At 39.3% G+C, this 72,089-nt stretch overlaps 2 pseudogenes; both read right to left on the reverse strand.

Annotated features, from left to right (window-relative positions):
* Window positions 1–22,872: 22,872 nt before the first annotated feature.
* LOC149227850 (putative UDP-N-acetylglucosamine--peptide N-acetylglucosaminyltransferase SPINDLY pseudogene) lies at window positions 22,873–26,331 on the reverse strand (annotated as a pseudogene).
* A 15,295-nt stretch (window positions 26,332–41,626) lies between these two features.
* LOC149227851 (uncharacterized) lies at window positions 41,627–42,166 on the reverse strand (annotated as a pseudogene).
* Between the last annotated feature and the right edge of the window lie 29,923 nt (window positions 42,167–72,089).

The following is a 72,089-nucleotide window of genomic DNA, read 5'->3' on the forward strand; positions in this document are numbered from 1 at the left end:
AGTTGTCCAACTTTGACAACTTGATACAGCTGGATCTTTTTTTGGCTAGTATTCTTGATATGTGTGTCCATGATTTGATCAGTTGTGGCCTGTTCCATGAAGTTTGGGTTTAACTCTGTTGGTGTCAGTTGTTCTACAATGTCAGACGTTTTCAATAATGGTGGAAAGTATGGATGAAGGCGATCCACATTGAACACTAGGTGCAGGCCAAGGAACAGTGGAATGCTAAGCTCGAAATAATTGTCCCCTACAACCTTAGTGATGGTGTACGACCCATATTAGAGTGACCGAAGCTTATGGTGGGGCCCAACGAGGTGCTCCTTCTGCAAATGTAGCCAAACTTGTTCGCCCACCTGGAACTTTTGTGGCACTCAATGTTGATCATGTCATTGCTTGTAATTTACATTTTCTTTGTCCAATATGTCATGGATCTGCTAGTCGATGTGTTATATATGCTCAATGAAGTTGTTAGCCTTGTTAGCTTTAGACTAGACAAGGAACGAAGCTCGTCTGAGAAGCTACAAATGGCATGGACACATCAATGGGACATAGAGGCTGGAATCCCAACCCCACCTGAAAGGGGCTATGGCTAGTTGAGCTATGGAGAGATCTGTTGTAGCTGTGATGGAAATAAGGGAGGATTTCATCCCATGTGCATGGATGCTTCAAGTTGTACATGCATAGAATGTGTATGATCATCTTGTTGGCAACCTCTATTTGGCCATCAATTTGGGGGTGGAAAGTCGTCGACTTAGTCAGCTTGGTATCTAACATCGACTAGAGACTTGACCAAATTTTACTTAGAAACTTTTTGTCCCGATCTGAGATAATGGACCATGGGGTCCCAAAGTGTACCCATACTCATTCAAAGAAGAGCTTCACAGTGGCTTTTGCTGTGATAGTCTTCTTGCAGGCTGCTATAATGGTCATCTTAGAGAATCTGTCCACGAACACGAAAACATAGTCTTTTCCATGCTTATTAGAAGGGAGGCCCGACATGTAATCCATGGAGATGGATTCCCAAGGTCAACTAGGAGTAGCCAGAGGAGTATATAGGCCTTATTTTTTGATGGTCGGTTTGGCAATGGCGTAGGCAGTGCAAGATCTGATGAACTTCCCAACATCTTGTCTAAGGTTCGGCCAATAAAAATACTTCTGCAACACTGCCACTATTTTTTCTACTCCAAAGTGTCCAGTGACTCAACTGTAGTGCGCCTCCCAAATCATCTTGGCATGATCGCTTGAAGGAACACAAAGGTGTCCTAGGTGACATAATAGAGTATGCTAGAGGTGAAAATTTGGAACTTGATTGCCTTCGAGGAGCGTCTAGTATGTGTTGTCAAATTCTCGATCGCTTTTGTACAAATGCGATCACCTCGAAGTCTCGTGCCCACAGAATCGAGCATAGTGGTTAGTGACATGAATGATGGTCAACTGAGGCAATATGCAACATTATTGGTGTTGCCCTTCTTGTAATTAATGTTCAAATGGAACTGATTCAGGTATGTGGACCATTTCTGATGGTGATCATTCTGCAACTTCCCTTGTGTTTGTATGAATTACTGGGGTCAGTGGTCTGTTTGGATGACTGTTTCCTTTCCCAAAATGTAATTCTTCCATTGTTGTTAGGCTTGCACCATGGAATACATCTCTTTGTCATAGGTGGGATACTTTCAGACTGTGTCTGAAAGTGTCTCACTGTGATATGCCACTAGATGCCCCTGCTAAGTAAGAATTGCACTAATAGCATAGTTAGAGGCATCTATCTCAATCGAAAATGGTTGTTGCAGGTCTAGTAGTGTGAGCACTGGTGTAGAGTAGAGGCGATGCTTCAACTTGGAAAACAACTTCTTTTGGGATTCAAACCAAAATAAATTTTCTTTCGCTTTGCCCTTGCCGCCTTGACTCAAAGGCCAAGTGATATGAGAGAACCCCAACACGAACCTACGGTAGAAATTGACAAGAACTAGAAAGCTGCGGAGCTCCATTAGAGTGCTTGGGGTTGGACAATCCCAAATGACTTGTATCTTGGCTGGGTCCACATGCACACCCTGCTCATCAATGATGTACCCCAAGTATTGAACCTAGTTCATACCAAAATTGCATTTGTCCAAATTGACACACAGTTTGTGTTGTCGTAGAGTTTGGAGGACCTGTTGAATATGGCAGAGGTGCTCTTCCCAACTCTGGATGGAGATCAGGATGTCATCCAAATACACCACCATGAATGAGTTGGTTAAGGGTTGCAAGATGTCATCCATTAGCCTCATGAAGGTTGCAGGGGCATTCGTCAACTTGAAAGGCATGTCCAACCATTCGAAAAATCCCTCCTTGGATTTGAAGGCAATCTTCCACACACTAGAGGGTTCGATTGGTACCTGGTGATACCCAGACTTCAAGTCAATTTTTCTGAAATATTTGGCCCCCCTTGAGTTGGTCCAGAAGGTCATCAATCCATTAGATTGGATACCTATTTAGGACAGTGAACTTGTTCAATGCCTGATAGTTAATACAGAGTCTCCAGGTCCCATCCTTCTTTTGTACCAACACGATCGAGCTCCCATAGGGTGATGAACTTGGCCTGATGTGCCATTTCTACAACAACTCTTGAATTTGTCTATTGATTTGATCGTTCTCCAGAGAAGAGCATTGATAGATTGGTCCATTGGGCAACGACACACTTGGGGTTAGATCAATGGAGTGCTTGACCTAATAGTGTAGAGGTACCCCTATGGGTGAGGTGAAGATGTCCATGTACTCTTCCACTACCTTGTTTATCTGTTGTTGTTGTACGGAGGAGCCCTGTTTAGAGGCTATGGCCACAATCTTCTTCTTTCCCTGAGGGCGAATCATAAGGAAAACAAATTTCCCATTTTGGGAAATGATCTTACTGTTGGGCCTAGACTCATAAACAACATGTTGCTTCCACAACTATGATTGTCCTAATAATACATCTCAAAATTCAAGAGGAGAAACATCACACAATACCTAATATGCTAAGGGCTTGATGTTGTCGGGAAGGCAACATTGTTGGCTGGTGTGGAGATCTCACCCTTGGTGAGGCCACCCGATGGTGTATGATTGCAGGTGTACTGTGGTTGCTAGGTCGAATTGCTTGACGACCTCTACTAAAATAAGGTTGTTTTGGCTCTCGTTGTCGACAATGAATTGCAACAGAGAACCCTTCACCCACATATGGGAGTGGAAGAGGCTCCCACCCTCCTTTGGATCTTCGGGCTCATTCCTTTGGATCTTCGTGGTGGAAATGGTGGAACTGACTTCTGCATCAATAATCTTCTTCCCTTTTTCGTTCCCCTTATCAGGTTCTGACTCAGACTCAGAACATGCATCTGATTCGAAAGCCTTCAGCTCAGCCACTGGTGATTGCTTGGCCCGACACTCACTTGTGTTGTGACTAGGGCTCTTATGGAAATCACACCATTTTCTCGTGTCCTTCTTTGTCGTCGTGGTGTTTTTCTTTGCTTGCAGCTTCGATAGGTTTACCTGGGTTGCCCCACCTTGGCTTTGTCCTTTGTTCTGCGGCTTGGGGGCGCCTTTCCCTTGCTTCAGATTCACAGATCCAAAGTCTCGCTTCTTCTATTTAAATTTCTTCTCGATCTTGACAACATATTGATAGGCAGTGCTGAGTGAGGAGATGTCTAGGAATTCCATCTCATCCTAGATGTAGTTGTGTAGATAGTCGCGAAACTTGAGTACCAAATGTTGCTCATAATCCTTGATACCCAACTTCGTGCGAAGGGTATGAAAAATATTTGTGAACTCTGGAACATCTTGGTCCCTTCCTTGCCGCAGTGTGGTCCACTTTATGTATTTATCTTCATAGCTCCTGACAGGGTAATATTGCTCCTTGATGTTGCATCAGAAATAATTCCAAGTGGGTGCAACTGAGAATAGTGAGGGTTCACTCTTGTCCTTCTTATCGCAGTAGGTTTGCCACCAGTCCTTGACGTGGGGGTCGACTTTGACGAGTGCAAAAGAAATATTTTCCCAGTTGGAAAAGTCATGAACTGAGAAATATCCTTTTAGCAGACTTAACCATTTATCAATGACATCCGCATCTATATGACCTTAAAATTTGGGGATGTTAAAGCTAACTTGTACCTTAAAGGGAGTGGTGCTCCTAGAGTGGTTGCTGAAAGGTAGTTGTCGAAGAATATGGGCAAAGTTGTCCATCATCACATTCCTCTGTCGCTTGAGGGGTTCTTCAAGCAATATTTTGAAAGGATCTCATGCTCCCTCGTCTTTCTTTTCTTCTGCCATGGGAGACCGTCAGGGTTTTGCGGGGCTAGTCTTGCAAGGGTTCAACTAGTTCGAGCCCTAACTCCTTATACCCCGACCTCATTGGGGACATGCAAAGAAAAACAGAGAAAGAGCAGACCTCTTTGATACCAATGATCCAAACTTAAATAGGAATGCAACAAAATACAAATATAACCACAAATACAGATATGCAACAAAAATAATACTTCATTTCATTAATATCAAAGAACTGAAATATGCTTACAAACATAATGGAAATAAACTAATTCGGGCGATGGTAGCTTATCTTTGAGAAAAGATGTGGCGGCTACATGCCTTTGAACTATGTTATAATGAGTCTCTAAGTCCTATTTATTATTAAGAAACAATGGAAAACCCTAAACACCAAAAACCTAACCCTAGGAGATGAAGCACCAAAACTATGGGCCCTGTTTGGGTAAATTGGTACATCAACTTCTCGGGGTTGTAACTTTGGCATACGATCTCTGTTTGACGCACACAATACCTCATTAGAAATATATATTAGAGGACTACAACTTTCTGCTACAAAAATCTATTAAAAACTCTTGTTTGCTCGTTTACCAAAAAACCATCGTTTAGGGCCTCAAAACGGCTCCAGAAGTTCAGGAATCGAAAAACTGCCAAAAATAGTAAACTGTGATACAATTAAGGAAACTGAAAAACTGAAAGAAATAGTGGTGGGGGTCCAAGTGGAATAGGCGGGTGGCCACCAATATCCACCTAGATCACATAGTTTCTATCCAACTCAATTATGTTTTCCTTTGGAAAATGTACATATGCATCATAACCAAATACCCTAAAATGTGTGAGAGAGGGATTCTTCCCAAACCATACCTTCTGTGGAATATTATCATCCAACATTGATGGGGGTGATCTATTTACTAGGTAACATGCAAAATCACTGCCTTTGCCTAAAATTCATGTCCTAACTTGACCCCACTAAGCATGCTCCTTGTTCTTTCCATCAATATCATGTTCATCCTTTATGCAACTCCGTTTTGCTCAGGTGTGTATGGAGTAGTATTTTTCCATGCTATATTGCACTTCTTACAAAACTCTTCAAATTCCCTCTTGCAAAATTCTCCACCATTATTTGTCCTCAACATATTTATTTTCTTCTCTATCTGATTTCTCATTAGAGAATTGAACTCTTTAAATCTATTAAAGATTTCAGATTTCTTCCTAAGAGAATATATCCATGTATTCCTTGCGAAGCCATACATGGTGCATATATTTACCTTGTGATGGAATCGAAACAGGTCCAAACACATCACTATGCCCTACTTGTAGTATTCATTCTGCTATTCTAGCCCAGAGGAGAATCTCACTTGCTTTTGCTTCCATATAAGCAACGTTCACAAAAATTAAAATCTAGATAAAAATTTGACGTACCTTCTACCAAACCATTACCATGTAATACTCGAAGGCCCTTATCTTCAATATGTCCCAATCTTTGGTGCCACACCATAGTCTTTTCTCCAGAAACTATAGGATTTTTTCCTTCTTCTAATCCACTCTCAAGAACAATGGACCTATTGCAACCATCACTAGTAGTAATTCCCAGTAACTTATATAGAGTTCCAATTCGAACTCCCCTTAGCAATACCATTACCCCTCATACCATCCTACAATCATCATTTTTAAACATTGTTTTTACACCTGCATCACTCATCTTGCTTACATAAATCAAATTTCTTGTCAATCCTAGGATGTGTTGAACATTAGGGAGTGTTCCTTCCACCCATGAGCTTCAACTTGACTTTTCCTTGTCCTATGATTCTAGTTGTTGAATCATCTCATAAGAAAACATTTCTACCATCATATCATTAATACTAGAAAAACCACTCCATGTGGGGAATCATATGAAAGGATGAACCTAAGTCAACCAACCATGCCTCATGTTCTACATGTGCACTTGGAGAAGCCAAGTACACATCCCCTCCTTCATTCAAGGAGGTTTTGTTTTCGTAGAAGGAGCACCATTAGATCCCTTCCCTTTCTCAGTAGTTTTGGATCTACAATATTTCTTGTAATGCCCTTCTTTTCCACATTTCCAACATAGCTTTACAATTCTTCTTGGAGATTTAGATCTCCCTCTAGATTTAGATCTCTCGTTTGAGGACTTACTTTTATTCTACTATGGGAGTCTCCTCTTACAAACAATGCATCTCTGTTTTGGATTTCCATGCTTTTCTATTTCATATCTTCTCATAACAAGGATGAGACTGATGGAAACTTAACTAAAATGAGAGGGGGGTGAATCAGTTTAGCACATTCATGGACATTAAATTTGTTTTATTTTAATTGGTTAACTGAACTATTGAATGATTTCTAATGTCTCCATCTATGCGACAACATATGAGGATTCCAAACCAGGTTCTGAGGATTCCAAAGCCAGTTCTGATGTCTGCAACAAGATCGAATGAGATGGGACAGTAGATGGGAATGTCATACGAGTTTTTTAATGTCGTAACAACCATCCTGTGACCTGACCTGGTGCTGCTCCAATGCTAGCTGCATGCACAATTGCTCAAAATTCATTGTAGGTTGAAGCTAACAGAAAATCTATGGAGTGCGTTGCTAATGTCTCTAGCAATGTGACAGTAGATGAGGATTCCAACTCGGATCCCATAAAAAAATCTGCAGTAAGTGAAATGCAGAACAGTAAGAATGACAAGCTTGGGACAATGACATTGATAACCACATCGACACATCTACCCACCTCGATAAGCAAACACGTTGTGAATCTGTCCAGCAACCGAATTGACCAAAACACTCTTGATCTCCTTGAAAAAGGATTAAATTTTTCCATTTCCCCTCGCACCATTCCCAAAGAAGACATTCTTTGCAACATTGAGTATGGGATCAAGGAATTACCTAACAAAATTAAAGAAACTATTAGACAGGACTGTTCGATCATCCTCAAAAAATTCCACCCTCCCAAAAGAAATATTTCCAAACAAGAGCATCTAGCACTCAAAACCTTAGACCAAAATCCTAATATTGTGGTCCTAAAAGTTGACAAATGTGTTGCAACTGTCATCATGAAACAAACGAATATAATGAAAAGATGATATGCCAACTCACCAATAGTGGTTGTTACATTAAATTAAAGAAGAATCCCATAAAAAAGATCTCCAGGAATGTACAAATCTGATAAAAACAAGTAGAGAGCATAACATTAAAAATATAATAGAAAACAACCCCTACACCCCTAGGATCTATGGAGCCCCAAAGATACACAAAGAAGGTATCCCCATAAGACCCATTGTCAATACCATAGGAGGGCCCACTTACCATCTGGAAAAATACCTCGCTAAGAAACTTAAACCTCTGGTTGGTAACACAAGTTCCTTTGTCAAAGACTCCACTCACTTCATCAATGAGATCAAACATTTAAACCTTGATCTGAATGACATATTAGTCAGTTTTGATGTTAAATCTCTCTATACCAACATTCCCATAGATGAAGCCATGAAAGTGGTCCATAAAACCACAAACTTTGACACAACCAAATTAATTGAAGTTTGTCTCAAATCAACCTTCTTCAGTTTTAAAGATGAAATTTATGAACAAACTTGCGGTGTAGCCATGGGATCTCCTCTATCTCCTATCATTGCCAATCTCTTTATGGAGGATTTTGAAACTAGAGCCATTGAATCTTCCCCATTAAAACCCAAACTTTGGGAAATATTTGTCAATGACACTTTCATTGTTTGGCCTCATGGAAAAGAAAAATTAAACATTTTCTTGCAACACCTAAACATCCAATCTAATTATATCAAGTTGACCATGGAAATGGAGGAAAATGGAAGTCTTCCCTTTCTTGACATCCTAATCAATAGAAACTAAGATGGTTCCATATCTCACTAAGTCTATCGTAAGAAAATCCACATGGAACATTACCTGCATGCCAACTCTCACCACCATCCATTCAAAAAAATTGGTGTTCTCAACACTCTAGCAACCAGGGCTGTACGTATTTCGGATTAGGATCACTTTGAAAAAGAGAAGAATCATCTTATGGATGTATTCGAAAAGAATGGATACAATAAACACCAAGTGATCAAAGCCTTTAAGAATGCTAAGAATCCCAAAAACAAACAACCTCTAGATGATCATGTGGGCAAGGTTCACCTCCCCTACATATTGGGCACAACAAACAAAATTGTGTGTATTTTAAAAAAGAACAATATTAGAACCACTTTCAAACCCATGAACACCATCAACAAATGCCAAAAATTGGTCAAAGACCCCTTTGATCCCAAATGCCATAAGGGAGTTTACATGGTTCCTTGTTCACGCGATAAAACCTACATTGGGGAAACCGATCGATCTATCCTAACTAGGATTCAAGAACATGCTGCCGACATAAAACACAACTGCTCTAAAACCTCAGCTTTGGTTGAACATTCCAATAAAATCAATCATCATGTTTGTATTGAAAACTCCAGTGTGGTGGCCAAAATCGATCATTATCACCATAGAAAATTTAGAGAAGCCATAGAAATAGGTAAACACCCTAACAACCTCAATCGAGATGAAGGATGGAAAATAAGTGACAATTGGATTCCTACTTTAACCTCCTAAATCGCCCTCTCCTAACATCTCCCTTCCCTCTTTTCACTTGACCTTTCACCTCCATTTCTAACCTTACTTCTCTCTCTCTACACCTCACATTCTAATTAATCACTAACCCTAATTTTAATTTTAATTTTTAATTTAGATTTTAACTAAAAATGTAAGATTTATTTATTTATTTGTTTATATTTTTTTAATAATTTTTTTTAAACTAAAAAAATAAATTAAAAAAAGATTCTAAATTAAAATTATTTTTATTTTAATCTTAATAAAAAATTTGGATTAACATTAATATTAATATTATTAAGAATTAATATTAATTCTTAATAATTTATTCTAAATTAAAATTAATTCTAATAATTTATTCTAAATTAAAATTAATTTTAAATTAAATTAATTCTAAATAAAATCAATTAAAATTATTTTTATCTTTTTTTTTTTTTTTTTTTGTTAAGCTTGGCAGGATTCTAATTTTCGATTTTACATGTCCATTATTCACCTCACAACGGGGGAGGGTAGTACAAGATTCAAACCCAAGATCTTCGGTTCGGTGAGACTTCATTCCACGACCATCGCCACTTGAGCTACCCCAAGCAGAAAAAATTATTTTTATCTTAATCTTAATCAATTCTTTTAAAAAAATTGGATTAATATTATTATTAATATTACTAATAATTTTTAAAATTTAACAATATTCTTAATAAAATTCTAAATTAAAATTAAATAAATAAAATTAATTATAATTATAATTAAAATTAATTAAAATGATTTTTATTTCAATCTTAATTTGAAATTCAATTATTTGCAATTAAATTAAAATTATTAATTGTAATAATTATTAAGTATTATTAATAATTATCATTAATTATTAATTATCCTTCCCTAAGACATGGTCGACTACCATCATTCCCGTTCCATCACTATTTCATACCTCTATTTATTCATTCCATCGAGATCTGCCTTATACACTTATTGATCTATCTTGATGATGAGCCACAATGGATGGCTCGAAACGTCGATTCAAACAATTATGGATGCGATGATTCCGGAAGAAAACTCCACACAAAATACAAATCGCAGAAGCCTCAAAACAATAACATGCACCTTATGAACATATTTAAAACACAAACATGTAATCATGTAAACCACAACATAAAATCAACACATAAAAACATCACATATGGACACCAAATATAAGTGGAAACCCATAAAGGGAGAAAACCACGACTTTGTTATTGTTGTGATGCAAAGGCAAGCTCCAACTCCCTCATTACATTAGATTTTCTATAGGCACCAACCTACAGGAGGTTACTACCTCAATTTCTTCTGCAAGCTACAACATACAAGGAAGTTGAAACTCCCATAAGTTTTCTACAGACTACAACCCACAGGAGGTTGCTACCTCAACATACTCCAACATGTTATTTATCAAGATGCATCTTGAAAGGAGACTAAAATCCCCTGATAGATAAAGAAAACAATGTGTTGCTTACCTGGTCCATAAATCTTCATAGCTTCATCTCTCTCTCTAGTTCTTCTCCTCAAATATGATTCACATCTTCTCTATATGTGCAAGGTGATAAGCAACTCAAATAAGCTCTTACATTCTAAAAAACTCTCTAAATTTTTAGCCTTACAACCATACACATTTTTATAAAAAAGCTTTGATGGTTGTTGATATTCTAAACATGAATATGAAGTAAAAATACTTGTCTCTTTGAATTCCACTCATTCATTCCACACCTTTTAAGATTTTTAACATTAAAATAAAATAAATGCTTCACCGAATATTATTTTTGGCCACATGTAATGACTAAATCAACAATCATAATAGCCACAGAATTTGCAACATACATTATAAATACATCAACAACTATATCATCACAACATCAAAAGCATAACAACATTCTTCATGCCTTTGCCTTGCATCATGTATTTTCCTTGCTTCACAATAATGTTTGATAACAAACCAACTTAATATATGCAACTACATTTCCATAACTAACTCATCAACACAATTGTGCATACACCAACTATTCCATGATAATTTGTTGCTCCTTTATTCTATTGTCAATAGTTCTATCATATCTAACATACCTTGCACCCAAACATAGAATGCATTAAAATGCATACCTCTACCACACTTTTGTCAAGCATCATGAGCACCCAGCATCACAAACACCAAGCCTACCTTGTACATCAACTGCAACATAACTTGTTGCTCATGTTGCTGCTTTTCCATCTCTTTCATCTCAAGCATACCAAGTCATCAAGTATACTAAGCAAACCTTGCTACTCCTATTGTTTCTTTTCCATCACCTTCATCTCAATCATACCAAGTCATCAAGTATACTAAGCCAACCTTGTTGCTCCTACTATTCCTTTGCCATCAATGATAATAATGCCAACAATCTCCCCTTTTCGAATTTATGGCAACACTGTGTTCCTCTTCCATTTTGTCTTAAAAAAATATTATCCATACCTTTGCTTACTTCCCCCTTTGAAATCAATGGAAATGGGTATGAAGGGTGAAGAAAATTCTCTAATTGTGTAAACATCCTCTATGCAAACTCCTTGACTGTGTATAATTTCCTGATCTCCTTTTTGCACAAATGATGGCGTAAGTAAAAGTAAATATGGACCCTTTAAATGCTTATGCTTAGACCAATTGACATCATTTCCATATCTGCTAAATGCAGTACAAATGGTTAAAGGTTGAACTAAGGTTTTTCATCAAACAACCTTGAATGAATTGAATTACTAACTCTAGGTCCAGACTCATTTCTACACTTGGGACAAGCCCAAGTATTACCTTCCTACATTTTCAACCTAATGTATTCTCCATGTCTATTATTCAATCACACATCATAGAAATGGTTAGTACAAACACACCATATCCTCTAGCGTGATGCATGCACTAATCCACACTAGTATTTTTCCTTGATTTTGATTACAAAGCCAAACAATGATAGCATTAGAAACATCAATGAAAAAGCTACTATTTTTTGTTGTTTGAAATCTCTTCATTCATCCATGAAATTCACCAGCATGCAAGGAGTCACTCTTCAAATTCTACGACTCTTTTTCATTGTATTTTTCATCTCTACATTCATAATAAAGTGATCACTTCTTTGTATTGCTTCCCATTCACCTCTCTCTATATAGTACTATGGTGCTGCATTTGATGCGTTGCTATCTCAACATTGCTATTTCTTTTAGAACCATTCAAGATGGATTTGGCATTTGAACATATATGACTTTAGAGAACTATTTATACATCCATATGTGAAGATTCTTCTAGCGATGCCTTCATTTTGGAATGAGACTGCTCAATGATATAGCCAAGACCACAAAGAATATTATAAGAATGATTATTTGGTGGGAGATATTTTCTTTGAAAATTGAACTATGTCCATAGGTGACATCTATTATTCAATGTTAACCTGCCAAAGTGAGTGCATTTGTAGTAAATGATGCTCAATAGTTTGATCTGTAAACATCTTTACCCAACAATTCAGGATTTGTAGAAAGTGATATGTTTCCCCTATAAACAATATTTAATATTGGTGCCAAGTCACATCTAAGCAATTGTAGACATTTGACATCAATGCTGCATTTAATATATACACCAAGCTTGGATTGGAATTTCTCCATAATACCATCCAATCATTGTATACCACTAGAGATCAAAGATAAATGGGGAATTGATAGGGATGTCCTTCACTACAAAACTACATGCAGGTCACAATTAAGTAGAAATGGTTATGCCCATTCCACCCTGTCTCAACATGTTTGTTAATTAATAATGCACCAACAAAAACCCTAATTCACATAAACAAATTCCATGTATAATATCAATGTACCAATATAACCAACCAATATAACACTCATCAATGTTAAATTATGTGCCTTATATATCAACATGTATGCAACCTTATATATCAACACCAATTACAACAATAATATCAACGTAATCAACACTATAATGCAACACAAAGGAGCAATATATAACATAGCGTAGCACCTTCAACACCACCAAATCTATTTGTATTGTAACATTATCCAAGGAAGGCCAAACTATCAATTGGAAATACTCATTGAACACTATTCTTTATTGATGAAGCTAACCAAGTTTGAGATTTGGGGTATTCTTTTATTTTAACGATTCATTACCATAACTAATTCTTAACCATAGTTCCGATGCCATGTATCGTAAATCTCAACCACAGTCCCATGCTAATGAAAGTTGCTAGCTCATCTGCATATGTAGCATCCCAATGAATCTTTAGTCCTACCACTAATGATGTCTTCTGCATCCTTGTATGAACTTATATTGCGGAACTCACGACTTCAGCTTGCATCTAAGCGTGCTTAGAATCCTAGGAAGGCCATTGAATGTCACCTGGTGAAACACCACCATATAATATATCAATGAAAATGCCATCATATAATAACACAAGTAAATTTTTGATACATTCAATTAATATTAAATAAAAATAATAAGAATAGAGTAGGTTTGCTTATGGTCATTTTATGCGGATCCAGTACAGTTGATAGTGAATTTTGCACTGAAAAATTATGACACTCATTCATGATGTTCTGAACAATATGAGACTCTAGCAACTTATTCAATGAATATGATCATCGGATAAGCTTATAATTTGGATGAATATGGAAATCCAAGTAGGAGAATGAATGTTAAATAGTGGGCGCTAATGCTTCAGTATGGTCTCGCTCCAACATAGTTTTCAGGAGACTCTTTTTTTTTTTTAAATTATTAATTCTTTATAAGAAGAGAGTTATATGAGAAGAGTTTCCAGGAGACTTTTTCTTCTTTTTCTAAATTGATTATAAGAAGAGAGTTATATGAGAAGATGGAGATGCACAAACCAACATTGAGTTGGGTTATAGACATTTTTGTGCCTTACAGCTATAAGCATGAAATGTCCATAATCCAAGGGATCCAAAGTCCCTAAAGATGTTGTTACAGCTCCTAAAGGAACAAGGTCAACCAATGACAGCTTCTCCTAGAAGTTCTCCACCAAAAACCACTCAGAAACAGTCAATTCAGGATCAATTCAGAAGCTCCACTAGCTGCCTGCGTTGCAAAGCACCCAAATGCACTAGCTAGGTGCGTTGCAACGCAATTGGATACACTACCCAGGTGCGTTGAGCGGGAAATGACAAATGGCAAGCTCATTCAACAAGGTGGAAAGACCATGGAAGCTTCCAGAATCTTCTCCAGTGACACTTGCCTCAATGAATTCAACTAGTGATGAGTAAGAGGCTCTCAACCTCCAAGTGGAAGCAAGAACTGACAGAGAGAAGCCACAAGTCAAAACATAAGCTGACTCATCCTCTCTGCTTACATCTATATATAGGTCTCTCACCCAGAGATCCAAGAGGCTGGAATTTTGTACTTTGTAGAGAATTGCTATTGGTTTGAGATTGAGATTAGTACATTGGGTGATTTATGCTTTGTTGGAGGAGAGGAAGGGATTCCTTTGCTGGGAGGTAGATGCTGGATCGGAACTCACTTGGTTGTATCTCCTCTTGGACTTTCTTATTCTATCAATAAACTATTTGAGTTTCTCCTACATGCTGTGTACCAATGATGTTTTGTTATATTTGCATGTTTAGCTTAATCTGATCTTGAGCTTTTTATGAATGTATATCTGTATCTTCGTGTAGTTTCTCTCTCTTGTGATCTTGCAGGAATTCGGTGAAGCTGGGCTGGTGAAGGAGCAAGGAGCTGGGAGCCACTGAAGAGAGGAGCGATTGGATCAACAAACTAGCGGAAGACATAGGTTAGTTACTTCCTTCCTCCTCATTTACATTTCATAAAGAAGAATACCCAATTAGTTTTCCTTGTTTGTTGCTAAGGCACTATCACACCTTAGAGTGGGATAGGGGCATTCCGAATGGATACTTTTCCCAACAACAAATTGGTGACTCCACTGGGGAACGTATCTTGTTAGTTTATTTGTGTTTCTATTGTTGTTCTTCTCATAAACTCAGGAGTGCCGAATCGAAATGCATTTGCCATTTACAAATGCAAAGTAGAGATCTGCCACTCTAGTCCACTCACTGGGCCTGTTTTTATGATCTGAACAGCTGATCCACAAGTGCTCTAACAGCCCTTTGTGATAGATCTTAGTCCTCCTTTAAATCATCCTCCTAATTGTACCTAATTGATAGCTTTTATCCGGCCAAAAACTGTAGATTAAACTGCAAACCGTGACCCAGAACCCAGAGACAATTCTCATTTCTGCTTCAGCGCAGGCTCTGTGAAGAGGTTCTGCATTTCAACGCAGGTCCCGAGAGGGCTACCTGCGCTGAAGTTCAGTTTCTCTGTGCTGGGGGTGCGCTGATCAGCCTTTGCCTTGTGCAGCTGTGGTTCCCTGCTTCCTTTTGCTCAGTTTTATCTCTGTTTTTTGCAGCCTGTTATCAGTGTGTGTACCTATCTGAAAACCCCTTTTCTCTGCCTTAATTCTGCCTCAGTTGTATAAAGAAGCTGTATTTGTTCTTTGTGTATTTGTTACATCATTTGCAGTTTCCCATTACAAAAGTAAACTAGTCATACTGTCGCCCTTAGATCTAGACCTGTCGTAAGTGTCGTTTTGATCTTAGGAGTGAGTTTGTTTGTTGTTCACAGTTGATTACGCTTTTACTTTTGTCTTTTGGTTTGAATTTGTGAATTTCTAGTGTCGAAACAAGTTTTTACTTCAAAATCATAAAGTGTCGTAATCGTCTTTTTGTTTTCAAAAAGAAACTTGTTTGTGTTTTCACTTGAAATCGAATTCAAATTTGTACAACAGCTTTCTTTTTAGGCATCAATATTGAGAAAGTGAAAACAAATACATGCATATGTGCATTTGCATTTTGACAGTTTGTATGTTGATTTAGGAAAAGTGCATTTACAGTGTGCTCTATGCTCTTTGAGAAAAGATTGTTTCTTTCTTTTCCCCTTGTAGCTAGGATTTTCATTGTTGAAAAGATATAAAAGCTTGCTTATCATCTTTAGACTGCATTTAGGAATTGTATCATACATCTCGTGGTGATCCAAAAAGGCAAACTTCTAAGAAATATCAACCTAAAATAAATTGAATGAACTTAACAACGCTTTGTAACTTAACGCACAACATAGAGGTCTAGGCTAGAGACGTGTTCCGGCGTCGTAAAACCTGGTGACTGTCGATCTCGCTGATGGTTGGGTGATTCCTCCTGAGAGACGATAAGCGCCAGTACGGATTGTGCTCCCACGTACCGTCGAGTATATATTGGGAGACTCCTATAGGCATAAAACCTTTATCCATAGGAAGCCGTGTCGGCCGCCCTACTGATCGCAATGCACTGAACACAGCATTCAGGAAGATTGACCGCCCGTACCTTAAAAAGTATTCTACGGTTTTGCGAAAAGTTTGGCACACCCTCTACCTAGATCTCCAGAGCAGTTCCTTTTGGCCTTTTTCAGACTCTATAACAGAAAAAGTCCATCCGAGCATTTGTCACTTCGGGCTCGTTAAAACATCGAAGGCGACTAGAGTCATCTTTTGCTTTTTCTCGACTCTTTAAAATTGAAAAAGCAAGTTGTTTCCAAGCGTCGTTAAAATTTATTTTAAACGGAATATTCATACCCTTTTTCCTGCGTTGATCTTTAGGTTGAGAAAATGGAGCCCACCAACCAAGGAATTCCCCTTGGTGGAAATCCTAGTCCCTTCTCCTCTTGGGGAGATGTTGGTGCGCCCCATATGGCCACATTGTCGCTTCCAGGACTGACAATTGGCTTGCCGGTTTGGCTCTTCTCAACCAATGTCGTTCAGAACACCACTATTCCTGAACATGCGAATCAGCAATTTGACCAGTCCAGAGTTACCCACCAGCCTTCTACTTCCTCTAATTCTTCCTCTCCTCCTTCCTCTTCGCTTGATGGGACTGGTAAAGATAAAAACCAAGTTCCTAAGGAGAAGAAGGAAAAGAAGAAGAAAGAGAAGAAGCATAAGGAGCCAAAAGCGACTGGGGAAAAATGAGTGGCGTCTAACGAAAATCCACACACAGCACTGACTAGGCCTAAATCGCCATGTGTCATATGCAAGGGAGACCACTTTCACAGAGATTGTCCCTGCATCCCTCGGATACTAAGGGACTGGTCTCCCCGTTTGCACAATCCGGTGGCATCAACCTCTGATAGCCATGTTGATTGCACACCGTCAACTAGCGAAAGTGAAGTCCTAGGACAAAAAGGGAGAGCTAGATCTCCCTGTAAACTGTGCGAAGGCAACCACGCCATCCACCGTTGTCCCTTCTTAGACGAAGCGAAAAGAGTTTTGGATGATCGTCCGGTTTCACCGTTACGACTTCCTCCTGGATATAAAAAACTCTTGCCGAGTCCTTCGTTAGTTGAAAATCCAGCTGGCTCGCTCAAGTGGTCAGTTGAAGCGCCGGTCATTGAAGATGAACCAGTTGAATCCATACCCGACGAAAGTCAAAAGGTCGAGGCGGCAGTTGACCCGGTCTTGCCTTCAGAGGTTTTGTCTTCGAATGATACAGTCACTGAAGAGGATAAATATGACACCATCCAAATTCTCTTCATCAACACAGACTCCGACGAGCATGGGGGCAATCCCCCCATTCCTTTATCGCAGGAAGGAAGTTCGTCAGAGCGATACCCGGCCGTCTACTCGGTCCCACCACCAAGAAACCTAGTTGTCTCCTTCAACTGGAACCAACTAGGCAGACCCCGTTTGCCAGCAAGCATACCATTCAGAATTATCGTCCAAATATACAGAATGGTCATGGCTGGCACGATCATTGATGAGGGGGCATCTGTGAGTATCCTTTCCTCTACTGCTTGGAAAGCGCTTGGTTCGCCATCGCTTTTGCCTAAAATGAGAAATCTGACAGGCTTTGATAAAGGAACCAGTCGACCTTTAGGGATCCTCCCCAATGTGCCTATCATATTGAAAGGGAAGACCGTTCAAAAGAACGTGATGGTCATTCAAGGACCCTTGGATTATAATATACTCCTTGGACGAGACTATATATATTGCATGGGAGCCATCGTCTCCTCACTCTTTAGAGTAATGTGTTTTCCGCACGAAGGAAGAGTGGTCAAGCTCATGGACCAGCTTTCATTTCCTGGATCACGCATCGCAAATAGTCATATACCGTCCCTAAATGGTCCCTTCACGCAAGAAATGTCTCAACCCACGGTCCGTCCTCCCGATGAGCGCGAGTAATTTGGAGGGATATGACTGGAACCCAGGGGGCATGCATCCTGGTCTGCTTCGGCAGGAAAACTTTGGGTATAGGGTAGGTTTCCGCGGGAGAATATGACTAGTCTGTACCCCATCCGTCTTGGAAGAGGGGTTATTCTAGAATAAGATTCTTTTGTCAAAGTTATGTGTTTGGCGCTTGTTGTCACTCACCTTTGTCTATCTCGGTAGACATCGCCGAAGAAGTGTTTTGTTTGAAAGATTAATAGAACAATCTTTGGGTAACCTGAAAGAGGTAGGCCTTTTATAGTAGAACAAATGTTTTATGTGCAAGTTGAGGGGTAACCTTGAAACTCTGTTTTATACCTGGGGGCATGCAAACCTTTTGGAGTGCAAGCAAGGGGCAGCTATTAATTTTTTAAATTTTTAGGTCTTCCCTTTAAACCTGTAGGTCTAACCCTTTAAACTCGTAGGATTAGTCGTTTCCAAACTTGCATAACGAAAGGATTCGGGGCATAGCTTTGTAAGGCGCAAGCTCCATAAAAAATGGCATCTTACATGAGACATTCTTATCATATGACTGGATTAATCGAGCAGTTTTAGCACATAGTTCATGCTCGTTAAAAAATAAACATAAGATCGAGCAAGTGTTTCAACCCGTGTTTAAGCTCGTTAAAAAATGAACTACCCTCCGGTAAATAACCACCGTGAATGTAACATTATCAGCCATTAAAGCCTTGGTCGTGTTTGCACCGTCACCTCCACTTTTCCATTGGCCGATCATTCACCTCCATTTGATTGTTTACCCATTTTGAGGAACAGCTGCGAAGAGTGATTTCACTAGCCATCCTTGTGACACTGCCGTGCTTGGAAAATTCCAACCCTTACCTGGAATCAGCTGCTACCCATTTTATCACTCGTTCCTCAAAAGACGAGTCTTCTTTAAGCTCTTTTCATCTGACTCGTAAAATATGAAAAGATTGCCGAGTTTTGGCCTCCCAGCTCGTTAAAGTGATCGGGAGAGCTATCCCTCCTCTAGATTTTAATCTTTTTGGACTTGAGGGATTATTGCACAAAAAGATCGAGCGCTTGTGTTGTTCGGCTCGTTAAAACTATCGAAAATTCATCCCTTCTGTATTGTTTTATACTTTTTCGGACTTAAGGGATTAGATGACGAAAAAGGACTTTCGGAGTTAACTTTACGTACCTTTTCAGACTCTCTAAAAATGAAAAGGACCGAGTTATCTTTGTCGTTAGACTCGTTAAAAACATTAATAGCGACAAACTTGTCTTTAGACGAGAACGAGTTTCACTATCGCTAGGCTCGTTAAAACATAGCGATGGGTTTGCCCGAAGGGAAAATTATAGAACAAGCATATGTTATCCTCCTCAAGCTTGAAAAAAATAAAGAGGTACTGGTCAGCAATGACTGGGGAAAAATTGGGAAGAAACTCGAAGAACCTTTATTGATAGCAAGTCGCTCTTGAACATGACACTTCCACTCCATGCCTGAGTCGGGTTGGGTTGTTTCATTCACCGGTCACATCACCATGGTCTCGCCATACCATCCACCTTTGGGGTAAATGCTACCAATCCATCACATAAGTGTCGTCGATATGTTCAAGAGAAGTCATCCAGAGAAGTCAACCGTGTCCCATCCACTACCATACATTATCCTTCATTCTTTCATGACCGCCACCCTGAACCATATATCATCAGATCGTTTTCACCTCCATAAAAACCATTTGCTCCGTTCCGTGTCACTAATGTGGGATACATCAAGGCCCTCCTTTGATAGATCGCTTCTTGTCGAAATCAGCTCATTATCCAAGAAGTTGATCTAGGAACACCCCCTTCAGTACTTTGAAGCTTGCATGCCTCAATGGCAAGTTTCTCACTTCCGACGACAGGTATACATCAATGACCTTCGACCGAAATATTTTGCATGGTGTTCGACTCCAAGTCCTTTATTCACACCACGTGAATTGTGCTGTAGTACCTTGAGGGTCATTATCATTATCGGTGATTCCTCTCGCGCTTGTTAACAATTTACATCATTGACTGGTAATCAAGCGATGTCTTTCCATGTTCGACTTCAAAACATTTCTCACATGGATCGACTTGTACTTAGAGTGAAGATCGGACGAGATTGAAGACCCCGGATCTAGTTTCGTCCATCCGATCTGCGATATATATATTCAGGAAAAATAAAGACATTGACATGTACAGCACTGCAGAACAGATAATCATCATACCAAAAGGATGATGATTTCATCAGAATCATCAGTCTACCATCAGACGATTTTCTGTCCTATGTACATAAAAATGAATTTATAAAGCTGAGCATGGGAATGCCCGCCTCAGCTAGATCATGAAAACAGTATGAAAAATAATGTATTGTATTGTATCTTATTACAGGTCTCCTCCCAGCATTGAATGAACTTCAGATCCTCCTAATAAAGCATTTCACCCGATAAACGGCCTCATACTTTAGGGGGCAACTGTTATAGACATTTTTGTGCCTTACAGCTATAAGCATGAAATTTCCATAATCCAAGGGATCCAAAGTCCCTAAAGATGTTGTTACAGCTCCTAAAGGAACAAGGTCAACCAATGACAGCTTCTCCCAGAAGTTCTCCACCAAAAACCACTCAGAAACAGTCAATTCAGGATCAATTCAGAAGCTCCACTAGCTGCCTGCGTTGCAAAGCACCAAAATGCACTAGCTAGGTGCGTTGCCACACACTTGGATACACTACCCAGGTGCGCTGAGCGGGAAATGACAAATGGCAAGCTCATTCAACGAGGTGGAAAGACCATGGAAGCTTCCAGAATCTTCTCCAGTGACACTTGCCTCAATGAATTCGACTAGTGATGAGTAAGAGGCTCTCAACCTCCAAGTGGAAGCAAGAATTGACAGAGAGAAGCCACAAGTCAAAACATAAGCTGAATCATCCTCTCTGCTTACATCTATATATGGGTCTCTCACCCAGAGATCCAAGAGGCTGGAATTTTGTACTTTGCAGAGAATTGCTGTTGGTTTGAGATTGAGATTAGTACATTGGGTGATTTATGCTTTGTTGAAGGAGAGGAAGGGATTCCTTTGCTGGGAGGTAGATGCTGGATCAGAACTCACTTGGTTGTATCTCCTCTTGGACTTTCTTATTCTATCAATAAACTATTTGAGTTTCTCCTACATGCTGCGTACCAATGATGTTTTGTTATATTTGCATGTTTAGCTTAATTTGATCTTGAGCTTTTTATGAATGTATATCTGTATCTTCGTGTAGTTTCTCTCTCTTGTGATCTTGCAGGAATTCGGTGAAGCTGGGCCGGTGAAGGAGCAAGGAGCTGGGAGCCACTGAAGAGAGGAGCGATTGGATCAACAAACTAGCGGAAGACACAGGTTAGTTACTTCCTTCCTCCTAATTTACATTTCATAAAGAAGAATACTCAATTAGTTTTCCTTGTTTGTTGCTAAGGCACTATCACACCTTAGAGTGGGATAGGGGCATTCTGAATGGATACTTTTCCCAACAACAAGTTGGTAGTTTGCTAATGGGAAGGGCATAAGCTTCCCAATGCTAAGACTCCCACTGGAGGAAATGTGCATCGTGTACACATAGGTCGAATTATGTATACACTGTGATAGGTAGTGTGTGTATATATATATGACTTGTCAAACTCAAGTGTCATCTGGTAAAACTCTCAACGCTTTTCACCATTATATACTGACGCTGCACAATATGAATTGAATATATAACATTGTAACCATTGCCGTAGTATATCAACGTTGTCGTATATATGTTGCAATATATATAGATAATGCCCATATGTGATATATTACACATTGCAACGAATTGTAGCACATGAAATTTCCAATTTATGATATTATGCCAATATATAATCACAACAATATATATAATGTCAATATAACACATGATACCAATTCACATATAATATCGAGGATAAACAATTGATATAATTTGGATGCATTTGTTGACAACATTTGGATGTGTTATGCTTCCAAAATCTTTGTTTGTTACCTTTAAACCTAATTCTTTGTCACCTCCTAGCATGACCTCCCTCTGTACTCCCATTCCAACTAAGTAACGCTTCATTCTACCACTGCTTCCTGTAGACTCTTCCCATTTTGTCTCTATCACCTCTGTCTCTGTTTGTCATAATCATCCCACTACATTACCTTTTTGACTGTTCAATGCACATATCCAAACAACCACACCATTACAAATACATACTCTCATGGTCGCTGAAGTCTCTTTGGAAAATCAAAATTTTGCTTCCTTCAGTCTCCTCTTATAATTATCTTCCGCAATTTAAATGTCACATAGTTTTTGATTTTTCAATCTCATAGTTTTGTTCTAGTCATTCTTCTCTCCACAATGTTTAGTCATTGAATTTTCATTTACATTTGATTTGATTTGAATTTCTTTTTGAACAAGATTCAGATATTGAGTCATGCTGCATTGTTTGTATATTTGTTTGCACCTGTCATATTTAATTAGACTTCTCGACACTCGTCATCCGCACAACCTCCAAAACAATGCTTGAACTTGGAAATTTGTCTAACATCGTTTGACCATCTGGATTCTTGCTTTCATGTTATAGAATTTGGGTATTTTTTTTTTAAACTTTGGGGGCCAACAAATGGAGAAGCCTTCCTGATGGCACCACGATTTATATCCATTTTTGCGTTAGATGCAATCCTTTCCTCATTTGTCCCTATAAACACACCATTTATTGATTCATTGTCTCACAAATCTTGCTGTTTTATCTTGGTGAGATTATTGAAGCTTCCAAAGGTGATGAATCCATTAGAAAGAGTAAATGTTTCTACAACAGACCCTACTTCTGGAGATGGTGTGTAGCAGAGGAAACATCCTGGCAATCTTACAAGCTCTTCCACATGCTTCTGTCTTGTTTCCAAAGGATCTGCCAATGAATCTGTAAATCGATAATCAATGGTCGGCAAACCAGTTGTATTTGGATAACCAATCCATGTAGCCTGTACTGGAGCAGGCCTTCTTCTCATCAATTCCATATATATCTTGCCAAATCCCACCTTTCTTCAAAACTCTTTCTCTAAACCTATGTGTCTTTGCATCTACCTTAACAACCGCAGAATAAACGACCACCTTGTAATTTCTATAATCATGGCATGCAAGAGGTGTTTCTTTGAAATAGGAGACTGAATATGTGAAGTAATATGATGATACATTTTTTTCCAGTGGAAAAATCGGTAACCTTTTATTTAAAAAAAAAAAAGTTACACTTGCAGATGCATTGAAGCATTTCCATAAGCTGCCCATTGGGCTCGAGTGCTTTCGCACCCCTCGCAACGTTACAAAACTAACGTGCAATTTGAAGAAAAAGAAAGGGAAAGAGAGAAGAAAGGAGGAGGCAAGAAAAACTGAGTTTCAGTAGTGAGTAAAACTCACACTTCAAGTTTTTCTTCCCTTTTTCTTTTCGACCTTGCGCCACTCTCCTTGGGTGGGCTCGATCGAAGCTATGACTAACTGTGTTTCTGCTTTCTGCGAGCCTATTTCCTTGTCTGAATCTGAAGTATCTGATTGGTGGTGCCGTTTGATCCCTCCCATGCTCTGATCCTCGTTTGTCTTCTCTGCCTGATTTGGGTGAAGCTGTGAAGCCTTGTTGTCTGATGTGGTTTCCTTCTGGGTCCCCATTTCTTGGGATACCTCAGCATTCTCTGTGGGGGTATCTTCCTCTTCTGCTTCTGATTCTTCATCCTCTAAGTTAGGAGGGGGGAATCGCCATCCTTTCCTCTGCTTCCCTTTCTGCTTTCTTTTACTGTTTGCTTTCTTGGCTTCTGGACATGTGCTTTGCAAGTGTCCTGTTTGTCTGCAGAGCCTGCATCTGAAAGCAGTATTTTCATAGTCTAGTGCTTGCAACCAATTTTGTTGTTTGTAGATCAGCCTTATGTTGTCTGGCAGCCCTTTACTTAGATCTACTTCCACACAAATGCGTGCAAAAGTGTAGACCCTTTCATCAATCCTTTCCAGATCTGTTTTGATGTATTTCCCTATGCTGTTCCCAATTCCTTCCAAGACTCGTTCACTCCAAAAGTGAAGGGGAAGGTTATATAGACGAACCCAGACCGACACTTTGGATACAGTCATTTTGTTTGGATCGAAATCTGGAAACCATGGAGTCATGAACAGCCCCGACGTTCCCCAGAACCAAGGCCCAGCACTGATGATTGTATCTCTGACTTCCCTGGATGCAAATCTAACTATGAAAAACCCTTTGGAGCATAAATGTATATCACATTCCATGGTCCAAGTGGTGAAAATCCAATGAAATAGATCCATTGGTTTTGGCCAAAAACTGTTGAAACGACATATTAGGGCCTACGTTTCATAGGACTTAACAAAATCATCAAGCCCTGTAGAATCAAAGTTAAGGGCTGGAGTTTTCCCTAGCTGATCTACTATGTATGGCCTGGGTGTATATCCACCTTGATCTGGAGAGGACCCTGAATCTCTGTTACCTTGAAGAATGTTTTTGTAGGAGGAACCTCCCTTGGGTTGATGCTGAGGTGCTGCCTTTTTCCCCTTGTCTCCCCCTGAGCTGCTTGGCTGTCCCTGAGGTAGGGCCCCTCCTCTCAGCCTGAAGTTTAAAACAATGGTTTTTCCTGGTCTAATCTCATAACTTCCCAAGGTTCTGTTGTCCTGGAGAGACCACCTGCCACTGACTAAATGTTGGATCTGACCAGGATATCCGGTCAATGCCCAAATTCGCTGTTTTAGCTGCAAAATAGTGCTTTCTGCATGTACCCATACTAAAAAGGATTTCCCCTCAGGGGTTTTAATGAAAATCTGAAATCGAGTTGTTGTTACCTGATGTCTGCGTTTTGGCTGAGTTCCTGATCTGCCTAAACCAGTGTCACTGCTGATTGCCATGTGTTCTGGCTGTAAGCAATCTTCCAGATTTGACCTCTTATTGGGTCGTTCTTCCATTTGCATGTCACGGTCTGCGTGCCCTCTGCTCAATCGATGCATATTTCCACCGATCTGCTGCCTGGGTTCTGGGTATTCTTGAATCTTGATCAGATCGGATAGATCCGGCCCAGATCTGCAGAGTTTGGGCCATGCTATTGTGTGATGGAGCAGATCTGCAACATGCAGTCCCCCATCTTTGCATGCAGGAGGCGGGGGTAGACGGGCAGTGTTGGCGTGAGCGTAAGCCTGATGAACAACAGACTGGCGATGGAGACGACCACCTTCCAGTGCCCTGATAAGCCTGTACTTGGGTTCATATTTCTTGGCGTGCTCCAAGCTGTCATAAATCAAGCCAAAACCTGACGATTTTCTACCTCCGAATTGGGTTCTGAGCCCAAAGACAAATATTGTCTGCGGATCTTTGACCTCATACAGCTTCGCGAGCTTCTCCTTCAGTTCGGCCTTAGATACATTTGGCCTGCCAGGATGAAGAACATCAATCACAAATTGCTTCCTTGATAAAAGCCTATTAGTCATGATCTTGCGAGTTCTGACTGTAACGGCCTTAGCGTCCGCCATTGCTGATGGTATTCGGCTCCGTCCTCTTTTCACAGACCTCACAAATTTTGAAAGAAAATGTCATCTCGACTATCTCCCACTATGTAATATGATGATACATAACCAATAAATAGTTCCCATTTAATGTCCATAGGATTATCCCAGGCAGTGAACTGAGGATAGAAATTTATAAATTGCTTACCCCATCCCTTATGTGCAATATCAAGCTCATCATCTTCGCCCTCATAGATGTATTTCATGGATAACAAGTGATTTTGACCAGCATTATGAGAGTCTGGATCAATTTCCAGGAATTGCTCATATGCCTCTATCTGAAGCATTATATTACCCGCATCCTTGTGCGAAACCCCTAGATTATTATAAGCTTTTGCATATGCAGGATTTTCCATTATAGCCTTTTCAATAATGCTTGCAACAAGATCCATTTTACCCTGGACAACGAGACCACTTTAAGATTATTAGGAGAATGTGAAAAAACTAGATTTGATCAACAAATCCATCTTTTAGCACTCCTTAACTTTGTCAAGATTATCCTTTCCTTTGTAAATGACTCATAAATTATTGCATGCTTCCGCACAATGTGGATTGAAGTGTTGGGTAAGCTCATACATCACAATTATCATGTTAAATTTTAGTAGTTCACCATATGTAATACACTCACATAAACCCCACATACTAGACACTCAAGATTGACCTTATAGGTGTCACAAATTTCTTAAACAATGGGTCCTATGTATTCTTCTTCAAATAAGAATCGGAAATTGCTTCAAAATACTTCCTCTTTTTCCATGATTTATTGATCTGGGTGGCTCCAGAAAGACACACAGGACAAAGAGGGCTCAAAAATCAAAGTGCTCAGAATGACTTTGAATTAGGACCATAGCGTAAATCTCATCGTCCTGATCGTGGAGGTGCGAATGGTTCGTCAAACCGAGCTTGTATGAGGGAGAACGGGTTAGTCAAAGTTTGGTCAAAGTTGCGCTGCGGGCCAGGTTTAAGTGTCCTACAATTTGACCGACCCCGAGGCATGAACCTAGCTCCCAAAATCGGTCGAAATTGTTGCCTCGTTAATTTTCCCAATGACCCTTATTTTCTAGAAGTTTCAAAACACCTTTCTCTTTATAAAAATCCAAAATATATATTTTGATTATTATAAGACCGATGGGCCACAACCTCCCATTGGCCAAATTGCAAATCGCATCCATAAACCAAAGTTATTTTAAGGCCGACGAGCCATAACTCCCTGCCAGCCTAATCGCCCCTTTAAACAACAAATCGCATATATGTGTTAAGACCGACAGCCATAACCTCCGCCGGCCTAATCGCAATCACAATCAACATATATTTAAGATCGACGACCGTTACCCCCGGCCGAACCCTCCATACATTCTATCGCGTATATATATATATATATATATATATATATATATATATATATATATATATATATATATTACGGGGCACGGGCCATCAACGATGGACCTGGCCCAAACCCCAAAGACCCAACCATATTATATATCACCGATATATATATCGGCGAAACCACCACATATCATGCCGATATATATGCGATAACAACTCCATATATAGTGCCGATCACTGATACCTCAAATGCGCCGATCGCCGATTTTATCACCGATATTATATATGTCAACCACCATATCCGATCACTGATTAATCCGCCGACATATGTAAACGTGCCGATTTCATATACGGTTGTGTCAATGTGGGGTTTAAAGGGCGGGTTGCCCAATGCGGACCCGACCCCCATTAATGCATCATTTTGGTTTATAAAAATATATATGGAGAGGCAAGATTTGATCCCCCAACCTCTCCTCAACCAACGTATATTTTTACTATTGAGCCATAATTGCTCATCTTGGTAAATCCAACTAGGGTTTTTTATTTAAACTCAGAGTTTAACCTTTGCACATAGTTCGAGGAGGCAGAAGGCGGACACACTTTTCGAGGCAATTAATTAATATTTTAATGCAGGGACCATGAATTTTGCAAGAGGGCAAAATCTTCACTTTGTAAAAAATTGACAAATTTTATATGGTTTTTACACCTCTCGTCGACACGAGCGCAACGGTGTTGTCTGTTTCTCCATCAAAGTTTTGCATTTTCGGTTATATTCAAAATACACGTGGAACCATGATTTCAGCAAAAATAGGTAGCAGAACCATGAGCCTTGAAATTTTCCCAAGGAGGTAAAATTTTTCCATGTTAGATTATAGTCAATTTTATACTTGTTTTTCATGGTTTTCTGCAGGGATCGCAATGGCGAGATCATATTCGCCATTTGAGTTTCAGATTTCCAGTCCATCCATGGAACAAAATCTTTGAGGAATCCTGGGGGAATCTAAAAGATTCCTTGAGCCCAGAATTCTCAACTTCTCAGAATTTGGATTTTGGACAGTCAATTCAGCACTACTCGATGCCACAAATATGATGGTGTCTTCATATTTCTTATTCTCTCATTTCTTCTTCTAGCTACTTTTCTAAGTGCTAGTGCAGATGTCCACATTCATGTGCGAGCAGTCATCTTCATATGATCGATGCCTTGAGATCGATGGTCCGAGCAGCTTTAGCAGTGTGACATCCACTTCTTCAAATGGCCCTTGGTTGTGAGGTATATGATGTTTTCATGTGTTGATGATTGATATGTTCCTCTTCTTTTCTGCCTACAGATGTATTCATTAATGTTCATTTAAAATGCAATTTAACACATCACGAAAGGAAAAGGTCTTGGAAGGGTCCTTCGTCACACCCAAACCTGGATCATTTATGAAAGTATAATATGGAGATTGGTTCTGGTAGATGGCTTTAACAATAATATTTCTCATTGTTGCAAACATTGTTCTTATTCAAACAAACCATCTCAATTTTATTTATTTATTTATTATTATTATTATTATTTTTCCATTTCTCATGGGGATTCTCTTTTTTCATTCCCATAATGCTGTCAACTTTTGGGGTTGCTCCCCCCTGCGATATTTCACATTTCATGACTACTACTCTAACTATGACATTAACAATATTCTTCTTTGATTTCATGAGCATCTCCCCTAGAGACCAAGCTGACTTCAATTCATTGAAGTCATTGGCTACTCCTTTTTCTTCCTCTTCCACACCTTATTGTTCTGCCTTCTTTTATATGCATTTGTTTTTGACTAATTGTTTGGCCTGCCTTGTTTTTCTTCCATCATATGTTTTGAATTCTTTAGTGTATTTGGTAGCTTGCAATCTTTGGCTTTATGTCCAAGATTGTTACATTTGTAACACCTTGTTTGTCCAAGAAATGGAGGGAATGGTGTGTATTTTCTTGAGCTATTCCTACTCTTCTTTACATACATTGTGTTGTGGGGAAAAATGCCTATGCAGGACGATCCTATCCACCTAAGGTGTGACAGTGCCTTAGCAACAAACAGAGACAGCTATTCTAGTATTCTTCCTTTATGAATTAAGAATGAAGAGAGATAGATGGACTAACCGGTGTCTTCTGTTTGTCCCTCGATCCGGTCTCTCTTCTCTTGGAGGGTTCCCAGCTACTTTCTTTCTCGCTCGCCCAACTTCAAGAGGTTTCTGCAAGATCACAAGAAGAGAACACTACACAAGACATGGATTCATATTCATAACTAGTTCAGGATTAGAAATAAACTAAACATACTAATGCAATCATACATCAAAGATACATCAGTATATAGGAGAAACCAAGATAGCTTTATTGATGAATAACAAGGTTCAGGAAGAGATACAACCCAGAGGGTTCCAATCCAGCATCTCCTTCCCAGCAAATGGAATTCCTATCTTCACCCCCTATAAAGCATTAAGCACCCAATGATTCCAATCTCAAACCAACAACAATTCTTTGCAATAACAAAATTCCCGCCTCCAGATCTCATGGAGGAGAGATCCATATATAGATGTTTGGAGAGAGGATGAGTCAGCTTGAGATCTGACTAGTGTCCTCTCCCTCTGTCAGTTCTTGATTCCACTTGGAGGTTCTTGCTTCCACTTGGAGATTAGGAACCTCTTACTCATCACCAGTCGAATTCACTGAGGCAAGTGTCATTGAGGAAGATTCTGGAAGCTTCCTGGGTCTTGACACCTCTTGGAATGAACTTTCCATTTGGCAATTCTCGCTCAGCGCAGGTAGCCAGTGTTGGCTTTGACATTCAGCGCAGACAGCTAGTGTTGGCTTTGACATTCAGCGCAGACAGCTAGTGGAGCCACTGAATTGATCCTGAATTGACTTGTTTTTGAGCAGTTTCTGGTGGAGAACTTCTGTGAATTGCTGTGGTTTGTTAGCCTTGTTCCTCTAGGGGTAGGAACAACATGTTTAGGGACTTTGGATCCCTTATATTATGGACATTTCATGCTCAATGCTGTAAGGCACAAAAATGTCTATAACAGTTGCCCCCTAAAGTATGAGGCCGTTTATCGGGTGAAATGCTTTATCAGGAGGATCCGAAGTTCATCCAATGCTGGGAGGAGACCTGTAATAAGATACAATACAATACATTATTTTCATACTGCTTTCATGATCTAGCTGAGGCGGGCATTCCCATGCTCAGCTTTATAAATTCATTTTTCTGTACATAGAACAGACAATCGTCTGATGGTAGACTGATAATTTTGATGAAATTATCATCCCTTTGAGTAGGATGATTATCTGCTGCAATGATGTACATGTCAATGTCTTTATTTTTCCTGAATATATATCGCAGCCCGGATGGATGAAACTAGATCCGGGGTCTTCAAACTCGTTCGATCTTCACTCTAAGTACAAGTCGATCCATGTGAGAATTGTTCTGAAGTCGAACATGGAAAGACATCGCTTGATTACTGGTCAATGAGGTAAACCGTTAACAAGCGCGAGAGGAATCACCGATAATGATAATGACCCTCAAGGTACTGCAGTACAATTCACGTGGTGTGAATAAAGGACTTGGCGTCGAACACCACGCAAAATCTATCGGTCGAAGGTCATTGATGTATACCTGTCGCCGGAAGTGAGAAACTTGCCATTAAGGCATGCAAGCTTCAAAGTACTGAAGGGGTTGTTCCTAGATCAACTTCTTGGATAATGAGCTGATGTCGACAAGAAGCGACCCGTCAAAGGAGGGCCTTAATGAATCCCACATCAATGACACGGAACGGAGCTAATGATTTTGATGGAGGTGAAAACGATCTGTGACATATGATTCAGGGTGGCGGTCATGAAAGGATGAAGGATAATGTACGGCAGTGGATGGGACACGGTTGACTTTTCTGAACGACTTCTCTTGAACATATGGCGACACTGATGCGATGGATCGGTAGCATTACCCCAAATATGGATGGTATGGCGAGACCATGGATGTGACCGGTGAATGAAACAACCCAACCCAATTGTGGTACGGAGGAAAAGTGTCATGTTCAAGAGCGACTTGCTACCATCAAAGTTTTCTTGAGTTTCTCCAAATTTTTCCCCAGTCATTGCTAACCAGTACCTCTTTATTTTTGTCAAGCTTGAGGAGGATAACATATGCTTGTTCTATAACCTGCCCTTCGGGCAAGCCCATCGCTATGTTTTAACGAGCCTAGCGATAGTGAAACTCGTTCTCGTCTAAAGACAAGTTTGTCACTATTTAATGATTTTAACGAGTCTAACGACAAGGATAACTCGGTCCTTTTCATTTTTAGAGAGTCTGAAAAGGTACATAAAGTTAACTCGAAAAGTCCTTTTTCATCATCTAATCCCTTAAGTCCGAAAAAGTATAAAACAATACAGAAGGGATGAGTTTTCGATAGTTTTAACGAGCCGAATAAAACAAGCGCTCGATCTTTTTGTGAAATAATCCCTCAGGTCCAAAAAGATTAAAATCTAGAGGAGGGATAGCACTTCCTGTTCCTTTAACGAGCTGGAAGGCCAAGGACTCGACAATCTTTTCATATTTTACGAGTCAAATGAAAAGAGCTTAAAGAAGACTCGTCTTTTGAGGAACGAGTGATGAAACAGGTTAGCAGCTGATTCCAGGTACAGGTTGGAATTTTCCAATCACGGCAGTGTCACAAGGATGGCTAGTGAAATCACTCTTCGCAGCTGTTCCTCAAAATGGGTAAACAAACATATGGAGGTGAATGATCGGCCAATGGAAAAGTGGAGGTGACGGTGCAAACACGACCAAGGCTTTAATGGCTGATGATATTACATTCACAGTGATTATTTACCGGGATAGTTCATTTTTTTAACGAGCTTAAACACGGGTGGAAACATTTGCTCGATCTTATGTTTATTTTTTAACGAGCATGAACTATGTGCTAAAACTGCTCGGATCTTGCGTTTATTTTTTAACGAGCATGAACTGTGTGCTAAAACTGCTTGATTAACCCAGTCATATGATAAGAGTGTCTCATCAATATTCTATTTTTTATGGAGCTTCATCTCACTAAGCTTTGCTCCGGATCCTTTCGTTATGCAAGTTCGGAAACGACTAATCCTACGAGTTTAAAGGGTTAGACCTACAGGTTTAAAGGGAGGACCTAAAAATTTAAAAAATAAATAGCCGCCCCTTGCTTGCACTCAAAAAGGTTTGCATGCCCCCAGGCATAAAGTACGATTTCAAAGTTACCTCTACTTCATTTCTGTCAAAACATTTGTTTCACTGAGAGAGGCCTACCTCTTTCAGGTTACCCAAAGATTGTCTCGTTAATCTTTCAAACAAAACACTTCCTCGGCAATGTCTACCTAAATAGACAAAGGTGAGCGACGATGCCCGCCAACTCACATAACTTTGACAAAAGAATCTTATTCTAGAACAACCCCTCTTCCTAGATGGACGGGGTACGGACTAGTCATATTCTCCCGCAGAAACCTACCCTATACCCAAAGTTTTCCTGCCGAAGCAGACCAGGACGCATGCCCCCTGGGTTCCAGTCATATCCTCCCGGATTACTCGCGCTCATCGGGGGGACGGACCGTGAGTTGAGACACTTCTTGCGTGAATAGACCATTTAGGGATGGTATATGACTATTTGCGATGCGTGATCCGGGAAACGAAAGTTGGTCCACGAGCTTGACCACTCTTCCCTCATGCGGAAAACACATTACTCTAAAGAGTGAGGAGATGATGGCTCCCATGCAATATATATAGTCTCGTCCAAGGAGTAGGTTATAATCCAAGGGTCCTTGAACGACCATCACGTTCATTTGAACGATCTTCCCTTTCAATGTTATAGGCACATTGGGGAGGATCCCTAAAGGTCGACTGGTTCCTTTATCAAAGCCTGATATATTTCTCATTTCAGGCAAAAGCGCTGGCGAACCAAGCGCTTTCCAAGCAATAGAGGAAAGGATACTCACAGATGCCCCCTCATCAATGATAGTGCCAGCCATTACCATTCTGTATATTTGAACGATAATTCTGAATGGTATGCTCGCTGGCAAACGGGGTCTGCCTAGTTGGTTCCAGTCGAACGAGACAACTAGGTTGCTTGGTGGTGGGACTGAATAGACGGCCGGGTATGACTCTGACGAAGTTCCTTCCTGCGATAAAGGAATGGGCAAATTGCCCCTTGGTTCGTTGGAGTCTGTGTTGATGAAGAGAATTTGGACGGTGTCGTCTTTATTCTCCTCTGTGATGGTATCATTCGAAGATAGAGCCTCTGAAGGCAAAACTGGGTCAACTGCCGCCTCAACCTTTTGACTTTCGTCAGGTATGGATTCAGACGGTTCATCTTCAATGATAGGTGCTTCGGCTGACCACCTGAGCGGGCCAGCCGGGTTCTCAACTGGTGAAGGACTTGGCAGGAGTTTTTGATATCCAGGAGGAAGTTGCACTGGTAAAATCGGGCGATCTTCCAAAACTCTTTTCGCCTCGTCTAAGAAGGGACAACGGTGGATGGCATGGTCGCCTTCACACAGTTTGCAGGGAGATCTAGCTTTCCCTCTCTGTCCTGTGACTTCACTTTCACTAGTTGACGGTGAGCTATCAACATGGCTATCAGAGGTTGATGCCACCAAATTGTGCAGACGGGGAGACCAGTCCCTTAGTATCCGAGGGATGCAGGGACAATCTCTGTGGAAGTGGTCTCCCTTGCATATGACACATGGCGATTTAGGCCTAGTCAGTGCTGTGTGTGGATTTTTGTCAAACGACACTTGTTTGCCCCCAGTCGCTTTTGACTCCTTCTTCTTCTTCTCTTTCTTCTTCTTTTCTTTCTTCTCCTTAGGAACTTGGTTTTTTGTTCTACCAGTTCCGTCAAGCGTAGAGGAAGGAGGAGAGGAAGAATTAGATGAAGTAGAAGGCTGGTGGGCAACTCTGGTCTGGTCCAACTGTTGATTCGATTGTTCAGGAATAATGGTGTTCTGAATGACATTGGTTGAAAAGAGCCAGACAGGCAAGCCATTTGTCAGTCCTGGAAGCGACAATGTGGCCATATGGGGCGCACCAACATCTCCCCAAGAGGAGAAGGGACTAGGATTTCCACCAAGGGGAATTCCTTGGTTGGTGTGCTCCATTTTTTCAACCTAAAGATCAACGCAGGAATAAAGGGTGATTGTTCCGTTTAAAATAAATTTTAACGACGCTTTAGACACAACTTGTTTTTTCACTTTTAAAGAGTCGAGAAAAAGCTAAAGATGACTCTAGTCTCCTTTGATGTTTTAACGAGCCCAAAGTGACAAATGCTCGGATGGACTTTTTCCATTATAGAGTCTGAAAAAGGCCAAAAGGAACTGCTCTGGAGTTCTAGGCAGAGGATGTGCCAAACTTTTAGCAAAACCGCAGAATACTTTTTAGGGTACGGGCGGTCGATCTTCCTGAATGCTGTGTTCAGTGCATTGCGATCAGTAAGGCGGCCGACACGGCTTCCTAAGGATAAAGGTTTTATGCCTATAGGGGTCTCCCAATATATACGCGACGGTACGTGGGAGCACAATCCGTACTGGCGCTATCGTCTCTCAGGAGGAATCACCCACCATCAACGAGATCGACAGTCACCAGGTTTTACGACGCCGGAACACGTCTCTAGCCTAGACCTCTATGTTGTGCGTTATGTTGCAAAGCGCTGTTAAGTTCATTCAATTTATTTTAGGTTGATCTTTTTAGAAGTTTGCCTTTTGAGGTTCACCACGAGATGTATGGTACAATTCCTAAATGCAGTCTAAAGATGATAAGCAAGCTTTATATATTTTCAACTTATGAAAATCCTAGCTACAAAGGGAAAAGAAAGACACCATCTTTTCTCAAAGAGAAATCAGCACACTCTAATGCACTTTTCCTAAATCAAACATGCAAACTATCAAGATGCAAATGCACAATGCAGGTGTTTGTTTTCCGCTTTCTTAGTATTGATGCCTACAAAGAAAGCTTTTTGTACAACTTTGAATTTGCTTTTAAATGACAAATACAAACAAGTTTACTTTTTCGAAATCAGAGAGGGTAGAAGAGATTACAACACTTAACGATTTTCGAAATGAACACTTGTTTCGACACTTAAAAGAGACAAACTCAAACCACAAGCAAAAGTAAATGTATAATCAACTGCAAACAGCCAATGAACTCTCTCCTAAGATCACAATCAACAGATCTGAATCAAGGGCTACAGGATGACTATTCCACTCTTGCAAAGGAAAACTGTAAATGACGCCACAAACACATAAAAACACTCACAGTCTTTTTGTACAAAAGGAGGCGGAATTTAAGCAGAGAAAAGGAGTTATCAGACTGGCACCTATGCTGGTTACAGGCTGCAAAAATCAGAGATCAAAACAAGGCAAAACAGAGCAGAGAACCCCAGCTGCACAAGGCCAAACTGGTTCAGCGCAACCTCAACACAGGGGTTTTGACATTCAGCGCAGGTAGCCTTCACGGGACTTGCGTTGAAATGCAGAATCCCTTCACAGGGTCTGCGCTGAAGGAGAAACTCTCGTTTCTCACTGGGTTCTGGGTCACAGATTGCTATTTAATCTATTGTTTTAGGCCAAATAAAAGCAACAAGCAAGGTACAATCAAAGGGATGCTTTGAGGGGGTACTAAGATCTATCACAAAGGATCATCAAATCATTTGTGAGTCCATTGTTCAGATCATAGACAAGTCCAGTGATTGGATCAAAGCAGCAACTGTCTACTTTGCATCTGGGAATAACAGATGCAGTTCGTTGTTGCTGTCGAGTCTACGAAACAAACAATGATAGAAACACAAATAAGATGACTAAACAGATCTCCCCAGTGGAGTCGCCAATTTGTTGTGGGGAAAAATGCCTATGCAGGACGATCCTATCCACCTAAGGTGTGACAGTGCCTTAGCAACAAATAGAGACAGCTATTCTAGTATTCTTCCTTTATGAATTAAGAATGAAGAGAGATATATGGACTAACCGGTGTCTTCCGTTTGTCCCTCGATCCGGTCTCTCTTCTCTTGGAGGGTTCCCAGCTACTTGCTTTCTCGCTCGCCCAGCTTCAAGAGGTTTCTGCAAGATCACAAGAAGAGAAAACTACACAAGACATGGATTCATATTCATAACTAGTTCAGGATTAGAAATAAACTAAACATACTAATGCAATCATACATCAAAGATACATCAGTATATAGGAGAAACCAAGATATCTTTATTGATGAATAGCAAGGTTCAGGAAGAGATACAACCCAGAGGGCTCCAATCCAGCATCTCCTTCCCGGCAAATGGAATTCCTATCTTCACCCCCTTCAAAGCATTAAGCACCCAATGATTCCAATCTCAAACCAACAGCAATTCTTTGCAATAACAAAATTCCCGCCTCCAGATCTCATGGAGGAGAGATCCATATATAGATTTTTGGAGAGAGGATGAGTCAGCTTGAGATCTGACTAGTGTCCTCTCCCTCTGTCAGTTCTTGATTCCACTTGGAGGTTCTTGCTTCCACTTGGAGATTAGGAACCTCTTACTCATCACCAATCGAATTCACTGAGGCAAGTGTCATTGAGGAAGATTCTGGAAGTTTCCTGGGTCTTGACACCTCTTGGAATGAACTTGCCATTTGGCAATTCTCGCTCAGCGCAGGTAGCCAGTGTTGGCTTTGACATTCAGCGCAGACAGCTAGTGTTGGCTTTGACATTCAGCGCAGACAGCTAGTGGAGCCACTGAATTGATCCTGAATTGACTTGTTTTTGAGCAGTTTCTGGTGGAGAACTTCTGTGAATTGCTGTGGTTTGTTAGCCTTGTTCCTCTAGGGGTAGGAACAACATGTTTAGGGACTTTGGATCCCTTAGATTATGGACATTTCATGCTCAATGCTGTAAGGCACAAAAATGTCTATAACACATTGCATTCAACAACTTTATGTCAAAATTCATTACACAAATAACAATAACCATAGAAATGACTTATGTCCCTGGTGGCAAATTTCCTTCTTTGTTTTCTTCCTTGAGGGAACCTTCTTGTTTGTTGCATCTTCCATTGATTAGTCACCATTTACTTTCTCTTACATTCTACTGCAACATGTCCAAGATCATGGTAATAAAAACACTCGATATCTTTCAAGGAAGAAAAAAATCTCCTTTGAGATATGTTGATGGCAAAAAATGACCAAAATTAGCATTTAGGTAGACCACCTGATTAGGGCCCCATTTAAGCCGTTATCCATTTGGGATGGTGGTTATGACTGGTTCTAATGGGTCTAGTTACCCTCTCATCCTTCCTGCTAACTTGTGATCTATCTAATTACTTATCAACAGGAAGAAACAATCAAACATACCTCCTTGTAGTGCACTTCCAAGAAAGCAGCCCTTAAGCTGAAACAAGGGCTTAACCAAACCACACTAGAGTTTTCCCATGCGTAAGGATACTTCTAAAAATCTATTGAATTAATTTCTAAATGAAAATCTACTCTAAAATGTAGGCAACAAAAAATATATCCTAAATCTATCTCGATTGGGAAGATATAGATATGGCCCCAATCGAGAGCAAGATAATGAAGTTTGGACCAAATTTTAATTTAGAATAAAATGAAGTCAATAAGTGAAGAAAATAGTTCTAGGACTTACTACTAATTCAAGCAAGTATACATATTCAATGATCTGACGAATAGTCATAAGATCTCTGCTGCAAATACATCTAAATCCAAATAAAATGAATTCAAAACCAGTGACATGACTGCATTAAGGAAATAGTTCTCATAAAACAATCATGTATTTAACCGTAATGATATGTCCATATATTCAAATTCATTTCTGAACTTGATATCAATTAGATCCAACAAGAAAATATAGTTTTTCATTGATTAAATAAACATATAATTAAATTGAATCCACAGTAGTGTAGAACTCATAAATTAGACACTTATCTGGATCAACAATTGAATCAAATTGAATTAAAAGAAGACTATCAATTGGCCTTTAACCTTGATGATAGCATACAAAAGTTTCAAATCTAATCAAATCTCTCTGAGTACGTGAAATTCTCAGAAAATTTCATGATAGCATGAAATTTTCAGAGTTGTAACACATATTTTTAAATATGGTCCAAAAGATACCTAATTCTCTATAATATTCAGTCCCCTAAAGTAGTGCAAAAAGCCCTCTTTTTGCAAATAATTGGAACCCTTGTCTCCTTCTCAAAATTATTATTTATAATTTACAAAAAAATCTCCCCAAAACTAGAGTTGTTGAAGGAAGGACTCAAATTTCCGATTTTAGTTGAAATGAATCTATTTCTTATTCTTACTGGTGCAATTCCAATGATCCAAGATCCCTTTGCTTCATCCTCTCCAGCAAATTATCTGCGAAAAATAAAATTAAAACCAATTAAAAATCAAGAGAAAACTCAGATTTCTAAATTTATGAAAAGCCATTAACTAATTCAAATCTAACTCATCAAATTAATAAAATAAAATTCTAGCTTTGCATTAATTCTCTTTGGATATATTCTCTAGTAAAATTGTTAATATGAAACGAATTTGCAACAACAAGCCCTTTGAGCAAATTAAAATGCTTTAAAACAAACTCCAAAATTGATCTTTTTATGTAATTTCATTACCTTCACTTATGCTAACTTTTTTGGAGTGTTTAATGACCAAATCTAGTCATGAAACTAGCTCTAGATTCTTCTCCATGAAATAATCTCTCCAACAAGCTCTTGCTTGCCTCATTTGACTGAATAAATTCCAAAGATATTTCTTTACTAGAATTACATTTTTGGTCAAATTAATTTTAATGTTTTAATTTGTTAAACAAACATGGACAACAAGAGAGATATGAAAGATAAAACATGCAAGTACAGTTTTTATTGACAAATGATATACATTTACAGTATATTGTTTGACCGTTGGGTTTCACATCCCAAGGTCTCTTGGACTCCTTTTGTCCATTCGGCTTCCACACTAACCCATTGAGGATTAGGTGTCCAACATTCCCCCCCTTAATCCGAAGGGTTATGTATGAGTCCAAGAAGAGAGCTGTAATACAAAATGTGCAAAAATGCATAGCAGCACTAGGCTGAATGTGCTCTTTGAAATGTTGGTATAAAGGGTGGTGGTTTAAGGATGACCACCAACACTGGAATGCTTAGTGCAGTTCCCAGAACTCTTCCAAAATTGGCAAGAAACTGAAGTTTTCTGCTAGAGGAAGTGCTCCTATTGTTTTGAAGAGGGAAACCTTCAACCATGAAAGGGAGGTCTCACCCCGTATAAAAGGGAGAACTTCAACCTGAAAAGGGAAGTCTCAACCTGTGATGGTTTAAGGATGACCAACAACTCTAGAATGCTTAATGCAATTCCTGGAACTCTTCCAAAACTGGTAAGAAGCTGGAGTCTTCTGCTAGAGGAAGTGTTCTCAATTTTGTTCCTGGAATTATTCCAAAACTGGCAAGAAGCTGAAGTCTTCTGCTAGAGGAAGTGTCCCAGATTTCCAACTAAAGGCATGTTCAGGGGCATCTTTGTCTCTGGCTACAACTTTGAAACTGGTGTGGCAGGTTGTGGCTCAGGCTCGCTTGATGTGACTTTGAAGCTTGTAGATGACCATCATTTCCCCCCCTGTCAGATACAAGGTGAGATGATGGAGAAAACTCAACTGCAAGACTGTTCAATACTCTGGAACAAGTTCTGACATGTGTTTGAAATATCTTCTTAGTTGTTGATGCCCATTGCCAAGAAGCGATCCATCCAAGATGAATCTTTGTTCTTGCAAGACGTTTGTTTTTGAAGCATCTGTGTGAAGAATGACTGGTTTTATGATAGTGCTTACATGGATGAAGATCAAAACAATGATCTTTCAGATGGCCAACTCGGTCACAGTGTTGGCATTTCACGATCTGTTGTTGTTGTTGTTGTTGCTATGGAAGAGGGGCAGAGTCTGGAACATCTGAAGCTGAACTGTCATGAGGAGCAGGTGAATTGTCATGAATGAATCCAACACTCTGAAACTGAATGGGCTTGGCGTAGTCTGGAATATGAAAGGACAAGTCCTTGTCATATCCACGACCAGTTCTGTGCTTGTTGTGGACAAGCCATTCCCAAGGTCTGATGATGGGCTTGGGAAGTGCAGACTGAGTTTCTGCATCTGCATTTACAACTGCTGCTTTATTTGAATGAACTGTAACATTATTGACTTGCTGCTGATGGGTGGTTGTCTCAATGTTCTGAACAAAAACAGGTTCAGAATGATGTCTATTTTGATGTAGCTCTTCTTGCTGTAGCTGTGATTCAAGCTGCAAAAAATCAATCTTTTCCTGTGCATTTTGTAGACAGACCTGAATATCTGTGAGAGAAACTTTGCTGACTTTTAATGTATCATGAGTAGTAGACGACATTAGAGTTTTGAGGAACTCTAATACTTCACTGATTCTAGCCATTTTTTTTCAATGTCAGATTTACACCTTACAACTACTACTTAGTGCAGAAAAGTAATACCTACTCACAATACACGACAATATCCTTTATACATGTGCAACAAATGATCAGAGTTCAACCAGCAAGCACTGATTACAATCCATTACATGAAAATAAGAGTTTACTCATGACCAGCATTATGTTCTGACAAAACAACCGACAAAATTTTTCTCCATAAAAGATTACAATCAGCCCACCAAACTCTTTATGCAGCAGTTGAAGCAAGGAATTAATGCACTATAATGAATTTTAAATACAAAGCCACACTGGGGCAGCAGCAACTGCAAACTTGCTTGAATCCTTCAAATACTCCTTCACTTTCTTGGCCAGTGGAAAAGAATAGTCAAGTTCAATAGCGACTGTAACCATTCATGATAACATGTGGAGTAGCTACAATTGTGGGATTACAGATTCCCAGAGAAAGAATTGTACATAATCTCATAATCTTATGTGGAACAATGCAGATATATAAACTAAGTCAACATTGCAATTTCAAGGGTTTCATAGTAGCACATGCATATGAACATGCATCTTAGCCTATGCTCAATCAGTATCTCAATGTCTGGCAAATTTCTACCACTGGCAATCTCAATTAATATGTGGAAGCTTACCTTTCAATTCCTGGCAAATTCACATTTTATCATTTGCATGCAGAAGCTTATCAAACACCTGTTCACATATTTCATGGTTCATGAAAACTCAATAAAAATCAATCACTGTATGTGAAGTTTCCTTCATCCTCATTCATATTTTAACTATCAATCCCATCAACTTCGAATGCTCTCATAATTCAGATTCATTACCACAATTACATTCACATATGCTGGATTCAATCAAAAGCTTGGCATTTCACTCACTCTGGGCCATTATCTATATGGTTTCCATTTCACATTAAATTGCACAAAGTTTTGTCTCAACCAAACCTCAATACAATAGCCCTTTTAATTCTGGTTTTAAGCCCAAAATCTTCTTCTTGAATCATTTCCACAATCATTTATATATGGGTTTCAGTATCTGATTTCATATACTCAGAAGTCAATGAGACAATGCCCCATCATTTAATTTTAACATTATTTTAAATGAACCAATATCAAATATATAAGTGCGCCCTTCCCGTTCATACAAAGAAACAAAGCTTAATTACAAAGGCCAAGAATATTTGCATTAAAAATGCACTTATGCATGCTGTAATCCATTTGTCACTTCCACTCATGCAAGATCGCATATTCAGTGCTACAGAGCTTGCTTCCGCTAAGCCAGCAAGAGCAATAACAGTCCATCATAAAAACTCAGTTGGGAAGATTAATAGAATCGAAGCTGGAATGAAGATAAACAGAGAATATCCATAAAGACACCACAGCTGCACCAAGGGTGTTGATATGCCCAAGTAACGGAGGAGGAAATAAAATCCGAGGGGTACCAAACAGATGTATCCATAAATCAAGCACGCAGCCCAGCTCATATAATTAATGTCATAATGCCAGTCAATTTTATCTTCACTCTTTATGGAAGACAAATAGGAAGCATAATTTCCCAGTGTCGTTACCGCAAATACAAGAGTTGTGGAAATCCAAAGAGGCCCATACCTGTATCACATGTCAGGATTATGTTGAACCTTTTCACAAAAGTCTCCACGGTGGGGATATAATGTGCACATACTTCTGTCTATACCATGTTAATTCAACGCATATGCAAGCGCTGTATACCAAAGCTCATTAGACAGCGCATATCAAAACGCATTCAATATTCCCACTCAAACGCTGTGTCAAACGACAACACGACAGTTTAATACCATATATACGCTGGACCAAACAACGTTAATAAGCTGAACTCTTGCACACTTACGGTGTATACCATTCAACGTTCAATAAACCAAACGATTTATACCACTGGACTCCATTCAATATATACAACGTTAAAACAATGTTCAAATGATTCAGCCACAACGTTATACCATTCAACATTCAAGCCACAACGTTATACCAAAGTCGTTTTAACACATATACCATTCAAACGTTAAAGCAATACATGTATCTCTGCGTGGCGCAGCAGATTCATTCAACAACGTTCAAATGATTCAAAACCGCATTCAACTTCTAACATAACGCATTCATTCAACATCATTAATATTCAAAAACCATGCGCATACCATTCAACTTCGAACCATACGCATACCAGGAGCTGGTGGCGTATCTCTGCAGTGGCACCGTCAGACCTCAGCGCTAAAACAGGAAATGACAGTGCTGTAAAAATTGACAGTATGGACAGATGTGCAGTGCTGGCAGAGGCAGGTTATTTCAGGTCTGAGGGGAATAAGGCAGAGTCAGAGGTCAGGTAACGCAGAACTGACATATATATAGAGACCACAAAACAAGTGGCTCAAATTGGGGTAGGACCAGCAATCGCCCGCTCTAATACCATGTTAAATACACATGGACAACAAGAGAGATATGAAAGATAAAACATGCAAGTACAATTTTTATTGACAAATGATATACATTTATAGTATATTGTTTGACCGTTGGGTTTCACATTCCAAGGTCTCTTGGACTCCTTTTTTCCATTCGGCTTCCACACTAACCCATTGAGGATTAGGTGTCCAACATAATTCAATAAAATTAAAAAAATATAACAAAAACAAAAAAAAACAAAGAAAACAATAAAATATTAAAATAAATTCTAAATAAACCAAATCAATTAATCACAAATAAAAATGGCCCAAGGAAGGGCTTATACATTAAATGTGAGGAGAAAAAAGTGGAGAGAGGGGCATGTGGAATGTGGAGCCTCCTCCCAACTCCATTATTAGTCCCTGCCTCCGGTATCGCAGGGACTATAGCGTTCGATCGAGCGTTGACCAGGTATTAAATCACTTTGACCGATTAACTAATTGTAGATTTTCAGAGCTTAACCAAAGTTTATTGCTAACAATTTTGCGTTATGAAAATTTTAACCAAACTTTTGAATTGAGCCTCTTATTGCAGGCTTCACGTGCCCCAATGCTGTTTTTAGCGAGGGGAAGCTATTTTATCCTAAGTTTTTAAACTGACTGTTGGGGCAAGTTATTTTATTTAAAGTTTTTGAAACAAAGGTCGAAGCAAAGTTTTCGTTTTCAAAGTTGTTGAGACAACATCGCATAAACCCGTCGAGCTTACAAGCTTACACTTGTCACTGTTGGCTGCCAGGATTGTTTACAGCTGCCACGTTCATTCCACCACCCTCTTACGCCCTCTTCCTCTCTTCATTGCATTGCAAACATGTTGTTCTTCCACTCTTCATTCCATTGCATGTTAGCTTCCGCTCGGGTTTGTTCAGGCTGCCGGGATGAAAATTCATTGAAATGATCTCTGTTCCAGGCACGTTTATTGAAATGATCTTTGAGGTAACAACCACAACCCTCTGTATTCCCATGCTGAAGTCACAAACAAAAAATTCTATTGTTGAATATGAAATACCTGAAATTGTTTACGCTTCTTCCTGTATGTAGGATTAGTGGTAGCATCAATCTAGCTTGATAGAAGGGCGAATGCACCCATTTTCACCGGCCTGGTAAAATAGACAGAAAAATCACAGGGGGTTGCTAGCATCGTTTAAAATCTGTCGAGAAATCCTGTAGAAACAAGGCAGTAGACACAGATATCTGATCTCTGCTAGTGTGATGGTAATGACCAGAAGAACAAACATGGATTCCAGAACTTCATGCTCATCAAAGTTGAGCTTGTGGAAGGATTCCATCTCCCAAAAAGTTCCGCCTGTAAATTCGTTAGCACATATTCATTCAATGTTTTCTTTTCTTTCCATGCACATATTCTTGTTGTAATGACAGTGTCCAAATTATTTATTGCAAATATTTTTGTTATAATTAATTACATGAAAGATTTCATTGTTATTTATATTACGCAGAAAATACTTGTGTAGCAACGGAGCGGAAGACGCAAGTTGCAGGCCAACCAAGGCAGGGGGAAGGTAAGTAGTGAGGCTCAACCCTTTCTGATTCCTTCGCCCATCTCAGTTATACAAAATAAAATAAAAAAAGAGAAGCACCGCTTGCAAAATATTACACTCTTTCTTCTGAACAATGAAAAATGTTCCATTTTTAAATAAGTTACTGGTCTAGTCGACTCCTAGCGAGCTGGGCCAGTGCAGAAGCCTAACTTTCATGGACTTGTCAGTGAATAATCTTCAGGGTCTGATACCACTCGGTCTGGCTTCTCTGGATCACATAATGGAATTAGGAATATCTAGAAATTCCTTGACGGGGAATCTCGACGGGAGATTTCTAGCCAATTGGACGAATTTGGTGTCGCTTCAGCTGCAAAACAACTTAATCTCAGGGAGCATACCTCCGGAAGTGGGGATGTTGAAGAGACTCGAACTCCTATTCCTCTTTCACAATTCCTTTGAGGGGCACATTCCGGCAGAGATAGGGAACTGTTCCAACTTGCAGAAGCTTGACATTTCACATAATTCTTTAACCGGACTGATTCCTGCCGAGCTTGGAAAGTTAACATCTCTCGTCATACTGAATCTCTTTGAAAATGGCTTGACGGGAAGAATTCCAGAGGAACTCAGAGAATTGAAGGCACTGACAATGCTAGACATTTCCGGCAATAATCTGATGGGATCCATACCGGAGGGCATATTCCGGCTTCCTAATTTGAGCCTTCTTTATCTGCATAACAACAATTTATCTGGAACAATCTCTGGCAGTTTTGGAAAATACAGTAATTTGACAAAGGTAAGCCTATCCAACAACAGTCTCACCGGAAACCTAAAGACTAATTTCATATTGTGTTTGGTGGCAAGAAGTTGAGAGGCGGTGGTAGCCAGCTACCTGAGAGGTGGCAGACGACCTCTTCGATTCCTCGGCGGGCATTTGCGATCACCCAGAAGACGTGCGTGACATCAGTGAGAGGCAACGTGGGTTGCATGCAAGCACGATGTGGACCAACGTGGGTTGCATATCAGCAGGGACTACCGCTGCTTGCGGATCTTGTTTATATACACAATGTAACGTAGTTTAAAGCCTCCTTGGAAACAAAAAATCTTTGTACATTTATATATGGTAAATGCTTTCTTGGTTTGGGGAACGTTCCCCGTGACCTCTTTTAATGTTGTTTTCCCGGAGGATATGGTTGGGAGGCCTAGGGAGAAATGATTTCGGAAGAAACCTCCGAGAAGTTTTGTGAGGTTTTTTCTGTGATCATTTCCTCTTAAGAATTTTTTTGGCTTTTTTTAGTTTGCGTGCGCGCATATATATATATATATATATATATATATATATATATATATATATATATATATATATATATATATATATATATATATATATAGATATATATATATATATATAAATTAATAAAATAATTAAATATTTATAAATTAATTATGTGTAATTAAAATAAATTAGATTAGTTTAATTGACTAACAACATTTATTGATAGAAACTTAATTAAATAATTAAAAATGTTATTTACAAGCTAAGTAATCTAATTAGCTTAATTAATTGAAATAATTAATTTATTTCAACTATAACAATAATTAATTTATCTTAACTAAAATTAATTAGATTAACTAATTAAATAAGTTATATTACATATTTAACTATACAAATTTATAAAAATTATAAGATACACATTTACATATTTCAATGCCTAGGCAATGAAATTCAACCAAACTTTGAACAAACGTCATTTTCAAATCACAAGTCCAAATTCAGCTAAATTTGAGCTGTTGGGAAGTTGGCGAGAAACCACACAAAATGGAGCAATCAAAGTGGAAAACCGAGAAAAGTGAAAATATCCCAAATAAAGTATCATATAAGTGATTTGACCAAAATTTACATGGAGGGTCCCCATAATAAAATTTCAAAAATTATTGGGGTGTTGTGGCCACAACGATTGGCGACACATGGTGATGAAAGAATTATCTCCGGTTAAGATGATAAGACTACGTTTTACCAAAGATTGAAAATAAAGCTTTCCATTTTTTTTCACACATAGCACCATTCCCAAGGGTTCCACATAAGATAAAAACAAAGTAAAAAAATCCCATAAAGATAAAATCACTTAAGTGCCCAATTCTAAGACAATGAATCTAAATATAAGGAATAATCATTCTCTTATGTTCTCTCCATCATTGGATAGTAAAGATAGTTAGGAGGTGTTAAAGATTAACACGCATCTATTAGATATAAAATTACCTCTTTTCTACTGACATTGGTTCATTTCCAGCAGGCCTATTCAGTACCCTGACGAAGATATCTCAGTACCATGTATGCATCGAATCACTGCCAGCAAGCTTTTTTAGTACTTTGGTGGGTTTTCACACACTTCCTAGACATATGTGCCTTCAACTTCCTTTTGCCACCCTTTTGATTAACACATTTTGAGAATTGCTTTTAGCACATGGGTAAAGAGAGAAGGTGATGTAGATTTATGAAGGAACGAAAATAAATATAGATATAAACAGAAACACAAAGCTACAATGAAAACATAACTCATTAATAACAAAGTATTGAAAACAATTTACATGGAGAATGGAAATAAATTAGCTCATGCAATGAAAACTTATCTCTAAGAAGAGGTGTAGCGGTTACATGCCTTTTGAACTGTGTTACAATGAGGCTCAGAGGCCTTTTTATTATTGAGAAATAATGGAAAACCCTAAACATATAAAAACCTAACCCTGGGAGATGAAGCACCAAAAGTCTGTGTGCCTCGTTTGGGTTAGTTGGTACATAAACTTCCCGGGGTCGTAACTTTGGCATATGATACCTCGTTAGAAAGATCTATCCGAGGACAATAAATTTCAATAGTAAACTTGTAATTGCCACACCTATTTTGGAGTCTTCCCATTTTCCAAAAAAAGGTCGTTTAAGGCCTCAAAATGGGTCCGGAAGTTTAAGACCCAAAAAACTACCAAAAATAGTAAGTTGTGCTACAATTAAGGACACTGAAAGAAACAGTGGTGGGGGTCCAAGTGGAATAGGAGGGTGGCCACCAATATCCACTTTAATCAATTAGGTGGTACAAGAGGTTTTTTACTTAAATCAAGAGATGTAATACCATTTGAGTTTGACCCCACTAGTGTTATCTTCATCTACCAAAGTAGAGGATTTTATACATGGATGAATATGGGAGGGATTCGAAGCAAAAAATGGAGACAATTCATTCCTTTATAAAGATGAGCTTATACCACATGAATATAATCTCAATGTTCCCCATGGTCAATTAATGCACGAAAAAGGTGAAAACTTGATAAAAATGACTTTTAGGTAGATGAAATCCTATTGAAAAGGGAGAGTAAAAAATTTCCCCATGCATGCCCACCAAGGTTGCGTAAGAAAGATTCCCCCATTAAGATTTCAGAAATATCCCTCACTCCAAACTAAACAAATTGGAAGACCACACTTTAAAAATTGCAAATGGAAAAAGAAAATTCAAAACCAGAAGGATAAGATGAATGGAAAGCCAAGATTCATAGAAAACTTTAGCCAAACAATATATAAAAATATACCTCAACTAAAGAGTAAATATGAAGAAAACAAGTGCGTCTGACTTAAGTCGAGATGTTAGGAATTTTTATCTTGCGAAGTTGTGCATAATTGGGCTTTTTAGTCAAACAAAACTCCTAAATCTAGACAACAACAATGATTAAAAGATGAATTTAAATCAGATGTCCCTTGCTTTACAAAATTCTTGTTTCAAAATCAAGACTCAATTGAAAACTTAGCAAGGGTTTAATGAAGGCATAAAAAAAGTTCAGAAACTCCTTGATTTAGCTTATTTGCAATTTGATTAGTATCTTAATTGCTTTGCCTAGCCCAAAAGCAACCAAAACGAGACGAGTGAATTCCAAATATTAGCAACCATGGGTTGTTAGATTTTCAAATAAATTCTCAAGACTTGCAAAAAAAATCTTAGATCAACTAGAACCTAAAATAAATTTGTGACTAAAGTCATAATGGAAACTAGTAAAAGATGAACATAAACATATGAAATTTATCTTTGAAAACTATGGTTATAATTTACCTTAAAGGTCTTGACCTTTTCCAAATTCTAGGCTTTACATAAGTAATCTCCTCTTATGATAAAAATAAAAAAAATGAAAAAAATGCAACCTTAATGAAATTTACATATGCCCATGATTATCAGTTTTATTAAATCTACTCTAAGGTGAGCAGTAAGCCTATGAAAAACATTTACCAAGAGAGAAATGGTTTCATGCTCAGGATTAAATATTCCTTAAAATGTTTAGATTTGTGCTTTCAATAATAATACTAACATGAAAATCAACCCAATTTAAAATTGCTTTGTGTTGCTACTTTGATATTATTTTTGCAAATTTATATGTAATGGCCTTCTCTTCGGGCTTTCCATGTCAAAGTTTATAGAACTTGCAGAGCTAATTTGTAGGAAACATATGTCTAAGAAAGGGGATTTTGCAATGCAATAGTTGAACTCCATGTTGAAATATGACAATGAGAATATTCCAATTTAATTTGTCCTTGAATTAAATTGTGAATTAAAATCGAATTTAGTCTTAACAGCTACTTGGAAATAATTAATTAATTTATTTTAAATTAATTAGTTGGAGAAATTCAAGTTAGAAGTCATTCTGAAGTCATGTAAGAGTTATCCCTTAAATTAAGGAGATAAGATTGAGTTATATTTGAGTTGTAATTAATTAACTCAGTTTACTGAGTTAAGTCTAGTTAAATTAGTTCCAAATTGTTTGAGGAACTAATAGTGAGTTAACAATCAATTGATGCATTAATGCACTCAACTAGTTTACTCCAGTTAACTGAAGATTCCCTCATTAGAAACTCATGCATGTCTATTCTGAGAAAGACCTAGTTGAGATTAATGTTCAAGGAAAATGTACTATTAGTTGCATGTGTTTTATTGTGGAGAAAACTCATGCATGCAGTCAAGGATTCATCCTTGAGGATTGCGCTGTTTTGAAGGTTTGCTTTTTCCACTTGGTAATAGGCTAATCATCCACAAGGAACATCACAAGGAAATAGGAGCTTGGAGGGCAGAGAGGAAGGCTGGAGAGAAGCCAAGATTGCCTATGAGCATCTGTGAGGATTGTACTGAGAGCTGGCTAGCTATGAGAGCTAAGGATTTGTATAATTCCTATGTATTTCCACCATGTATGATAATACAATAGTGTGGGGTTTTTATCTGAGACTTTCCCCAAAGTATTTTCATGCGTATTGTGCCATTGATTAATATTATTCTGGTTATAACGTTCAGCTCGATCTTTAAGCTTCCGCAAATTGATAGTAGAAGTAGGTTATAGTATTCTACTTTGATTTATATTGCATTATCGGGTTAACCTATCACATATTTTCTACATGGTATCAGAGCTATGAACAATATACTGAGAAGAGAATTCGAAGTTTGAAGTTCAGGGTTGCAGGTGCAAATCGAATTCATATCATACTTCAAGGTTGGACAATGGCGTTCTATGGCTTGAGACTCGAGTATGCCTTGGAAGGTAGCTCGAATTACATAGCATGGAAAGATAGAATGGAGGCTGTATTAGAAGACAATGGCTTGAAGGAATTCATTGATCAAGAAATCCCAAAGCCAACTTCAACTAATGCACAAGAGTTGGATGAGTGGAAGAAGTGTGTGGCGAAGGCGAGACAGATCATCCTTGAGGGAGTTCGAGACCATATTGTCTCGAGTCTCCATGGGAAGGATACTCCATTTTCAATGTGGAAGACATTGAAGGACCTCTACTAGAACAGTAGCGACCAGAGGAAATTGGCGCTCAAGGTTAAGCTTCTAAGAATCAATGTGGAGAAGGGCGATACTATTTCCACATATTTGAACAAGCTCACTACCTACAGAGATGAGCTTGGCAGTGTGGGAATAAATATTGCCGATGATGATATGGTGGCCTCGCTCTCCTTGGCCTTCCAAAGAGTTGGAATAGCTACCAGGACTCTGTGAATGGAAGGGAGAAACTGCCGGATTGGGAACGATTGTGGTTGAATATTATGTAGGAGAAGATCAGGAGGAGCACACGAGATGGTTCTTCATCCAAGAATGATGATGAAGAAAATCTGGCCTTAGCAAGTAAGGCAAGGAAAGGGAAGGGGAAGGCTTCCCATCTCAAATTGAATTCTTCTCATGGAGGGAAGAAGGGTGACATGTCTAAAGTAAGATGATTTAAATGTCACAAGATGGGACGTTATGCGACTAATTGCCCATTGAACAAGTCCAAGAAGGGATCCTCAGAAGGATCGGAAGGTGAGGCATTAGCCTATCAATTCGAAATGGACTTTACCCTCATCGCATGCATGGTTTCATCGATGATGGGTTATGTATGGTATCTTGATAGTGGAGCCTCATTCCACATGACCGGTGATAAAAATTTATTCAGTGCCTTGGATGAGAAAGACATCAATATGCGCATAGAGATGGGTGACGATGGAAGGTATAGTGTTTCAGGAGTGGGCACAGTTGCTTTTTAGAGGGAGCATGGAGCTCCTCTCACCTTGAAAGATGTGATGTATGTGCCTGGACTGAAGAAGAACTTGGTAGCGGTTGCGATGTTGGAGGAAAAAGGCTACAATGTTGTCTTCAGTAAAGGAAAGGCATTCCTAAGACACATAGCCACGAGTCAGACCAAGAGGATAGGGATTCAGGTGAAGAATCTCTATAAAATAGAGGTAGATGATTATGCAACATTGAGTACGAAAGAAAAATTGGTGCAAAGCCAAGACATTGGCGAGTTGTGGCATAGGCGGTTGGGCCATTTGCATCATGGGGCTTTGAAGATAATGCAACAGATATATACAAGACTTCCCAAAGGTAAACTTGAGCAAGTTGACACATGCAAAGGTTGTACCTTGGGAAAGTACACCAAGTCTTCCTTTCATGATCGAAATAGTCTAATAGAGGCTATCTTAGGGCGAGTTCATACTGATTTGTGTGGACCATTCTCGACGACATCCACAGTGAAGCAAAGGTATTATGTGATTTTCATTGATGACTATTCTCGTAAATGTTGGATTTATTTCATGCAGAAGAAGGACCAAACTTTCACAAAGTTTTGTGAGTTCAAAGCTTTGGTCGAGAAATGTTAAGTTATGGTATGTTCTATGCTTATAACAATTTACTTCTTTTTCTTATTATATTCCAAAGATTAGCAATCACATGTACATAAAGTAAAGTGCAGATAGAACATTAAACGATCGACAGAAAACAAACCAAGACAAGAGACACAAGATGTGGCGGCTAGCCAGGGACAAACCCCACAATGTGTGGCGAAAACCTTTGATCAAATCTTCTTTTATCTTCAAGAATTCAGCAGAGAGAAATAGTACAATAAATCTGATTCATATCAGCAGTAGCAAACCCTAGATCAGCAACATTAGCATTAGCGGCTTCATCATCAAACTAGGGCAGACGATATCTCACAAACCAACTGTCGGATCAGCTTGATTCCACCACCAAAAGTTGCGGCTTCTAGAGGAGGTTCAGATGAACCTACAACATAGTTCAGATGAGGAGATCTTCTAGTACAAGCAGGTCAACCTTTACTTCTGCAGTTGCAGCTTCAGTTTCGGCAGTTTCCGGCTTCAAACTAGGGCAGTCGATATCTTGCAAATCGTCCGTCGGATTGACTTCATTCCACCACCAAAAGTTGCAGCTTTCAAAGGAGATCCAGATGGACCTATAGTGTAGTTCTAAGGAGGAGATATAATGGTCAACTCTAGTCAAACTTTGGATCTGCAGTTGCAGCTTTATGTTCAACAGCTTCCAGCTTCACATGTGTGAGAGAGAGACCCTTTTCTGCGCAATACAGAAGAGACTCATTTCTGCGCAGTAGAGAGAGAGATGTGATGAGATGAGTGAGTCCAAATGAGGAAAAGTCATCCTATATTTATACCCAATGTTGGTGATTGAATAGATGCGACTGTTGGGCTTCTGAGCCTACATGAGTTGTAGGTCGGCTTGATAATAATTCCATAATCAAAATAAATTCATATCTTCACGAATACTTATCGGAATCGAATGATATTTATATCAATCCTACACCTCTCGACGAGAGGAATTTAATAAAAATATTATCAGCCATGAATAATATGACCCACATGAACTTTTTCCCTAGTTTCCAATTTTAACACTCCCTCTCAACTAGGGAGAACTTCATCTGCATATCGGTCGTTACTATTCATCCATCAAATGCATTGCCTTGTACAGCCTATCCCTTGCCCTGCTCTGCTCTATTCTACCTGTTCTGCTCTATCTTGTTCTGCCTTGTACTGATCTGTATTGTTCTACTCTGTTCTGCTCTGCTCTTGCATTGTTCTGTTATGCTCTGCTTTTGTCTGAATTATGAAGAAGAAGAAATGATCGAGGATGTATCATACTGACTCAAAGTCAGCGTCAGAGTTTGTACCACTAGTCCCAGACCAGTCTCAACCAACCCGAAGTCAGCGTCATAGTGAGTACAACTCCACTGGTCCCAGACCAATATCATCCTCCACTGACTCAAAGTCAGTCTCAGAGTGCGTACCACTGGTCCCAGACCAGTCTCAACTGACCCGAAGTCAACGTCATTGTATGTACCACTCCTACCACTGGTCCCAGACCAGTATCATAGTCTCAGAGAGTGTACCATTGGTCCTAGACCAGTCTCAACCGACCCGAAGTCAGTGTCATAGTATGTACCACTCTCACTGGTCCGAGACCAGTACTGCACTGACACGAAGTCAGTCTCAGAGTATGTACCACTGGTCCGAGACTAGTATCAACCGACCCGAAGTCAGTGTCATAGTATGGTACAACTCCTACCACTGGTCCCAAACCAGTATCACTGATCCCAGATCAGTGGAGGTCATCCTAGCGTAGGGAGTATAGTAGATACAACGATGCGTCCATCGGTACTACTATGGTCCCTAACTTCATTTCCCTGTTCATTGAGTAGATGAGAGGTACTTCCCATGGGTCCCAGACTGCATGGGTAGGATGCCTCGACAGGAGAACTAATCAATCCTGTCCTCACGGGAGAACACATCAATCCTGCTACAATCGCCATGGAGAACACATCAATCAAGGCCTCACAGGAGAACTAAGCATCTTGCTACACAGGAGAGAGAATAATCCTGTTCCACAAGACAGCGAATCATCTTGTCCCATAAGAGAGCGAATCATCCTATTCCAGTGCACACCACCAGGGGAGGGTGAGTCACCCTGTGGTCGTATGTTGCTCCAGTAAGAACCGCAAACCCTCAAAGCTCCCAGAGCTCAATGTATGCAACATGCAGGACCCTTGTACAAGGGTTTCTTGAAGACTCCAAGCCATTTGGGAAAATCACAGATTAGATCTTTTCTCGAGACTTTGACAAGGTGTATCGATCTGTACATCATCTTAATGCGATGGAGCCTCCTTACTCATTGACTTACCATATCCCAGATGATGTCTATCTTCTGGAGCAATCAACGAATACGGGATTCCTCAATAATCGAATCTCACCTCTAGTTGTTACAGAGAATCACAGTGGTATGTGTTCAAACATCTTGCTGAAGAGCTTCCCCAACCAGGCAGCTTCAAACGAGATCATACTCGTAGATATGTATTCGGTCTCGGTGGTGCTTATGCCAACCGACTTCTGCTTCTTGCTCATTCATTATATCGAAGCAGATCCCAAGGAGAAAAAACACCCGGAAGTTCTCTTACGGTCCTCCACATTGCCTGCCCAGTCAGCATTTGTGTATCCAAATAGTCTCACATCTCCGGCAGTGTATCTTAACCCATAAGTGATAGTGCCATGAAGATATCTCAGCAGATTCTTGGCACCAATCCAATGTATGTGGTGGGGTTCAACCATATGTTGACTCAACCTGTTGACTGCGAAGCATATATCTAGACGGGAGTTCACTAAGAACATTAATGCTCCGACGAGTTGCCAATACTCGGTAACATTTCGTAAAACAGGTCCAACAGCACTATTGCTTAACTTCTTGAAGTCAAGCTCCATTAGGGTAGTTACAGGCTTGCAATCCACCATACCGAATCTTTCCAATATCTTCACCACATATTTTCCTTGAGATAGGAAAGTTTCTCCTGGATTCTGCCACACTTCAAGTCCTTAGTCCTTCATTTCAAATTCAGAAGCCAACTCCCTCTTACATTTTTGAATGAGAGGGTGTGCACCTGTTAGAAAGAGGTCATCTACATACAACACCAGCATGAGAGGCTTGTCATCTTCAACCTTAAAGTAAAGGTTAAGATCAGCTTCACTCCTAGTGAATCCCAACTTCATCAAGTAGCTATCAATCCTCTCATACCATGCTAGGGGTGCTTGCTTCAGCCCATAGGGAGCCTTCTTCAACCTACATACATGAGATTTTCAATCATAAATCTCAAATCCTTTAGGTTGCTCCACATAGACCTCTTATTTGATTGAACCATGCAAGAATGCGGTCTTGACATCCATCTGATGTAGGTTCCATCCTTGTGAAGCCACAAGGGTTATGATCAAGTGGATGGTCATATATTTGGCAATAGGTACAAATATCACATCATAGTCTATACCTTCCTTCTGGGAGAAATCACGAGCAACAAAACGAGCCTTATACTTTTCCGTACTTCCATCTGCTACATGCTTTATCTTGTAAAGCCATTTGGAAGTAACAACTATCTTGTCCTGGGGTTTGGGACTACTTCCCAGACATCATTCTTCATGATAGAATCATATTCTTTGGTCATAGCATCCTTCCATACTTGATGCTTGACGGCATCTGAGAATGATGAAGGCTCATTTTGTATGATTGTGCTCATGATGGTCAGGTATCCCTGATACCTATTAGGTTTCTTACTTTCACGAAAGGTTCCTCGGGGTGCAACATGTCCTTCAGCATCAAGTAGCCCTCTAAGCCATGAAGGCATCTTCCTAGAAGAGGAAGGTTCATGGGGAGGAGGATCAATCAGATCCATGGGTTCTTCTACATTAGGCATTGATTCATCATCCTTTTCTTTCGGTTCCCTGGTGTCAGCTTCTTGAGAGCTCCTCAAAGTCGGAAGATTGTTCACCTTACGGAGAGCCATATCTTCGTCAAAGGTGACATCATGACTAATTATGACTTCCCTTTGACCAGCTACATAGATTTTATAGCCTTTAGTATTTTCACCATAGCCCACGAAAATTCCCTTCTTTCCAGATGCACCTAATTTATTTCTTTTCTTGTTCGGCACATGAAAATGTATAGGGCTTCCAAAAATTCTAAAATGAGAAAAATCAGGTTTCTTACCGGTGAACTTTTCTTCAGGAGTCTTGGAACCCAATGCTTGATGAGGGCATCGATTTTGTACATATACGGTAGTGTTTGCAGCTTCAGCCCATAGAAACTTCGGAAGTCTTTGATCATGTAGCATGGCCAGATAGCTTCCATAATCATGCGGTTCTTCCTTTCCACCACACCATTCTGTTCAAGAGTATATGGTGTAGTAGTCTCCCTCTTGATGCCAGCCTCTTTACAAAAATCATGGAACTCATTAGATTCATATTCAGTCCCATTATCAGTTCTTAAGATCTTGATCTTCTTTTCGGTTTGATTCTCGATCAGGGCTTTGAAGTGTCGAAACCAAGAGAACTTCATCCTTCTTTTTCAAGAAGTATATCCAAGTATTTCGAGAATAGTCATCTGTAAAAGTGAGATAATATGATTATCCTCCCAAGGAGTTCACAGGCATCATAACAGATATGTCTGAGTGAATTGGTTGTAATATATCAGAGGTCTTGCTTTGACTTGAATGGAATGGTCCCATTTTGAGATTTCCTTCGGCACATCCCGGACATACACCTTCTTTCTCTACTTGGAATTTGGGCATCCCTGTTACCATTTGTCTTACATCGGGTAGAGCTTTGTAATGTGTTAGCCTCCTGCTGCGGCAGGTTAATCATCTTTCATGATCGACATTTTTACATGCCAAATATGTCATACTTTGCTTGCTGCAATGCTCCATATTTGCTACAGATGACCAGAGAAGTATCTATGAAGGTGTGCCAGTTTTAATGCTACTACTTTGTTCCAGTTTTGATAAGTAATCCATTTTGATCAGTTTTCAGTTAAGGGTAGGCCAAACAGCTTAATCTTGGCCTCCCTAGGTTTCAATTTCTTGTTGTAGAATATAGAGAATAAATATCTGTCCAAACAGCTTAATCTTGGCAGATTTGTAGATAGGTAGAGAAACAAGGGTGCTCAACAGTTTAATCTGAGCCCCTGGCTGAAATAAGTGTAGAAGTAGATAGGAGCACAACAAGAAGAAAGAGTGAAAAGCTGGGTATGCTAGTTCAAGTGCACCCAAACCAAAAAAGAAGAGAAAATGCTAGGTGAGTAGGTCGGGTAGGTAGCTTTGTGGTTGCAGAATCATGGCTTGTGATCCATTTCATATTGTCAAGTGTTATATCTATCATATCACAAGTTGAAGGCGGTTTTTCAGTTGGAGGACTTCAAGAAATGCATGTCTAACTTCCCCCTTCTTCCTCTCCCCCAAATCACTCACTAACTTCCCCCAAAGAGGTCAAGATCTGCTTGATACCTCTTAGTTTCATCATGTTCCATATCATTTGCCTTGGTGAAGATCTGCTTCACTCAAGGAATGTCCATACTCCTTCTATAAGTCATTTTCCCTCTTAATAGCCTAAGATTCACATACTTAGCGCTTTCTTATCACTTGTCATGTTAACTACTAACACTACTATGTAGCTCCCTATCTATTTCCCCTTCCCCTACTAAAACTATGTATATAACTCCCCTATATACTTATCCTCTCCCCCTGGTTGAAAAATAACCATATACATCCTCGGGAATTGCTAAGTTTATCTGAAACTTAGCAAGAACCCTCATTACCCCCCTCAAACCATCTTCTCATGCATTTTGGACTCCCTCCAATGCATAAAGCCCTTCATCACTCCATAAAACCTCCCAAATGCTTTTTGACTCCTTCACAAAGCATAAAATTCCATTCATATGTATATAAAACCATCTTTTTGCCTTGTTTTGCCTTTTCAGAGGCATAAACCCCTTTTTTGGGCCATTTAACATGCAAAAAACCATGAAAATCCCTCAAATGGCATAAAATTCTTCCTTTTTGGGCCATCGGACCCCTTCCGATGGCTCACAAACCATTTGAAATGCCAAAGGAGACCCCTCCGATTTCACCAAAGCTTCTCTTTTATCAAAAAGCCTTGCTCCGATGCAAAAAGCTCCCTTTTGGTCCCCCTCCGATGCGATATCGCTGTCGGGAGGGGGCAGTCACATGTTAAACATCATAAATATAGGCCTCCGATTGTTTATCGCCGATCGCATGTCGGCGATCGGCGATCGGGCCTCGTGCATTACATATCACATATGGCCCCGGGCCGGACCCGATTTCAAATAAAGAAAGGGCCAATAAAGCATTTCGGGTCCGGTGGCGTTTCGACGATTTTATGTGGCCATCCCCATGCTCCCCGCTGATGCGAAATGTCGACTCAATCTCAGCCGTCCATCGCCCTGCCCTGATCAATGGCCCATATTTAATCGGTGATCACCCCTTGTATATGGCTCTGACCAGCGGAGCCGAAATATTATAAAGGCGCAGCTTATGAGGTTTTCGGGTCCGTAAGGGCCCCTTGTGCAGCGAAAGGAAGGCTCCCGACGAGCCGGAGCTGAAATGGTATGTAAATACAGTGTTAAGGGTTTCGGGTCCGCGGACCCGTTTCAATTGTAAATCCGCCGATATGAGGGTCCCGATGGGTCGGACCCGAAAAGAGATAAAGTGGGTCTGTAAAGGATTTCGGGTCCGCCATTTTTCGGCGATCACACAGATGCTACCCCCCGGTCCCTCCGACTGCCGATATGCGATTTAGCGCCAGCCGTCGGATCGGGCCCCCAGATCAATGGCCCTGATTTAATCGCAACACTCCCCATGTATCGCTCCGACTGGCGGAGCCGAAATAACAATAAAGCATGGTATATTAGCATTTCGGGTCCGCAAACCAAATTCTTGTAAATCCGCCGATATGACATCGCCGATGGGCCGGACGCGATTCCAAATAAAAGGAAGGGCCTATAGCATATCGGGTCCACGCAGTTTCGGCGATTGTTTATGTGCCACCCCCTGGTCCGCCCCGATGCGATATAGCGATGAAATTTGGGCCGTTGGATCGGCCCGCGCCGGATCCAACGACCACAATTTAAAGAGATGAACAGTTTTCCGCCTGCGCCCAATTTCGAGGATTTCTTACGTTTAAAGGCATTTTTGCCTACTTTGAAGAAAAAGGGCCATTTTTATATGCGGTGCCCGTGCCCGCCCAGTTGCAAAGGAACGATGCGTTCCTTTGCTATTTTGAAATCACGTGAGGCCCATAATACATCCAAATGAAGGGTTGCTCTTCGGTGGTCTGTGGGCGATCCCTTTTTCATCACTTTGCAACATTTTATCATTTTAAAGAATATTTTCTGATCGGCAAAGACTGATAACGACTCCAAAGGCGGCAGAAGGCCGAGCAGTGGCCATAAATGGGTGATTGGACAGTTCAAAGGCATTCGGAGGTCAAGAAAGGACCAGGTGCATGCCAAAGAGTATCAGGAAAGCGACAGAGAGTATCAGTATTGCGGTTCAAAGCAGATGAATTCAAAATGGCCCCAGCAGATCTAGCAAGCCGTCATTGAGCCGTATAGCTCACCAACTCACAGATTTTGGCCATTTAAGGCAACAGGACCACTTGAAGGTAGATTAAAGGATTTCAATGCAGATTTATGACAAGTGCAATGGTCCCAGTCACATTTTGGAGCAGCGCTGCTTCCTTAATTGTGCAGTTATCACACAGAGGACAGTGTGTGGCTCAAGGCACTCTTTCAGTCCATTTTTGAAGTTGCAGGACCCTGTGCAGCCCTAAAGAGCCATTTTTATGAGGCTGCTCCCTCATGCGCAGCTGTTTTAAATTATTTTATGCATTCATTTCCAGCAGAACTTAGCATTAGAAGCAGTTATTGCACAGATCTTTTTTGATCTATTTTGATAGATATTTTGTAGACATTTCCTCTATATATACCACCCTCTGCACTGTTTTAAGGGGGGTTGGTTGTATGACTCCTCTAGAGACTCGCTCTGTATCTGATATAATTTCTTTAATCAAAGACTGCTAAAAGCTTGGAGGATGGACTGTTTGATGTGTTGTTAATGGTTGAAGAGTGGATGATGGAATTCATGTGCTGCTATATGGATCAATAAGTGTCTCTCACCTCTGTTATCTCAATTTCATACATGCTTAAGTCACAGAACAAAAGATTGGCTTAGAATTTGCTTGACTGCACTCTATGCTCAGTTTCTGTGGCTTCTTAATGTTTTCCTCTTGATTTAGGCATAAATATGAATTCCTTTATGGCTCATGTTTGATCTATTTCACATATGAATGACTGTTGTTTAAGAATTCTTAGCTGCTCCTAGATAGAGCTCATTCATCTTCCCTCTGTTAAGCTGAGTGAGAGATTCTTTGTTGCCTCTCATTCCTTAGCCCTCATTCTATCCTTTTAGAACTTAAGTGTTGTTTCATGAGCAGCTACCTTGCTCCTCATTCCTCTTGTGACCAAGAAAACGCACCAGCAGTCTCACTCCATAACTCCATGCCCAATGGTTTGAACTTATCATACTATGCATTGCCTCTCTACTTGAAAGCATCCTCCTTCCCACCAAACATAAACAAAACCCCCTTAAACTCATTAGCTAGCCTAATATCATCTTCAACAAAGCTAAATCATAAAGAGAGAGCCCTCTCTGACTGCAGGTAGGCTAGGACCTGCAGTCCAAAGATTGGTTTGTGGTTACCTCGGCCGTATCCCTTTAAGGAGCTTTAGGGACAACTTGAGTGATAACATAATGAAGGTGGGAAAACCTTCGATGCCAAAGTTTGGATTGAAGAGTTGTGTCACAAGACATGACACCTAACGGACTTCCACCGACCTGATATAAAGAATCAACTCGAAACCCAAGAGTGAAAGCATCTTTAACATTATTTTTCCATATACGTACCTTTCCATCACTGAAGGTTACCTTGTAGCCTTTGTCTTCCATTGCCGAGATTGACACCAGGTTCTTTCAGAGGTTAGGTGCATTTAATACATCCTAGAATTTCTAGCCTTCTTGAATGGTTGTCCTCTTCCTTGATTTCCAGCATTCCTTTTACCTTTTCTATTGAATTTTCCATCCCTTCGATTACCATGAGAGGGATTTTGATCATCGTCACGGTGAGAGTCCTTTCTATCAGGGCATTCCCTTGCATAGTGACCTGCTTTATTGCAAATGTAACATCGTCCTTTTCTTCCACCCTTAGGTCCAACCTTTCTTTTCGATTTAGACCCAGAATTATTTCTTTTCTTAGCATGAGAAGAAAAAGCAGCAGGAGGACCTTTAGGCAAGGGCATTTCTTGCTCTTCTACCCTTGTTTCTTCTTGAATGCATCTAGCCATTAATTCCTCGAAACCAGGAATTACATTATTGTTTAGAAGAGTAGTCCTAAACACATACTATTCGGATGGTAATCCTCCAAGAGTTGTGAGTGCCATTTATCTATCAGTAATAGTCTCCCCAATAGATAGGAGATCGTTCTTGATCTCGGTGATTCTTAAGAAGTATGCTTGCATACTCTCATCTTTACCCTTCTTGATTTCCCTCAGCTTATTTCTAAGAAACAAAACTTGATTTGCATCATTAACTTTAAATAAACTCACAAGTCTATCATAGATTTCCTTGGAGGTGTCTAGATTAGAGATGTAGGCCACCAAGCGCTTGTCGATAGAGTCTCAGATGATCTTCTTCACTTTAATATCTCTGTTCTTCCATTTGTTCCTAGCAGCAGGAGGTGCATTTGATGGAGGCTCAACAATATTGCATCTCACATGATCCAACACTCCTTGATCCTCAAGGGTTAGATCGATAGACATCTTCCATCCGAGATAGTCAGCTTTCTCACAGAGCTTGTCTTCAAAAGGAAAGAGTGTTGAGGACCCCATCGTTCTTTTAGGATAGCTTTGCCAATCTTCTCTTCGGTGATTGCTCTTGCTCTTGCTTGGGCTTTGTCTTCACCTCAGCTCTGATACCATGTTAAGTTATGGTATGTTCTATGCTTATAAAAATTTACTTCTTTTTCTTATTATATTCCACAGATTAGCAATCACATGTACATAAAGTAAAGTGCAGATAGAACATTAAACGATCGACAGAAAACAAGCCAATACAAGAGACACAAGATGTGGCGGCTAGCCAGGGACAAACCCCACAATGTGTGGGGAAACCCTTTGATCAAATCTTCTTTTATCTTCAATAATTTAGAAAAGAGAAATAGTACAATAAATTTGATTCATATCAGCAGTAGCAAACCCTAGATCAGCAGCATCAGCATTAGCGGCTTCATCATCAAACTAGGGCAGACGATATCTCACAAACCGACTATCAGATCAGCTTGATTCCACCACCAAAAGTTGTGGCTTCCAGAGGAGGTTTAGATGAACCTACAGCGCAGTTTAGATGATGATATCTTCTAGTCCATGCAGGTCAATCTTTACTTCTGCAGTTGCAGTTTCAGTTTCGGAAATTTCCGGCTTCAAACTAGGGCAGTTGATATCTTGCAGATCGTCCTTCGAATTGACTTCATTCCACCACCAAAAGTTGCGGCTTTCAGAGGAGATCCAGACGGACCTATAGCGTAGTTCTAAAGAGGAGATATGATGGTCAACGCTAGTCAAACTTTGGATCTGCAGTTGCAGCTTCAAGTTCAACAACTTCCAGCTTCACATGTGAGAGAGAGACCCTTTTCTGCGCAGTAGAGAAGAGACCCATTTCTGCGCAGTAGAGAGAGAGAGACGTGATGAGATGAGTGAGTCCAAATGAGGAAAAGTCCTATATTTACACAAAATGTTGGTGATTGAATAGATGTGATTGTTGGGCTTCTGAGCCTACATGAGTTGTAGGTCGGCTTGATAATAATTCCATAATCAAAATAAATTCATATCTTCATGAATACATATCGGAATTGGATGATACTTATATCAATCCTACACCTCTCGACGAGAGGAATATAATAAAAATATTATCATCCATGAATAAGATGACCCACATGAAGTTTTGCCCTAGTTTCCATTTTTAACAAGAAAGAGTCAGGGAAGAAGATCAAGGCCTTGAGAAGTGACAACGGTGGAGAATATGTCTCTCAAGAGTTTAAGGACTTTTGTGCAGTGGAAGGAATTAAACGAGAGTTGACGACACCTCATAACCCACAGTAGAATGGGGTGGTCGAGAGGAAGAAAAAAACTATTGTAAGGGTAGCATGAGCAATGATGCATGACCAAGGCATACGACTTCACTTGTGTGCTGAGGCATGCAACACAACAATCTATTTGTAGAATAGAAGCCTGCATCGCATACATGGGATAAAGACACTAGAGGAAGCTTTCTCCGGTAAGAGACCAGATGTGGGTCACTTCAGGATCTTTGGCTCATCGATATATTGCCATGTGACAAAGGATGTGCAGAAGAAGCTTGACCTGACAGTAGAGTTGGGGATATTTGTGGGGTACACTGATACACCTCACGACTATTGGGTGTACTTGCCTACTAGTCGGAGGACAATGGTTCGTAGAGATTTCAAGTTTGATGAGCAGAAGGCCATGTGAGTTTCCCTTGAGAGGGAGCTCCAACTACAGGCTGTGGAGGAACTATTGGTTCCTAAGGAGGAGGAGCCTCAGACTGATGCGGAGCAGCCGCATGTAGAGGTTCTAGGAGTGGAGACATCCACTCAAGCAGAGTCTTCTAGAGATGGATGGAAGCGCACAAGAGAAGCCGACAAATTGTTGGAGGATGCGAGAGAGAATGTGGGAGCACCATCTTCTTAGCGCAGACAGAGGAGGTCAACTGAAAGGTACACTGGATACATGGCCCTTGCTGGGGAATGTGTTAATATCGAGCCATCTTCCTGTGAGGAAGCAGTGCAACAGATGATTTGGGTTGATGCTATGGTGGAGGAGTATGACTCCATAGTTTGTAACAATGTTTGGGACGTGGTTCTAAGACTCGAGAACAAGTCAGTTGTGAGTTCCTGTTGGCTTTACAAGGTAAAGCAAGCTGCCGATGGTAGTGTGGAGAAGCATACGGCAAGATTTGTTGCCCGTGGATTTTCACAGGTCGAGGGGATTGACTATGATGAGACTTTTGCTCCTGTTGCAAGGTACTCATCTATCATATCGATGTTGGCACTATCAGCACATATGGGTTGGAAGATCCATCAGATGGATGTGAAGACAACATTCCTCAATGGCTAGATTGAAGAAGAGGTGTACATAGAGCAGCTAGAAGGTTTTGAGACCTTCGATCATGAGTCACATGTGTGCCGACTCAAGAGAGCATTTTACGGGCTAAAGCAAACACCTCGTGCTTGGTACACTAGGATAGACAACTACTTCACCGGGTTGGGCTGCACAAAGAGTGAAGCGGATGCGAATATGTACCACATCACGGTGAAAAGTAAGCTGTTGATCATCGTACTTTATGTTGATGATCTCATATTGATTGTTGATGATCAATTGATTGTGTCTTGCAAGGAGGACCTTGCAAGAGAATTTGAGATGAAAGACATGGGTCTCATGCATTACTTCCTTGTAATGGAAGTGTGGCAGAAGGATGGGGAGTTGTTTGTGAGTCAAGGCAAGTATGCCAACGAGATACTCAGGAGATTCCACATGGAGAAGTGCAAGCCCCTGTAGACTCCTCTAGCAGGTAACTAGAGGAAGGAGGTTGCTAGTTCAAGAGAAGTGGTAGAGGCTACTGTGTATAGGCAACTTGTGGGTTCACTGATGTAATTAATGAACACATGACTAGATTTGTGCTGTACGGTGAACTAGCTGAGTCAAGCGATGGTTCAACCTACCAAGATGTTTTGGAAGGCGAAAAAGCATGTATTGAGATACGTCAGAGGCACATCTTATTATGGATTATGGTATAGATGGACAGAGGGAGTGAAGCTACAAGGCTTCACTAATGCAAATTGGGCAGGGAGTCCATCAGATCGGAAGAGCACATCAGGAGGGATTTTCAACCTTGGGTCAGCGACAATTTCTTGGTATAGCAGGAAACAAAGGTCATTGCACTCAGCTTGGTAGAGGCAGAATACATGGCTGCAAGTCAGGTAGCATGTGAGGCCATCTGGATGCGGAAAATCCTAGTTGGTTTGCTTGATTAGAGGATGGATCCAACTATGATCTATTGTGATAATTAGAGTTGTATCAAAATCTCTGAGAATCCAGTATTTCATGATAGGTCCAAGCACATCGACATTCGATATCATCATCTCAGAGACTGTGTAGTGAGGAGGATCATGTTGCTGCAGTATATTTCGACAGAGGAGAAAGATGCTGACATTTTGACAAAGGCATTGTCAAAGTGTAAATTCGAGTTCCATAGAGACAGGATTGAGGTGGAAAATAATCCCTTTCTTGTTGAGAGGGAGTGTTGAAATATGGAAACAAGAATATTCCAATTTAATTTGTCCTTGAATTAACTTGTGAATTAAAATCAAATTTAGTCTTAACAACTACTTGGAAATAATTAATTATTTTATTTTAAATTAATTAGTTGGAGAAATTCAAGTTAGAAGTCTTTCTGAAGTCATGCAAGAGTTATCCCTTAAATTAAAGAGATAAGATTGAGTTATATTTGAGTTGTAATTAGTTAACTTAGTTTACTGAGTTAAGTCCAGTTAAATTAGTTCCAAACTATTTGAGGAACTAATAGTGAGTTAATAGTCAGTTGATGCATTAATGCACTCAACTAGTGCTACTCCAGTTAACTGAAGATTCCCTCATCAGAAAGTCATGCATGTCTATTCTGAGAAAGACCCAGTTGAGATTAATGTTCAAGGACAATGTACTATCAGTTGCATGTGTTTTCTCATGGAGAAAACTCATGCATGCAGTCAAGGATTCATCCTTGAGGATTGCGTAGTTTTGAAGGTTTGTTTTTTCCACTTGGTAATAGGCTAATCATCCACAAGGAACAACACAAGGAAATAGGAGCTTGGAGGGCAGAGAGGAAGGATGGAGAGAAGCCAAGATTACCTGTGAGCATCTGTGAGGATTGTATTGAGAGATGGATAGCTGTGAGAGCTAAGGCTTTGTATAATTCCTATGTATTTCCACCATGTATGATAATACAATAGTGTGGGGTTTTTATCTGAGACCTTCCCCAAAGTATTTTCATGTGTATTGTGCCATTGATTCTTCTTCTTCTGGTTATATTGTTCAGCTCGATCTTTAAGCTTCCGCAAATTGATAGTACAAGTAGGTTATAATATTCTTCTTTAATTTATATTGCATTATCGGGTTAACCTATCACATATTTTCTACACTCCAATTAATAATTTCACACAAACATTTGTCAATCATAAATTAGAAAAATAATCCCATGTAGAGTAAAATATAAATTAAGGAAGAAAAAACATGAGATTATACATAAAACAGAGTGAAAGAATTGTCAAGAGGTAAATAGCTAGATGGGGCATACAAATGGCAAGCACTAATTGGAAAATAAATATGATGAGTGAGTCGATGTATCTTCCAACACCATCCCATAGAAAAAAAAACTTCCTGGAAGAATCTATCCCAGAAGAAACTCAAAGTAGGGCTTGGAATATCTTTCAGGGTTCAAATAGTCTTGGGTGATATAGAAGATGGACATACACAAATGCTACATGGAAGAAGAAAAATTGGTTGTTAGAAAACAGGTGGCAAGTGGGTCAGCCTAGAGGTGACATTTAGTGACGCATCTCCAACATCAACTCGGAAGAAACTTTACTAGAGGAAACTTGTGTGGAATACTCGTGAACAAGTTCCGTGGTGATTTCATTTGGGGCTATGAGATTATATGATTTGGGAAAATCGTGTGGAAGACAACCTCATAAAAAAATTTCCTGATAGTAATGAATGAACATTTGCTTCGAGAAATTTTCGGGAGAGTAAGTTCCAGGGTGGCAACTCAAAATGGGAAAATGTGACATGAAAATCAACAATAGTTGCTTTTGAAAATTTTCTTTCTCAGTGCGACATATTTTGGAAAAGAGTTATAATGCAAATGGATAAAAATTTAGCAATGAATCAAGGTTATTTTTTTCCAAGTGATAAATCTTTGCTGCAATTTTTCAACCTTTCCCACTTTTGCAACTTTTGCCTCAATTGTTTGCTTGCCCACATATCTTTTTAGGACGAAAAAGCACTATTGTATTTATTGCTTGCCCACATATCATGCAACTCATTAAATGCTTTATTGCCTATCAATGACATAATTCTTTATTTCTGAAATTAATTTCCCACCATTCCTAACCAAGGTCAAGCTATGCCAACAAAATAAGATCATCATTACTCATTTCATAAATTTGCAAAGAAAAATAAATACATATGAAGGCACTTTAACATATTGATTAAAATTAAAATTTTGATAAGATGTAAACTTCCCTAAATATTTCTGTAGGTAGATTTTATTGAGGTGATTTTGAACCATTCTTTTCCTAAGAGGTTTACAACTCGCTTATTCCATACCTGCATTTTAAAAGAAAATAAAAGAAAGACAATCTAACTAAACTATCCCTACTCCTATCCTAATCTAACATGGTAGATTAAAAACTAAGTAAAATCATACTTCCAGTGAAGCCATTCCATTAAATTTATTTCTACACAAATGTAAACATAAAAAAATAATAATATAAATAAAATTACTGTTGAACTATTAAAAGAAAATTTAATCGTGGTATGTACAATAATTTTTTATGAATTAAGTAAAATAAATTTATTTACAAATTTCCACCCTTGAAAAGAATTCTCCAACCATGTTTCGAATGGATCATACAAATTAGGATGGATCTCTGTTAATGGCTAGACATGATCCCAAGGAGGACATGATGGCATATCGAGTTCAAATAATTTATCTTTAAATACTCTAGCTTGAAGTGATAAGTTAATATTATGTACAAAAGGCAGAACACCATCATAAATCTTCTTTAGATTTGAGATTTCCAAGCAATCCTTATATTGACCATGAAAGGTTGAATGGAAATCCAGTGAATCTATTAGAAGCTTTTTCGATGGGTTAGATGGTTGGCCAAATTGTAAGGTTACTCTTTCAAGCACTGATTTTTGTTGAGAATATATGTCAAAGACTAAAATAAGCTCACATGTCATAAGCATCAAGTGTAAAAAAAAAACTTGAAATGCTTGATGCTCATCATTTAGGCTTTGAACTTTATTTTCATTAATTATTGCATTTGACAAGAGCTCAAGGGTTGATTGCTCAAAATGGCAACATAAAATGTTAAAAAAATTAAATATAAAATTCCTCAAGAGATTCGTCTACATCCATGTAAAGATTTTCAATTTCTAAACACAAATCTTCATAATGGTAATTTTGATGGGCTGATAGAGATACCTTTCATAGAATGGTTCCATGAATGTATTGATTTAACTAGAAGAGTTTTGAACCATTTTCAAATCCATCCTTGGAATGTGAGAGTAAACAACCTGCAAATTTCATTATCACTAGTAATATCGAAAGATTCACATTTATGCACAAACTGACAAAAATGATCTAAAGCATAAATTTTACTCTCACTGTCATACTTCATATTAGACAAGGATTCAAGATGCCTCTTGGGTATGCCTATAGTAAGATTGTGTGAGCTAAAAGCATGACCGAAAGTAAGAATGTACACAAGAACCATGGCTAGTTAAAAAACTTTTAAAACAAGACTCCAAACAGACAATCTATATGTGACCCTCCTTTTAGTGCTAAAAAAGTTGATGGCCAAAAATGACAAAATTCAACATTTATGGAGACCACCCTATTAGGGCCCCAGTTAAGCCCTTATTCATTTAGGATGGTGTCTTTGACTGGTTCTAATGGGCCTAGTTAGCCTTTCACCCTTCTTGTTGACTTGTGATAAATCTAATTACTTGTCAACAAGAAGAGGCAATCAAACATACCTCCTTGCAATGTGCTTGCAAGAAAGCAACTCTTAAGCTGAAACAAGGGCTCAATCTAGCCACACTAGGGCTTGCTCCTATGTAAGGAGACTTCTAAAAATGCAGTGAATTAATTCTAAATGTAAATCTACTCTAAAATGTAGATAACATAAAATAAATCCTAAATCTATCTCAATCGGGAAAATATAGATTTGGCCCTAATCGAGAGCAAGATAATGAAGTTTGGACCATTTTTGAATTGAATAAAATGAAGTCAATAAGCCAAGGAAATAGTTATAGGGCTTACTACCAATTCAAGCAAGTATATAAATTCAACTATCTAATGAATAGTCATTATATCTCTACTAAACATACGTCTAAATCCAAATAAAATGAATTCAAAATCAATGACATGAGTGAATGAAGGGAATAGTTCTCATAAAACAATCACGATTAAAAAAAAAAAACACTTTGTCATCAACATGCTAAATAATTAATAGTAATGACATGTCCATCTATTCAAATTCATTTCTCAACTTGATATCAATTAGATCCAACAAGAAAATATAGCTTTTCATTGATTAAATAAGTGTATAATTAAATTGAATCCACAGAAGTGCAAAATCCATAAATTATACACTTATCTAATCAATAATCGAATCAAACTGAATAAAAATAAAGCTACCAATCAACTTTTAACCTTAACATTAACGTACAAAAGTTTCAAATTTGATTAAAGCTCTCTAAGTACATGAAATTCTAAGAAATTTTCATGATAGCATGAAATTTTTAGAGTTGTAACACATCTTTTTAAATCTGGTCCATAATATATCTAAATATCTACAAAATTTGATGCCCTACATTAGTGCAAAAAACCCTCCTTTTGTAGAGAATTGGAGCCCTTGTCTCTTTCTCAAAATTATTATTTATAATTTACAAAAAATCTCCCAAAAATGAGAGTTGTTGAAAGAATGACTCAAATCTCTGATTTTAGCTTGAAGAAATCTATTTTTTCTTCTTGCTGGTGCAATTCCATTGCTCTAAGATCCCTTTGCTTCACCCTCTCCACTGAATAATCTGCAAAAAAATAAAATTAAAGCCAATTAAAAACCAAGAGAAAACTTAAATTTCTAAATTTATGAAAAATCATTAACAAATTATAGCTTCTCATTGCTTCTCATTGGAGTTATTCTTTGGTAAAATTGTTAATATGAAATGAATTGGAAACAACAGGCCCTTTGAGCAAATCAATATGCTTTAAAACAAACTCCAAAATTGATTTTTTGTTCCAATTTCATTGCCTTCACTTCTGTTAATTCCTTTGGAGTATTTAATGACCAAATCTAGTCATGAAACCACCTCCAAATTCTTCCCTGGCTTTCCAACGAGCTCTTACTTACCTCATTTGTTTGAGTAGAACTCAAAATATCAACTTCCAAAATTTAAATTCCAAAATTAATTATTTGTCAGAAATGTAATTTCTAAGTAAATAAATTAAAAAATTATTTCAATAATTTTTTTAAAAATATGAATAAAACAAAAAAACACAAAGAAAGAAAACAATAATTTTTTTAAATAAATTATAACTAAACAAAATTAATTAATCACACATTAAAATGGTCTAAGGATGGGCTTGTACGTAAAGGGTGAGGAGGGAGTGGAGGGGCCAAGTGGAATGTGGAGCCTCCTCCCATCTCCACTATTTATAGACACAATGTAACTTAGTTTAAAGCCTCCCGAGAAACAAAAAAAAATCATGTAGATTCTAATATATGGTAAATGCTTTCTTGGTCTAGGGAACCTTCTCAAGGACCTTTTTTAATGTTATTTTCATGGAGGTTAGGGTTGAGAGGTCCGAGGAGAAATGATCTCGAAAGAAACCTCTGAAGTTTCTTCTGGGATTATTTCATGTGGAAATCTTTATGCTATATGAGTATATATATTATTTAATTATAATTACAATATAATTTTTTTTCCAAGGAAAAAAGCGAACTTTTTTATAAGAAGTAAAAAAGTTACAAGCAGATGAGTTAACATTCTGAAATGATCTGCCTATAAAAGGCCAGCCTCCTCTAATGAGGATCATCAGCACCCCTACACCGTGCTGCTCAAAAATAAACACATACTCTCGGCCTGGACAGCCGCACCCAGAAGGAAAAACATGATCAGAAATCCGAAATCCAGCTGGGCCTCCTTTCTAGAGGAAAACGACCCAGCTGATCCCATACCGATATATAATAGCCACAGTCCGCTCTAAAAACCAGAGCATCATAGTATATAAAAAGTGAACAGTAACCCATAGTAAAAACATATGCCACCAGATATCCTATGAACAGACAGATCATCTAGTGCATATAGAAAAAAAAGTAAAACACTATGAATATGGAGGGTGATCCGACACACGGATCTGATCCTGGATCTGTTCGGTTATTCTCCACGAGCCCACAGCTTGTTGAAGACCTGCTTTAGAAAGCCCATCTGCAACCTCATTGAATTCCCTGTATATATGTTCAATGGAAAAAACATTAAACTGCTGCTTTAAGGATTGAATTTCTTCTAAAAGAGGCATCAACATATAGTTCTGACATCTGAATTTTCCAATAACCCAGTTTACAACATTCATAGAGTCTCCATAAATCTGAACAGTGAGGATATTTTTTTGGATGAGCCAACAGAGCAGTAGTTTTAAAGCAGAGAGCTCAGCGAAATTATTTGAGCCCATTCCAATTCCTACCGAAGCCTTGAGTGAGTGTGAGTTACTAATGTGAATGCATATCCCAGCACCCGTGTTGTTGTTTTGTGTGGCACCGTCAAAAAAAGCCCACGGAATCCCATCCCTAATGCTGGGTTCTTTCCTCTGGTTATGATTGGCATGTTCCTCGTCCAAAGGAATGCTGTCGAGAATAGCGGTACTTTGAATGGCCACAGCTGCCACAGGAGTCAACTTTTCTCTGAAAATGCTGCGATTCCTTGCAAGCCAAACACCCCAGCAGATGATGGGGGGCAAATTTCTCAGATTCCTCCCCTGAAAATGGTTCCACCAGTATTCCCAAGCTGCAGTCATACTGACCCCTTCCCATCTTAATTTTACATTTAGGAGCCTTTCCGCTTCTATCCAAACCTGTTTTGTGAACGGACATGAAAGGAAAAGATGAGAAATGGTTTCATCATCCGCAAAACACAAAGGGCATCTTCCAGGGCCCTGTTTAAAGCGAGCTTGTAGAACTTCCCAGGTAGGAATCTTATGGTTTAAGGCACACCAGAAAAAAATTCTAGATTTTTTAGGGCATTTTAATTTAAACAATGGTTTTGACCACCAAACAGGAGGATTCCAACCTTTATTCTTCATCAAGAAGTTATATCCAGCCTTTGGAGAATATTGCCCTGTTTCAGCATGTGCCCAAACTAGAGAATCTGGCCTATCCTTTAATCTAACATTTGATCTTCTCAACTCCTGAATAAAGCGCTGCCAATCATTCCTCCAGGTGAAATTTAGCCCTATCTCATCTTCAGACTTCCAAGCCTGTCCCCAAATAGATGACTGCTCCGTACTTGCAATCTGGCTTA

Source organism: Pinus tabuliformis, chromosome J (assembly GCF_031772625.1).
Source record: "Pinus tabuliformis cultivar Carrire ecotype Pingquan chromosome J, CPIR1, whole genome shotgun sequence".
NCBI classification, from domain to species: domain Eukaryota; kingdom Viridiplantae; phylum Streptophyta; class Pinopsida; order Pinales; family Pinaceae; genus Pinus; species Pinus tabuliformis.